This window comes from Cricetulus griseus, chromosome 3, assembly GCF_003668045.3.
Source record: "Cricetulus griseus strain 17A/GY chromosome 3, alternate assembly CriGri-PICRH-1.0, whole genome shotgun sequence".
NCBI lineage: Eukaryota > Metazoa > Chordata > Mammalia > Rodentia > Cricetidae > Cricetulus > Cricetulus griseus.
In genome coordinates this window covers 205700138-205772226 of record NC_048596.1, presented here as the reverse complement: position 1 = coordinate 205772226, position 72089 = coordinate 205700138, and the positions used below count along the sequence as shown (strand labels likewise).

The window sequence follows — 72089 nt, the reverse complement described above, 5'->3', positions numbered from 1 at the left end:
ATTGGATCATATAGTCTATTTAGAGAATGTTCACTTCTGGAATAGATGCTTTATTATTAAAATACAACCAAAATATTCTTTTTTTCATTTCAATGAGAAGCATTTCCTAGCATTATCCACTGTCCTTAATGGATACAGTTTTTAGGAATTAAGTAATGAAAAGAGTTCACATAGATGCAGAACACAATATATTTGCATTTTACACAATCTTCATAGAAACAAATTACAGTAACATGCTCACTGCAGTCTCAGGACATTGCAAAGACATTTTAAAATGTTTGAGCCTTTATAAATTTCCTTTAGTGAATATCTACTATATGCTGAGATATTAAGTCCTGATTATTACAAGTGAGGGCATATACTATATGCTACAGTGATGATACATAAATCAAGGAAGAAGCAAATGCTTCAAATTGGATAATGCATTTCCATGTAAAGAAACTGTAACTTGTTAGCATGGAGAAATTTAAGGAAGGTTATAGCTCACACTGGGTAGGAGTGAAAATGGTATTTTATGATCAGCAGTCTTCCTGTGTGTGAGGCTTACAATACTGACCTGAGCATTAGCTCACTCAGTGAATGTCAAATAAAGTGTCACTACTGAACAGAGGCAACAGTAGAAAGCAAGTGTCATGATGACTTTGTTTACAATTTTACTTGTAATAGGAATCTAATTTTTGGAAACTTATTTCATACATGAGTACTATATCTGCTTCACTCCTCATAACTTGCCTTTAAAACTCTGAGATTATAATATCATGGAGATTATAATTTGAACATTTCTCCCTTCTCTTTCCTTCTTCCATAACCTCCCATATAATCCTGCCTGCTCTCCTTAAAATTTACAGCCTCTTTTTTCATTAATTGTTACTTCATGAGAAAGAACACTCAACATTTATCCTTCTGGGTCTGGGATACCTCATTGAATATGATCTTTTCTGGTTCCATCCATTTACATGAACTTGGAAGCAGGATGGGGGAAGCTTCTACTTAGGCACCAGTCTAACTACTCATGTTAGAAAACGTAAGTGTTGTCTTCTGCACCAAGTACTTACCATAAGGTTGTGGAGAGCAACCAATAGCCTTCATGTTAGCCTGTGGACAGAGATTCAAAACTGCTCAATAAAATAATGTGCAAACTGAAAACAGACACACATCAAAAAGACAACCCACCATGACCAAGTTGTTTTTATCTTAGAGATGCAGAGACGGTTCAAAATGCACAAGTCAATAAATCACATAAATCATATAAATGGACTTAGAGACAAAAATCACAGCATCTTCTCAATAGATGCAGATAAGGTCTTTGTCAAAATCCAACATACCTTCATGATAACAGTCCCAGAAAGAGTAAGGCAAGAAGGAGCATACCTAAAACTATATATGAGAAACTCACTGCCCACATCATCCTAAATACAGGAAAACTGAAGCAATCCCACTCAAGTCATGAGTGAAACAGAGCTCACTCCTTTTCAATATTGTGTACAAAGTACTAGCTGGAACAATAAAGAGAAGAAAACTAAAGGGAGACAAATAGGAAAATAGAAATCAATACTGTTTAAAGAAATTTTCCTGTTTATAGGGTAGCCTTTATGTGTTTTATGAAGGTCTTCCAAATTCATTTGTGAATAAAAAATTAGTATTAAGCATTCTTAATCTAAAAGTAATTACCTTTGTTTATATTGCACATTAGATTCTGTATTCCTCTTACATAATGAGGTGCTATGAGAAATGAAGGATAGATTTAAACTTCAGTGTGTATTTTAGATATTTCATTAAGCCATTTCTTCAACATATACTTCATATATTTTAAAGTACAATTTTTGTAAAATTAGGAATTCAGGCATGTTCTTAGAAATCACTTAAAACCTTTCTAAAACATGTTACCAAATCTTATTTGACAGGGACTGTCTGATGCTCAAGGACTGCAAGAAGTTTATATGGAAGTCCCCCACTCATCCAATATGAACAATGATGCAGAAAAAAATGTAATACGGCCCCTGGAGAAAAGTAAGTACTACATTTTTAAAGATACTCAGTATATAGAATGGTTGTATAGAACAGAACCCTACCTGGCATAAGTAGACAAAAAATTACCAACTAAATATATAGTAAACAAAAGGACATGTAGAATGGTAATAATACAGACATGTTATCAAATCTGAGCTACCATGTGATTTAGATAAGTCAAGGAAGGAATCCTCCCTCCCCCGCCTCTCAGGTGTCCATATACAGTTTGCATTATCTTCAGGAATATATGAGATAAATATGAATATTTAAGAACGGGATTGGTTTTTTTTTGTTTTGTTTTGTTTTGACTTCTATTGACTCTTTGTGGATTTCACATCATGCATTCCGATCCCATTTATCTCCCTGGTCCCTCACATCCACCTTCTGCCCTTGTAACCTCCCCGTAACCAAAACAAGATTTAACAGAAAAACTAAACAGCAAACAACAAAACCAAACAAATGAAAAATAAGAAGTATCTTGTGAAAGCTGTAGTGAGACCCGTTGAGACATACAGTTTACGCTTTAGTCCATTCATCTTTTCTTGCAAGTGTTCTTAGCCTGAGGTCTCTGGTTTCTTGCCACATCAATGATAATGGGCTTTCACTGGGGTTCCTCCCCTCCCAGACATCCCTTCAGTGTCATGGAGATCCTGCTGTTTTGGATCTGTAGGTTTGTCCCCTTCACAAGTTCCAGCAGTTCATAAATGGGATGGATGTTGGAGTGGGCAAACTCAGCCCTGGTTCTGGGGCTGGGTGGTAGCCAGGTTTGTTGGCCCCAGCTTTCCCTCATAGTCACTACGCAGATGAGCTCTCCAGCACTGTCTTGGCTAGTATCTCAAATGTAGCCTACAGCAAGGAACAGGGTCAGTTCTGCTTTCGGACCCAGAAATCCGGGTCCAACTCACTCATATCGCTAGAGCCAGTCTACTGTTTTGCTCAGACAAAGTGCAAAGCCTCTCTCCTGATTGCTGTAAGGGGGAGTACAAGGTAGTGGTGGGGGGTGTTATCAACTCTCCTGCTCTCACATCCTTAGTGCTGGCTTGCTTGAGACCCTGAAAACAGGGTCAGGTCTGTTATGCTGTCCTGATGGGGTGCAGGACCCGCTCTTCTGTATACTATAGCTGGTATAGAGCATGGCTAGTTCTCTCACTCCTATTACCCCGGGACAAGCTCTTGCCTTCCACAGATAACAAGGGACAGAGGGGGCAAAGGGCATCTTTCACCTAACTCATGACCACATAGGAGACTAGGGGGTTGGGGTAGGTTCAGCTCTGTTGCTCTCACATCCTCTCTTGTATCCCTAACAACCGGACAAAGGCTGCTTTCTCGTGTTCTACAGTCAGTGAAGGTCAGGGTTAGCTGTCCCACTTTTGAGACCTCAGGGCCAGCTCTCTTGCCTGCTGCAGTCGGTGATGGGAGAGGGCAACTTTCACTCACCCATGCCACCACAGAGCAGACAAGGCAGGGCAGGGTCAGCTCTCCAGAATAGGATTGTTTTGAACTAGCTTATTTTGTTTTGTAACAAAAATGGTATCAGAGTGAATTAGCGTGTATTTTTTTTTTTTGTAAGTGAGAGCCTTCAGGCTATTGCTTGTCTGATTCTGTGTGTGTTGCAATGTACATATCAGTTCAGTGCTGTTGTTCAGTTATGGATTTGGGTCTGTAGCTATAAATGCTACAATGTAACATTAGTACATATTGTATTGTGTCCTTGTGTAATTAACATGTTTTAAGTACCTTTTCCTTAACTCCTCTAAAGCAACCCTTGTAAGCTCTAAATGCAAAGTTCTCAGATCCACACAACTTATTTATATAATCTCATTTCTTTATTTGTAAATGCTTACACTTTTGTTTCAATTTTGTTACTCTTTTTTATTGTTGATAGTGGTTTTGTTTAGGGAAGTTTGTGGGTTTTTTTTTTAGTTGCATGTCACATCACAAAGCACCTAATGAAGTCTTTCACCATAGGAAAACATGCAATAGAAAAAAAAAAACAATGTAACACAAACAACATAAAAGAGTTCACAAGGGTCATTCACATCTAACATTAAGGGATAAGGGAGTGCAGTTGTGCACAGCTTCAGATGTGTACATCTACTAATTCCTTTATTCACATTCTGCATTGGATACTGGACTGGGATCATTTACATATTCAGCATTTCAGAAAAGTCCCTTAATTCAGACCAAAAACAACTTCACACTCTGTCCTTCCCTTCCCTTAAACCATCCCCTAACTTTCTCATTGTGTCACATTCAGGATCCAACCCCTCGGAGAAAGATCCCCTTGCACTGCAATTGCAAACACCGAGATCCAAGCATAGAGAAATTACACATTAGACTTACATAACCGGAGTACTTCCCAACACTGCATGATGAGTCCTTTCTCTACTTGTGCTATTCTAAGCCAACCACAGGGAAAACAGCACCCATTTACCATTCACATGTTGGCACATACAGAACACTCTGACATGTAGTATGTGACACAGTGTATAGTTTACAAATTATTACTTGAGAAAATGAGAATAAATATTTTCTCATCCCTAATTTTTATTCATTATAACAATGAATAGCTTTTTATCTAAAGGCTCATTGAAGTTAACTTAGTGACATGTGTGTACTTGTCAACAGTAACTGTCATGAAAGACCAAAAGCAGACCTCAGAAGAGCAGAAACAGCACAATGGTAGAAAAATTAAGTGGTCATTTGTAAGTAACTATTTAAAGTTAACTACATACTTTATCCTGTTCCACAATAACATCCCATAGGCCAAATAAGGTTAAATTTAATATAACTTTTAGAATTAATACATCAAAAGTAAATGCTTTTATAATAATAATTTTTATTATTATTTGAAACCTTCATACACCACTGACTCCCTCCAAATTATCCTGATACTCATCAAAATTCTTCTTCTGGGCTTAGTGTCCTTTTAAAAATTCTTTTTAATATCCCACTGAGTCCGGTTAGGGCTGAGCATCTATGAATGTGTGTGAAGACACCTACTATGACATGAGCAACCTGCCAGCAGTCACAAGCCCACAGATAACTAGTCTCTTCCTTTCACAGCCATCACTTGTCAACTGCTCCTCAGCTAATGCTGGGGCCTTGGGAGATGCCTTTTATTATTATTTTTATTATTTCATTTTCTTTGTAGCTGAGTAATATTCCATTTCATGTACATACCACATTTTCCTCATCCATTCATCTGTGGATGGATATCTAGGTTGATTCTATATCCTAAAGAGTTACAGACAGTTGTGAGTTGTCATGTAGATGCTAGGAATTGAACCTGAGTTCACTGGAAGAGTAGTCATAGCTCACAAATACTGAGCCATCTTTCCAGCCTGTAACATGATAAATAAAAGACCCAGAGACAGATATTGGGGTTTAAGCTTCAAGCTGAAGATCAGAGAAACAAAGCAGCCAAGACAATAGGTCTTACCTCTACCCAGATGAAATGGCAGTCCTGTGCCCACGAATCTTCAGAGGCAAAAACCATTCTTATCCTGACTCCTCCTCCTCATATTCCTTTCTCCACCCAACCATATCACTCCTGTCTCCACCTCTCAAGTGCCGGGATTAAAGACCTGTGATCCCAGGTATTGAGATCACATTTGTGTGAGCTGTTTCTTTTAGGGACTGGATTGATTTTTGTGTAGTAAATGTGGTCTTGAACTAACAGAGATCTGTCTACCTCTTAATCATGAGTCATGGGATTAAAGGTGTGTACCACCAGCTCCTAGCTCTATGGCTACTGGAATTAAAGGAGTGTGCCTGACTTCTATGGATTACTAGTATGCTATTTTGATCTCCAATGACTTTAATAAATCATAAACAATATATCACCACACTAGCCCCAGTTTGTCAGTATCTTATTTAGAAGTTTTACATCTATGTTAATCATGGAAATCAGTCTGTGGTCTTCTTTTCCTTTTGTGTGGCATCTTTATCTAGTTTGGGTATCAAAGTAATACTGGATTCATAAAAGGAATTTAGGAGATATCCTTTCTTCTTCTATTTCATTAAATAATCTTAGTAACAAAGGTATTAATTTCTCTTTAAGATTCTGTATAATTCTGCAACTAATCCATCTGGTCCTGGGCAGTTTTTAGTTGAAAAATATTTTGTTACTTCTTCAGTCTTGGTAGTAGTTATAGACATACTTAAATCATCTCTTTCATCTTGAGTTAATTTTGTGATATACTACAAATCTAGAAATGCATCCATTTCTTTTAGATTTTGCAATTACATGGAATGGGATTTTTAAAGATTGTGTTTGTGATTTCTGAATTTCATTGTAATTTGTTTGAATGCCTCCTTTTTCATTTCTCACATTAGATGTGATAGTTCCTCTTTGTCACTGATCCTAAGGGCCACAAGCTCTCTCTGTGTCCTTCTTCTGAGAGTCAGCCTCTGTCTAAGCCTAGAGCAGGGTTCCTGTGTCAGTACAGGTGGTGCCTTGCAGTTGAAACCTAGCCACCTGGAAGAATGGCCCCAAACAGTATAAACAGGTTTATATTGACCAGGTGGAGGTTGCCAAGTGTCATTGGTGGCATTATTCTCCAGAAATTGGGGTAGCTCACTTTGTGCAGGAGGTCATGCTGCCTGGGATCCTAGAAGAAAATCCCTGCCCTGTGTTGGTGTAGGAGGACATTCAGGCCAGGCCCCAAGACAAAGTTCACAGGACTCTTATGTGGCTGCAAGGAGAAGTCAAGATCATTCATGTGGTTCTAGAGTTTCTGGGACATCAGAGGTAGACCTAGGCCTAGAAGCTAAAGTCCCTCAGTGAAGGAGTCCTAGTGGGGTAGGCTCTGGAACCTTAAATACTTAATTGTAATAATATTATAAATTATTCTAAATTTTAAAATATACTTAAAATATGCAATAACTCTTACTTGTACTTTTCAGTAGGATGGAATAGTTCAAATCTTTCATAATATAGTTTGAATTTTGATTTTATAAACTCCTTATTTTGCACACTCTTTCAGATTGATGCTATAAGAGTATGTTTTTGTGCATGTTGTACCAAAAAGCCTAGCTCTTCCCCCACCACAAGAAATAGAAGAAAAAACAGAAAAAAGAAGGTAAGGATTATATTTTATTTTAAAAGGCATTAGAAATAATGCCTATGTAAAACATATACTTTAGCTCAGGAATATTAGTATTTAAATATGCCATGAAAGATAAAGAGAGTTAACTATCAATGTAATATTTATCTCACAAGTCAACAACAGGCTAAAGCAAGACTATCAGATAGATCAGATAGATAGATAGATAGATAGATAGATAGATAGATAGATAGATAGATATGCGTGTGTATGTATGCTTTGGATCACATTTCAACAGTTCAGGATTATAGGAAGCTAGTCAGGAGAAAGACATGGGATAAAGACTATGAACCATTTCAAACATGGGAAATATATGGAGGAAAATGGAGCAACGTATATGTTGAAAGGTAAGAGAATAAATTCTGCAGAAAAGGAATAGGAAGGTGTTGGAAATTTAATGAGAATATAAATAGTTTCTAGTACAAAGCTTTCATAAGGAGAAAGTTAGTTGTTAAGTACTAGAGTTAAGATCTAGTTTAGAACTGAGCTGAACCCTGGAATCTAGTTGCAGAGAGGGAAAAGTCATGAACAAAGGGGTCAGGAGCAGACTGGAGAAACCCACAAGGACAGCTGACATGAACAAGGATTTGCTCATGGGACTCCAGACTGATAGCTGGGAAACTAGCATAGGACTGTTCCAGACCCCCTAAGGGAGGATGTCAGTTTGGAGGTCTAGGCAATCTATGGGGCTTCTGGTAGTGCATCAGTATTTATCCCTAGTATACAAATGGACTTTGGTAGCCCTCTCCACTTAGAGGGATACTCTCTCAGCCTAGACACACAAGGGAGAGTCTAGGCCCTGCTCCAAATGATATGACAGAATTTTAAGATCCCTCATGCAAGGCCTCACCCTCTCTGGGGAGCAGAAAGGGGTTGGGATGGGGGATGGATCGTGACAGGGGAGAAGGGGAGGGAAGGGAGAGGGAACTGGCATTGATATGTAAAAGAAGCTTGTTTCTAATAATAATAAAAACATCTATTTCAAAAAAAGATCTAGTTTAGAGTTTAAGGCTAGGTAGCATTATGATTAGGTTTCAGAATATATAGTTAGAATGGATTTAGGGTTAGAGTTGGGTATTAGGAATAAGGTTCACAGCTGTTGTCATGGTGCATATAGGCCTGTCCTGTGAAGTACAGGAATATATAATTGTTAAACAATGTTTGTGATGGATACAAGATGGACCTTATAAAATCATCTTTATTATACTCACTGCATTTTATCTATAACTGCAATTTATATGTGCTCTAAGTAGCTCTTTAAACCAAAATGCATATCTTTTTATAAAGCACAAGAGAGCACTGTGAATTTTAAATAGATTATTCTCATCCTAGAACTAGGACAAACCAGCCACGATTGCCTGACAACTTCTCTGACCATCCACAACAGGACATCTGAAGATGAAATCTGTCCCCTCTCCACTAATTGGTTGAAGAAAAACCATGTGTTTGTTTTATTATATTATGTTATATTATATATTATACTTTTATTATACTATCTTTAGTGTTTTTTCCATGTATTTATGTTTTGTTGCTATATTCTTAGTTATCTTCAGTGTTTATTTTATGTTTATCTTCCTACTGTTGGTGTAAACATTGTTTATGTATATATGTTTGTTTGATTTATAATATATGCTTTTTTAGAAGGCATCATTTTGAGTATCTAAAGTTATTAATAAATATAATTAAGTTATCATTCCAAGTTGAGTTCTCTTGAATTCTGTAATTCCCTTTCTAGTAACTAATGCAGTCATACAGTACTTGATGAGGGTCATACCTTCTTTATGTAAATAAGCACTGCTTTAGTTAAACCACTGCATCAGATCATGTTTCTGCATTATCATTTACAATTTTATATAAATATATACACAGGAATTTTGTTTCAAAAACACTGCTATAAATGAAAAAAATGTAATATGTCAATATTTGGTTTTAAGACTAAGAGTCAGAACCAAGCCCTGATGATAATTTATTTTGAACAATATTTGAACAGTAGAATTCTTTCTCATTGGTGGCAAGGATAGGAGGAGATGAGGAAATGTACTATGAAATTTTTTCTGTTTTCTGATACTGTATTAGTTAAGTCATGTGACAAACACCATTTGACAAAGGATAGTTTGAGCACATCATTTTAAGGAGTTTAAATCCATCTGAATGAGAAAGGCATGGTGTAGTGTAAATCAGTGGAAGATAGCCAGGCTGTGAGGAGGCGATGTTCACATTATGGTAAACCTGTAAGCTGTGAAGTTCTGAAAGTAAGGACTGGGAATAATTGTCAAAGAGGCAGCTCTAGCAATCTACTGTGTAGGGTATGTCTCACCTTTTAAAGACCCAACAGCTTTTCAAAAATGACACCACAAGTTGGGGAACAAGCACTTACTGAATGCTCCTGTGGAAGACATTTCGCAAATAAATGAGAACATTCCATACATAAGGCGCATGGATAGCTACTAATGTAAACTGCATTTAGTCCAACTTGGAGTGCCCCCATATGATTAACAATTCCCACACCTTGCAAAAGTCCAAAGTTCCAAATTTTTTCTGAGTGTCAAGGCTTTGATCCTTTGCAAAATCAAAATGAATGTTGCATCTTTTTACTATACAATGTCACAGAATAAAGACCGGAGTTCTAAAAGGGAAGTTTCGATATTAGGAAGGAAAGGCTTGTCCAAAGCAAGACCAAATCCCATTGGAAAGACATCAAATCATGTAGCTCCAGGTCCACCAACTGGAGAATATGATTCCATGAAATGAATGTCAAAGCACATAGGCAGACCCTCTTCAGCCTTGCCTTCTGCAGTCACCTGGCTTCTCCCAGGCTTTCTCCACTTGTAGACTGCAGGTTTCCTTACACACATGCCAAATTCCTGGAATCTCCAGCATCCTTAGAAGTCCATGGAATCTTTGACCTCACCCTAATGCATAGCCTACTCTAAAGCTGCCAGTGTGGAAACCTACTACATATTACCTGAACAACCTGAATTTACTCAAAATGTTGGTACAAGTTTTCATGTCTCCATAACTCTTGCTGTCCTTGTTAGCTTTGTCTGTCAACTTGACACAGCCTAAATTCGTATGAATGTATCTCAACTGAGTGATTGTTAAGGTCAAGATAATCTGTTGCCATGTCTGTGAGAGATTGTCTTGACTGATCAATGATCTGAGGAGAATCTCGCTCACTGTGGTCTTACATCGCTGAAGAGTTCATCCCAGGCTGTGTAAGAAAGCCAGGTCATCAAGACAGAATGAGAGCCAGCAAGCCATGTTCCTCTATATTTCTGGCCTTGAGTTCCTGGCCTATCTGTCCTCAACTTTGGATAATGACATGGAAGCAGAAATGGAACATAAGAGATACACTCCTCCTCAAGGGTCAGAGTATTTTATAACAGCAACAGAAAAAGGAGCTAGAACACCTACTTTTTGCATATTTGAAAACTATGGCAGCACAGGCAAGAACTATTCTGCTGCCAACTTGAGCAGTGGCTGGGGTTTTAGACCACAGCTGTAGTGGCTTCTGAGTACTGGAGATGGAGAAAACAACCTCCTCACAAAAAAACACCCTTCTCTAGTCTCCCTGTTCTAGAATAGTTCACAAGAATATATCTCATCTGAACCATAATTTTCTTTTCTACAAAACAAAGCACATATTTGGTACCCATTACACAGTCATACAAATAAAATAGGCTAACAAAAACACTGAACTGAACTGGAATCCAGTTGCAGAGAAGGAGGAATGATGAGCAAAGGTGTCAAGACCAGGCTGGTGAAACCCACAGAAACAGCTGACCTGAATAAGGGGGTGCTCTTGGTCCCCAGACTGATCACTGGGAAACCAGCATGGAACTGATCCAGACCCCATGAATGTGGTTGTCAGTGAGGAGGCCTCGGAAATCTATGAGGCCTCTTGTAGTAGATCAGTACTTGTCCCTAGTGTAGGAATGGACTTTGGGAGCCCATTCCACATGGAGGGATACTCCCTCAGCCTAGACACGAGGGGGAGGGCCTAGGCCCTATCATAAAGTATATGACAGGCTCTGAAGGGTCCCCCCCATGGAAGGCCTCACTCTCCCTGGGAAGCAGAAAGGGTATCAGATAGGTAGGGTGTTGGTGGAGGGCAGGGAAGGAGGGTTGCCACGCCGAGTCTTGATGTGAGAGTTTTATTGTGTCTTGTACTGTGTATGGTTATATCCCTGGGAGGCCTGCTCTTTTCTGGGGGAAAACAGAGGGGAGGATGGATCTGGGGGGAGAGGAGAGAACTGGGAAGAGTGGAGGAATAGGAAGCTGTGGTCAGGATGTAGTGTATGAAAGTGAAAGACCCCCGCCCTTAGCTTTTTCTTTTAAGTTTCCCCGAGCGCAGCTGGTGGAGCGCGTGGGGAATACATCCTCCCCAGCACTCCCCGACCCTTGATCCCTGCAGCTGCTGGCGCTCACTCCCTGCCCCGCACAAGGCCAACCCCCGCCGGATCGCCTGATCGCTCCATCCCAAGGCCAGCCATCTGGACCAGCAGAAGATAGGCCGTTTCGCCTGACTATTAAACCTTGAGAAAATGCTGATTTGATGCTTTTCGCTTCTGTACTGTGCCTGTTTTCCCCTATAAAAAGGACCCCCCTTCTGGGGCTCGGGGCTTGGCAAAACAGAAGCTAAGCCCCGGATATCCGTGTTATTAATAAAGCCTCTTGCTCTTGCATCCAAAGTTCGTGGTTTCGCTGATTCCTGGGTGCGGGTCTCCTTCTACGAAAGTACCCCTTCTGAGGTCTTTCAAAAGAATAAATAAAACATTTTTAATTATACCAGCTTATTAAATAAACCATTGTATATAACAGTCATCAAATGAACCAGTTAACACATATGCTATTACTCAACTATCTTAATAATCTATGCATGTCAAATGCATCCTTAGCCATTTCCTAGTAATGCAATTATTCTAGAGTTATTTGTCATGCAATTACTCTAGACTATGAGTTGTGAATATATAATGAAAGTGTCTTATCTATCTAATGAAAACAGCAATAGTATCTAGAGAGCTTGAAATTAACTTTATAGAGCCAGGATCTTTTAAAGTGGTTACTTCAAATGGATCTAGACTAGGGGATTTAAGTGTTTTGTTTCTAGCTATTTGGGTAATTGTAAATAAATGATTATTCATTGAATTACATCCCTTGACTGCTTAAACAAGAGAGATCACTTTTGGTCCCCATACTGAATGAGTCTATGAAACACTAATTTTTTTTCTATAATTTTTAACTTACTTTTGGACCATAAATGACTGTAACTGAAATCATATAAAGTAAAAACAAAATTAAGGGCCGGCTGTTGTATTCAAATTCTTGCCAAGTCTCTCCTCCTCGTTAATTTTAACATGAAAACTTAAGGGAAAAACTAATATATATAGTGTTGTGTGAGAGTTTTCTTGGGGAGACAAGACACACATCTGTTTGTGTCAACTACCAGGACCAATAATAGATAAAATAATAGTTATATGATATTTCAACTTGAGGAACCAATGAGTCAGGATTATTTACAGGATGGTCCAGATGCTGCTGTATCACCAGAAAGTCCACCTCAGCATGAATAGAGACTTATGGAAACTGTAGCCTTGGAGTTCTCTGAAAGACTTATAGGAAGCTCTTCAGGTCAGAGACTCTCCTCCAGGCAGCTTAGCTGGTCAGAGAATGCTCTCATCACAAGTTGTTTACTTCTTCCATGGCCTCGAGGGAGGCCCTTGTAAATCTTGATTCTGCTCCCTGGGGCTTGTAAGACTGTTTACTTACAGATCCTCAGGAGCTCCTTCAATGATAGAATGTTTCTATTCAGATGAACTGCTACAATCCATTCCTTTGATGACTCTGACAGTCTCTCTACCCTACTTTCTGTGATATTCTCAGCCTTAGTTAGTGATATGAATACCTATATATGAAACAGCAATGGCCACTTGTTCTTAGAGACTATGCCAGTGATTATGAGTCTCCGAAATGCACCATCTATTACAAAAATTGAGTTTTCTTCCATAACAAGTAACAAATAACAGCAATAGAATACGTGCAAATGTTTAAAAGGGAGCTTGACAGGCACATCATAACCATTTATCAAAATGACAAAAGACTCACCACTGGGATCTACAATCTGTCTAGCCACAGAATTTTGTCCTGGATTATATTACCAGATGTGACCCTACTGTAGAACTCCTTAAATTACCAGATGGTGACCCTACTATAGAACTCTGTAGGAATAGCCTTATATCTAATCAGAAAGCTGTTGATGGTACTCCGGATAGTTGTGCCACTATTGCACCAACAGGAATAGCTTGCCTGGAATTCTGGTACTGTGGCATACAGGGTCCACAGCCAATCAGGATGGTTAGTGAAAATTCTTCCCTAGCAAGCCACATAGGCAGTTCCTGGCACTACGGATGCCACCCAGCAAGTAGGGATTGCACAGTACCATTCCAACTTTATTTCCCCGTGTCATGAAATCAAAGCATGCATTGTCTTCAGCAAAAAAGGTGCTATTGTCTACTCCTGGGACACATCAAACAGAAGTGGCAGCAGTTTGTACAGTATATGGGACTCTGAGGACCTCCTTGGCTAACAACATGCCTGCCACTGGAATTTTCATTGGGCAGTCTGATGGCCTCTGGGAGTTCCCTTTTCACATATGCAGGGGTTTCCTCTGAACTATTTGACTAGGTTGAGTTTTTCTGCACTGTTTTGTTTTTAAATTTTTTAAATTTGTTTTTATTATATGTATGTGTTTGAGTGTGTGTTTGTGCACTTGAGTGTGGATGCTTGTGGAGGCCACAAGGGGGTTCTGATTCTGTGGAGATGGAGTTAAAGGCAGTTATGAGCTGCCAGGCATGAGTGCTGGGAACCAAACTTTGATACTCCACCAAAGCAATGTGTACTTCTAATGGCTGAGCCGTTTCTTCGGCCCATTTCCGCTGCTGCTCTAGTAACACATTCTTCCTGCCCACCAGTCCAGTCCCATTGGGGCTGTAAAGCAGGTGGAAATACCACTGACCTTGGTTATTGTCAGCCCAGTTTATATATCTGTGTCTGTAAAATGGTAACACTGTCACTAGCAAAGCTTGTGATACCAAGTTTCATGTAACCTTGCCTCAAGGTGAAGTAATTTAGGAAGAGAATATCTCCATAAAGAAAATGCCCTTACCAGTTTGGCCTGTGGAAAAGCCTATGACACATTTTTTCCATTAATGATTGATGTGGCAGGACCCAACTTGCAGTGGGCAGTGCCACCCCTGAGCTGTTGATCCTGGATGTTATAAGAAAGTAGGCTAAGCAAGCCATGGGGGAGGAAGCCAATAAACAACATTCCTCCAAATAAATCCTTTCACCCATGTTCCCTTGGGTCATGGCATTTTATCACAGCAATAGAAACCCCAAGACAGAACCTATATATAACAGTTGGGTGAGATTGTCAATGATGGTATCACCTGGTTTAATGCTTCCTATACAGAAAACTGTTGGGTGCTAGCAGTGTGTACAGAACTTAAGCAAATTTCTATCTCTGAGTACAACCTTAGTGGAACTGTGTGCTGGTGTGTTTTACTACAGCCTCCAGCTATCCACCTCTGAGCTTCTGGTGACTTCTAACAGGAAGGAACATCCAGGACAATGGGGAACACAGATGTTTTTAGCATATCCTTCCAGGATCTCAGTCTGTTCAAAGCCCTCATGAGGTTTTTTTGTCCTGATCCCACATGTCACCACTCTTTACCAAGTTCTACAGAGGACAGACAATTTGGACAAGGTAGGACATTACTATCTTCCAGCAGGTCTGGAAATACCTGCAGCTCTTTTCCATCTGTAGGTAAAACTTTTGTGAATGCTTTTTAGTAACTTGGTCAGGTCATCATATGTAACTAAATTATCACATTCCCAGGGATATTAGCACTGTGTCTGGTCCTTGCTCCTTGCTTGGATTGATCTGCCATCCTCATTCCTTTAGATGCAAATGTATGTTGTCTTTTAAATGCTTTTGTAAATCTGAATAAGAGGGGAAAAAAGACCTCATAGGTCAGCAAATCCCATCTATGCAACAAAACCATTTTACAGAAAACAGGCAGGTTAACAAAGCAAATTCTGCTGGACAGTGGTGGTGCATGCCTTTAATCCCAGCACTGGGGAGACAGAGGCAGGTGGATCTCTGTGAATTCAAGACCAACCTGATCTACAAGAGCTAGGTCCAGGACACCCTCCAAAGCCACAGAGAAACCCTGTCTCAAAAAACAAACAAACAAACAAAGACATAGGCCACTATCTTAATCACAAATAGACTAGGAAGGGTAACCTCAAGGGAGTAGCCACTATTGACCAATGCAAATTTGTCTTGGGCTCCAGATGCTTAGAGAGTACCTACAGTATTAGCAAGACCTAATGCAGTGTGACAAGATTCATCAACTGTCCATGGTCTGAGTTCCTCACTAAGACCTAGGGGACTCTATGTGCTAGTCGTGCCCTCCTTTCTGGTAAATGTGTGGTAGATGCATCTTCCACTGTGCTGCAGCTGTAGCCACTCCCAACGACTCTCCTTCAGACAGAGGTGGCTACCATGAGAGCCTCAGACCAGGTAAAAAATTCCATCCCAGTGTTTAGATTCCAGGGAAGAAATGTATACAATTTTCTGTAGGAGGATTATTGCTCATCTTTAGAGCAACCTTGGTCCTTTTTACCTGTACTGTTTTATTCCATATTCAGCCACTACTGTACATTGTCCCTGGTGGTTTTGTGGGTAGCTATGATTTAAGATTCACTTATCTCCCTTGTCCATCAAAACCCACATATTTTGCACAATAAACGGGAACCAGTGTGAGTTTGTAATTGTTAAGTGTGTCCTCCTTCTCAGAGCAGCTTGGTTACCCAGTCAGAGAAACCAGAGCAGTGGGTTGGTTGGTTCCCACTGCAGGGAATCTCTTTCTTCCATAAAAGGATACTATTTGCACTCCTGTTTCCCACTCCTTTGAACCTTTTGCTGAACTGCTGCTTGGTCTTTAAGACCTTCCAAAACTCACAATCACATTAGGTTTTCTCTACTTATTTCTCAAGAACTCTGGCTCTACACAAAACTTGCCATAATTATTTTTTAGTATCTGGGCAGGAACCATGGTCTGTTTTCTGTTATATCAACTCCTAAGAACATCAGGACTGCCGGGCGTTGGTGGCACATGCCTTTAATCCCAGCACTCGGGAGGCAGAGATAGGTGGATCGCTGTGAGTTTGAGACCAGCCTGGTCTACAAGAGCTAGTTCCAGGACAGCTAGAAACTCTGTCTCGAAAAACCAAAAAAAAAAAATAAATAAAAATAAAAGGAACATCAGGACTTTATTGTTGGGTTGGAGCCTGTGGTTTGCCCCCATCATGGTCCAGATAGCCCCATTTCTCTCTCTCTCTCTCTCTCTCTCTCTCTCTCTCTCTCTCTCTCTGTCTGTCTGTCTCTCTCTGTCTCTCTCTGTCTCTCTCTCTCTCCCTCCCTCCCTCCCTGCCAGCTCAGAGAGCCTCCCCAGTTCTGCATTTCTGGCTGCTATTATAGCTTCCTTCCCTAAAAATTGCCAACTGCCCAAGTCCCCACCTAATCATTAAGTTTCTGACCACACTTGGGCACAAACTCAGCTTGTGGTGAGCATGCCATCACCTTTCACCTATAACCCATAAAACATACCTGCTTCCATTTGTGGGAGGACCCACCCGGGAGTTGCTCTCAATAAATTTGTTGTTATATTTAATTTGACTTGACCTGGCTTACTGCATTAGCAGAGAAACTTATTGGTGGAGTGGGGAGGCAAAAACCTATTATTTACAAACTCTCTGCTACTGTGGGGATAAACCAATTAGTGGTCCATTAGTATTTTTAAGTAGTTGTATAACCTAATTCATTTAACTTAATTAAAATGAGGAATACTTTGGTGAGAAAAACTGAAATATTTGTTAGTAGAAGGGCATTTAAATACATGATGATAAAAAGAGGACTCAAACACTAAGAAGTAACATTTTAAGTCCTTAGCTACCAGGCTTACAACTTGAACAAGCCTAATTTTGGCAGGGATTGAAGCAAATTTATTAATTTCACTCATTAGCTTTGCAAATTTTATCTGTTAGATTGAGGTAACTTCAATTAGTTGGCTGCCTCTCTTGTCCTTTCAAGTGAGAGAAGTTATTATTAGACACTGAGCTAGGTTACTTTATTCTGAGCACGAATCCTGTAGGACTTTAATCATTGAATAAATGAAGCATTAATGGAGGTTATACCATTAGGATGTCCTGATCCAACTCAAAGGTGGTAAACTCTATTTTACTATCTAAATTAGGATTGCACATTTCTCCCTTAGGGTAATTTTTCCATTTTAAAAATATTTTGGGGTCTTATAAACTTAATGGTCTGTAACATAAAACCAACTTATTAAAAGCAAATACGTAAATAAATAATCAGTCAGTAATGATAATATAGATACCCTGACACAGCTTTTGGAGGACTAGATTTTTGTGTTGGTGTCTCAACTAACGACCAATTCTTGTGAATTTTTTTTAATATTTCCTTGAGTCCAACTAAAGGCATTTAACTATCTAAATTGAACGCATAATATATATTCATCAATGAATTATATACTATAAACTGAGAAGAAGACATTTTGTATTGTGAAATTCTCAGAAATCTACAAGTATTTCTCTAAGGCTATATCTTATGTAAATATTCCTGAGATATTTCACTTTAAATACATTGTTATGAGAGGAAAAAAATATTTTGAGGTCAATAACTGATAAGCTAATTACTTTAGCTTATTAGCCTAAGAATATTTACAGGTAATTCTATTTTTCTTAATCCCTAAATAGATTATTCTATTGAATCAGTTGATCATTTTAGGAGAGTAACAATAGTGGATTAAGTCAAAGCTGCGTAGACTTTTCCCAGTTAATTTTTCAGTGTTGGAAATGACACAGTTAACTATTCATATTTGTTTCTAATTAAGGAACAAACCATAACCTTGCCTTTGCATTGTCAGAATATTTCAGTCATTAAACACATGTCACTGCATAGATCATTCAAGAGGTATGTTTTTGATGGATTCTTAGCTGGAAATTTTTAAATAATCTTTTAATCTGTCCCTATTTGCCTAACAGTGTTGGGTTAACAATAAAATTGAAGTTTGGTTACTGTTTGTCTATACAGCTACTTACTATTAATACTGATTTATTCCCATGTACACTTAGGTACAGATTTTTTTTTGGAGGGGGGGTTCCCGAGACAGGGTTTCTCTGTGTAGCTTTGGAGCCTATTCTGGCACTCTCTCTGGAGACCAGGCTGGCCTCGAACATACAGAGATCAGCCTGCCTCTACCTCCCGAGTGCTGGGATTAAAGGTGTGCGCCACCAAAGCCCGGCCCCCAAATTGTTTTTGATCACCATGTTTATGTTCATCACCGCAAGAGACATGAAACAGAACTTGAAATTTGGTAGCTAAATAAACTGACTTTGTAGAGGAAGCAAATACGATTGGTATGTTGACAGTATAATTAGTTTTAAGTGTTCGTTAATGTGAAATCTGGGGATACGTCATGTGCTTTAGTTTGTAAGTGCCTTCCCTTATGCTTATCTTACCATAATTTGCCTCATTTCATACTTTATATAGTGACTTATGAGGATGGTGCTGGGCCGTGTGCTGGATGTCATCAATCCATTTAGTTAAGCTCCATTCCTGGCTTACTGTTAAATGCTTGGGCTTGCAGAGTTCATGAGAGTTGTCATTCATCATGGTAGAGAAAAGGAAGCCTAGCGGTTTTCCCTTCATTGACTGTACATTGAACTACAAGGATTATGTTTATAGTTGTGCTTATACTTGTGTTATTACAGAGTAAGTTCAGAACAAAAATATCAACAATAACATCACTGACAATTTTTAAAATTGGCTTGGTCTTTTGAGATTAGGTTACACTATATACCCAATGCTAACTTTGAACTTAGGTAGCCTAGGTTAGCCTCAAACTCATGGAAATTCTGCCTCCTGAATGCTGAATTATCAGGCATGACCCACCATACCCAGCATAATATAACAAATTCCTCTAAGTCAAAGTAGAAGCAAAAATAATGTTATTTTCATTATTCAGTAGAGGAAAATATACCAGCATGTCTTATTATTGAAATTTTCAACCAAATCAAGTTTTTGTGGGAAAAAAATCCATTTAGAGAATACAGCTGGAGTTCTAACAGGGCAAAGCCTTCTTTAGTGATGTCAGGCAGGAGTTCACTTTTTCAGAACCTGCTATGCAGTTGCAACATACTATTCTAGCACATAGGTTCAACTCTTTTTGTCCTTTCTCACAGACAGCATCTTTAGAACAAGGCACAGAAAAGCCAAGTTAACTCCCTCACCACCAGACTTTAATCCCAGAAACTCTAAATCCCTTTCCTGTGTTTCACAATATGCTTTGCAAATAATATTTATTGTGAGTGTTTTAAGCTTTATATCAATAGATAAACCTGCGGTATTGTTACATTTGTGGTTATAAATGATCACTATTCGTCTATGAGTCTTCCAAAGACCCCTGAAAAATAAAACTTTCTACATAGAAAACTTCATTAAACATACATTACCTAACATACATATTTGTATGCATCAACAAATATTTATTAGCACACAATCCAAGTCAGTGACCCTGTTGCTACCTCAGATTTCATATTCCAAAACAAGCTCTGTTTTACTCATTTTTTATTGCACATGAACAAAATCTCTCTGCTTCTAGAATATCAGAGACAATTAAAGGTACATGCCTACAGTTCCATAATGACATTGCAACATCAGGGCTACTCCTGATGTCAGTCATTAGCACAAGAAACTGCTTAATGACTCACCTCTCCTTTAATATGTTCCAACTTATTTTATTTACCTTGGGTGTTTTGATGTTGTGGTGGTTGCTTTTTATTTTTGTTTTTTCGAGACAGGGTTTCTGTGTGTAGTTTTGGAACCACTCGGGAACTCGTTTTATAGACCAAGCTGGCCTCGAACTCACAGAAATTTGCCTGCCTCTGCCTCCCGAGTGCTGGGATTGAAGGTGTGTGCCACCACCGCCCGGCTTACTTTGGTTTTTATGTGTTTGCTTTATTTTCTGTGAAAACCTATAACTGTCCCCCTCTCTCCTCTTCCACTCCGGAAAGACCACGTCTCCTTGTTTGCTAGCAGGGCACCGCAAGCTGTCTATTTGCTGCTGCTGCTGCTGCTGCTGCTGCTGCTGCTGCTGCTGCTGCTGCTGCTTCTTATTCTTATTCTTATTCTTATTCTTATTCTTATTCTTATTCTTATTCTTATTCTTATTCTTATTCACATTTGACATGTGACATAGGTGTGCTAGGCTTCCGTGATCTCTGGTACCCACACGACTCCTCGTAGCTGCTTAGGGCACCAAGTAGCAAAGCCGGAGGCAGTGGCTTTCGTCCTCCGGTCTTTGTTGCATTTTGTGGGCATGAGAGATCCTGATGAGTCAGGCGTCACGCGCCATTCCCTGTGGTCGTTTTTTGCTTCCCTGGGCGCAAGGGATCGGGGTGGGCCAGGCGCGTGCCCTGTGGTCGGTTGTTACCACCCTGGGCACAAAGGCCCGCCTTTTCCTTTCAGCACAAATGTCTGTACTGGGGCAGTGCCATTGTCTGAGGAGTTTGCTGGCTTCTTCCAAAGAGGTCTAGAAGACTCGGATTTACAACTTTCCCAGGCAAATAGATTCTCACCTTACAGCCTGCCTCCCCAAAGCCAAGCCACCCAGTAAGACAATTTCCAACAGCCTCAGCAGGTATAGCTCTAACAGGGGAGCAGGTGGGAGGTGCTGCCTTCCTGAAATATAAAGTTGCGCATTAGACACTTTGGCAAGAGCATCCTTGCTGATTAGTCCTGATGCACAACTGCCACCAGAGTTGGTTTCTCTGGCTGCCAATCAAATGCATTCATTGTTTTCCCAAAATGGCCCCTGCTGACCCCGCCATGTGCAGCGTATTTTAGGTTTAAAATGAGTAAATTAATCTGTAGAGGTAAAATCACTAAATGTCTGTTATAATGGTTCCACCTTCTAGGCTGTCAGAAGGCGGGTTACAACTTTAGTATTTATTGGAACTTCATGGATGCATTTGTTAGGGCCTGTTTCTGATCACCAAGTAAGTGTTGTGACCTCTTTTTTCCACACGCACGTTTGCCCCACAGCCATGAACAAAGTTTTTGTATCTGTCTGAAGCATGTTGCCATCTTTAGGACCCTTTCTTGTTTCTCAAAGGCATTTGTTCAACAGTTGGATCCTGCCAGAGAGACACTGCTTTCCATTGGTTCATTCCCATCACTTTGTGTGTGTGTTTCCTGAGGCTAGTGTAACAAGGTAGGGCTGACTCTGTGGCTTGACATGAAAGTTTATCACCCCCAGTTCTGGGGCTTGACACTCGAAGTCAAGGTGATTCCAGACTTTTAGGGAGTGTCTACTACTCTGTTCACCTCTGGCACTTGTTTGCAATCATCCCTTTGTCTTACAGACATGTCACTCCAGTATCTGCACCACATCCTCCTCTCTGGGTGCCTGTGTTGTGTATTTACTTTGTTTAAGAAAGCCCTTGAGTTGAGGCCTGTTCTAACATGAGCTCAACCTGATGGCATCTGCCAGGAGACCTTAACTCTAAACAAGGTCACATATGCAGGTTCTGAATATATTTGGGTAAGAACACATTTCAACCCATAACAACATTCGAACTTTTACTGTTTCTCATTAGGAAACTCCCCTTGCCCACACATTTCCTCCCTCTAGTAGCACAGGCTTTAGTGAACTACTATTACAGCTAAATTTCACTTGAGTTCTGATACTCATATTCCTTTCACCTTGCCTCTGACAGTTCCCTTGGAGATTTAAGTCAAGTAGGCATTGGAGTCATTCATGTTTCCAACATTGGATTTCCATGTTTTGCTCACATGTATTTGGGATGTACATCCCTGCGTCTGGGTTTGCACGTTGAAATTTTTTATACGGTACCAGCTCACAACTATTTCATAGTTTGCCCTCCCTCCATCTTTTCCCAGTTCCCTTTCACATCCCCTCTGCCCCATCCATCCATTCCTCCTCCATTTCTACTCAGAAAAGGGCAGGTCTTTTTAAATTCACAATTATATCAATATGTATTTGCTGCTTACATTAGAAATTATGCCCAACATTTTTGAGAAATTAGGTCTTTTAAACCTTTATAAAAATGGTTTATTTTATGCCATCACTAATGTTTTAATGAAAATAAATTTTTTCATAGAATATATTCTGATTATGGTTTTTCCCTCCCCTAACTCCTCCCAGATCCTCTCACTTCCCACCCACCCAAATCCACATTCTTTCCTACTTTCTCTCACTAGGAAACAAACAGGTATCAAAATAAAATAATAAAAAATGCAGCATAAGACAAAACAAATGAGAAAAAGAGCCTAAGAAAAAGCACTAGAAAACCATAGATGCAGAAAAATACACATTCACACTCAGAGAAATCCTATAAAAACACAAACCTGGAAAGCATGATATATACTCAAAGGATCTAAGAGAGAGAAAGAGAGAGAGAGAGAGAGAGAGAGAGAGAGAGAGAGAGAGAGAGAATACCCTAACAAAATAGTATGAGACAAAGAACCTCCAAAAATGCCATTGAGTTCTTCTTGTGTTGGCCAAGGCAGGCATAGGGCTTGCCCTTGAGTGGTTGGTATGCTCAATGAGACTCTCTAAGAGAAAACCAATTTTTCATTTATGAGCGATTATCAATTTGAGAGAGCTTCTGGGTTTGTGATGGGGCCTCGTGTCCACTTCCCCTGTGAGCACTGGGTCCTGTCTGACACAGACATGCAGGCTTGTGCATGCTGCCTCAGTCTGTATGAGTTCATGTGTGTGTCGGTCCTGCTGTGTTTAGAAAGAAAGCTCATTTTCTTGGTGTCCTGTATCCCCCACAATTTTAAATTCTTTCTGCTTCCTCTTCCATAGGATTCCCTGAGCCCTGAGGTTGTGCGGGGAGGTGGGGGCGTTGATTGAGACATCCTATTAGGGATGAAAGTTCCATCTCACTCTCTGCACACTGTCCAGCTGAAGGCCATTACTAACTTTTTACTATTCTGTGTTCTAGTTGCTAAGATAGTTTTTTATGTTCATTGATGTTGATATTTCACATGCACGCATAAAGAAGATACAGTGAACATTTTCCATAATTTCTGGCAAATTAAAGAAATGTTATCAAGCTCTTAAAAATATGTGGAATGACCCTCTTAATACTAGATAGTGAGTCTCCAAACCTGAGTCGTATTTGTTATGTTCTAGCTAGTATATCCTCCTATTTTCTCTCTTTACTTTATACACACACACACACACACACACACACACACACACACACACATTAAATTTTATATATATATATATTAAATTATATATATATAATTTCATCTCTATTTTGTTGATTTTAACTGGTATTAGTTCTTTGAGAATTTTATATAATGAATTTTGATCATATTCAACCCTTAATTTCTCCCAGATACATCTCCCCTTCCCTAACCTCCTAACTTGGATCCTCTTTAAAAAAAAAATCAAGTCCAATTTGTGCTGGCCATATACCGGGTACTTTTACTCTCAAAACTGGTGTTAACCTTTTATCCTTGGCACTACTGATGGGCATCTTACATATTTCAGAGTATTGTGAATGCTTTGAATCTTGTGTTAGCTTTGGTATTGGAGCTGTTATTGCTGTTGCTACTCCTCCTCTTCTTCTTCTTTACTGTTTCACTTATATAACCCAGGGTGGCTTCCAACTCACGATCCTCCCGCTGCAACCTCCCGAATACAGGAATCATATGTATTTTCCAAGGTTAGTTTAATCTTTGTACATGACTATTTAACTGGTTTATTCTCTTTCTCAGTCAATTGTTAGAACTTTACTTGGTTGTTACATCTGAAATTATGTGTGAGTGTGTGTGTGTGTGTGTGTGTGTGTGTGTGATGGGAGTGTGGTGTAGAAATCAGCCAGAAGAGCAAGAATTATCTGTTATCTGATGTTTTTAAACTATACTTTACTATATAATCTTCAATATGAAGTGAAATACCACAGGTATACAAGGACAATATTAAGGCAAAAAAAAAAAAAAAAGAAGGAGAAATGTAGACACTCTCATAGGAAACATTACATTTTAATATTTCTACAAAAATGAAAATTAGACAACACCAAATTGAATCCCTTACAAAGAAAACCAGCAGTTATTAACGGCTTCAAGCTACTGGACAGCATCCACATCTATCATGATAAACTGGTCCAAACATCGTGGTCACTTGTCAAGTTCTTTCTGTGCAACAGAGTGGGAAAACAGTCTAGCACAATGGTTCTCAACATGTGGGTCACACCCCTTTTGGGGGTTGAACCACCCTTTCACCCTTTTGGGGTTACATGTGAGATATCCTGTATATCAGATATTTACATTATGATTCATACTAGTAGAGAATTGCAGCTATGAAATGGCAACAAAAATAATTTATTGTTGGAGGCTCACCAAAACATGAGGAACTATATCAAAGTGTCTCAGCTTTAGGAAGGTTGAGGACCACTAGAGCACACTCAAAGGGAAAATGTAGTTCACCACTGAATACTTCTTATGCTTATAAATCTTGAAAGAGATTTGAGAGAACTCCCAACAAGACTTGTAGGGTTAAATGACTAGGAACAAAGAACAAGAAGCCAACAATTCTAATCATAGAACTGGCACTGTCCACCCAGCGTTATTTACAGCTCCAAGGCAGAACTTACCTTGTCACTGGGATTTTATTGCAAATTCTGGTGTGCCTGAAGGTGATGAGAAAATCTGGTTACTTACATTACTCTCCATATCACTCTGCCATAATTCTATTCTGTACACTCAGATTTCCATGTCGCCTCTACAGCAAGATGAACAGTGTTTAAGACATTGCCGATGGGAACTGCGCTCTTCTGAAGTCCCTCTACAGTGGTAGCAAGCAGAGTGTACATCTAAGGTAGCATTGGCTTTGAGGTTTTACTTCAGAAGTCAACTCTGCCACATTGCTGACTGTAATAGAGTCCACCTTCCCATTTTCATTCTCATGTTGTTTTTATTTGCTCCAGCCCTTCCTTCATTATGTTTGGGCATTTCCTGGAGTGGGCCTTTCTGACTAGATTTTGTTGCTCTAATTCTTCCTTGAGGACATCCAGATCCTCTTGAGAACCAAGTGCGTTCACATCAGACCAACACAGCACACAATACAAGCCTTGCCTCCAGGATGATGAAAGCTCAGAGGGGATAACAGATCTTGCAGCAACACTGTAAGTAGTCTTCCTTGATAAAAAAATGGTTTCTAGTTGCATGGAATCTCCTTGGTCCTCAGAGTTGTACTGGAGCCTAAGTCCAGAGGCTCAGTGTTAAATAAAGACTTGCTGCTTGAGCCGTTCCTGGGCTTCTCCAGTTGTCCTACAGGCAAGCTGATTGCAGTAATCTCTTTTGAGATTTTTCTTTCTTCCTGTTCGCTGTGAGTAGAGATGCTGGGTTCATACCTCGCTCCCAATTAGTTTGCCAACTTGAAGCAGCCTTCCAGCAGGGAAAATCCTGAACTGGATCCCTCCGAACACTCCATTCGGGGTGAGACTGACTAGATCCCCGAGAGCTGGTAAATAGAGCCCAGGGAAACTGGACCTCAGATGAGTGGGGAAGTCACATGGACATGGTCAAGGAGCTGATAATCCGAATGGATAAATCCCTTAGTATGAAGTTAAGAAGAGAGATCAACTGTTATCCACTAAGGACAAAGAGCTGAGGCAAGAATGAATCCAAGCCCAGTCTTCCTGGGAGTGCTGCAGGAGCTGGAGAAGGACACACTTTGGACAGCAGAGACAGGTCTTCCCGTGGAGGGTGGAGCTAGAAAGAAACTTCCTTTTGAACGGGAGAAGAGGAGGAGCAGAACAGGCAGTGGGAACTTTCCATTCTCTGGCTTTAGAGGTGGCAGGAGAGGGCCCCAGCTACTACAACCCCCACACTGCATGAGTGCCCAGAAATTGCCAAGGCAGGGAAGCTGGTTGGGATTTGAACTGATCATCTCTCTGTGGCTACTCCCCTGAGTTTGAAAAGAGCCCAGTTTAGAGCATCAAATCAAGATGAACCATCCTGTGCCTGGAGAAACTATAGGTTTGCTAGCCAGGCCTGGATTCTTGATGATAATAAGTGACCACCGCTTGGTGGGCTTGAAGCACTGCTAGTTTGGAGCATCCCGGCCCTGAGAAACTGCTCACTCCACACAGGCCACTCCCACTACAGCTCTCTCTTTCAGGGCTTACTCTGACTGAGCAAGTCTTGGCAGAGGCTTGGACTCTAGCCTCGGGCCATAGCTTCAGCCCCAGCTCACTCCTTTGCTGGTTTATTCTTTGAGACATGTTTATTTGTTAGCCCTTAATGAGTTTGAAGTTTAGATAAAATATATAATCTTTTGAGAAGAAACATTAAATGGTATCATTGATTCTCTTTTCCCCTCCTTTTTGACTTTCATGTTCTTTCTGAAAATTTATTTTTCTTGTTCAGATCTTTCCATTTCTTTCTGATGTGCTTTGTGTTTTTTGCTTCCTATCGGCATTCTACATTTTTACCTGTACATGGCAACACTCTTTAGGTCTGAGAAACATATCTTTATTATTTGTTGGGAGTATTTCTTCCTATGTGATCCATACTGAGACACGAATTATAGGGAAAATAAGAACAGAATTGTAGTTCTTCTGAGAACATTGTCTTCTTTCTTCCTAAGACTTCCCATATTTGAATCACTTGGGTCACTTTTCGAAACTTCTCAAGACTTGTTGTCAGGATAGCCCCTCTAGTTTGTAATCCCAAGTTGATTTTTAGATTGAGCATCTCTGGAGTAATTGGTAATCCTGTTGTAATTTCAAATCTGAAATATTTTCACTTCATCCCTCACTCATACAAATTGCTGTAAATTTTAAAGACAAAGAAATGATAACACTTGGAACAAGTAGTATAGGAAAGAAACAAGATATACAGAAAAAAAGGTCTTCATTGAAATTCCAACTATAATACTTCCTAGCTGTTTGAGTTGTCCTGTGACCAACTTCTCTGAGATCAGTTTAATCACATGCAAAATGGGAATGATGGCGTTTACAAAGGGTGCATTTTAGCTTAATAATGGGTCTTTTCACCGTTAGATTTCCATACTTGGGTTCAAAAATTTCTATTGTTTTATTTAACTTGCCATTAAAGATACCCAAATATATAATGTCAGCTCCTCCCTGAAGAGATTTGGTGTCTGTTTCAGTTATTTTTGCATTTCCATGACAAATTACCAGCCATAAGCACCCACTAAAAGGAAGGACCTACTTGGCTCACAGATTCAGAAGGAAGCACCCACTAAAAGGAAGGACCTACTTGGCTCACAGATTCAGAAGGTTCAGCCCATAGTCACTTGGCTGTATGCTTCTGAGTCTATGAAAAGCAAAACTTTATGATGGGAAACACATGGAAGATGAGGCTGGTCACACTTGTGACTGAAAACAGAAAACAGGAAATTGGGAACCAGGTGTAAACCTTCCAAGTCAAGTCAGCATTCACTTATCAATGTCCTTCAGTTAGGCCACACCTCCTAAAGTTTTGGTCACCTCACAAAATAGTGACATTATTTGGAAAAAAATACCCAAAATGAGCCTGTACAGAAGTGGTGTGCATAGTCACACCATAATAACAATATCATTTTAGCAGCCTGCTGCAGTACCCTAATGATAAGACACGAATTTCATTAGAATAACTTAATTTTCTTGGTTAGTTAAATGAGTGGTTTGGGATTTTTCTTTGAATCTCTTAATGTTTCATTCTTAGGGAGGTACTGAATTTTTCACATGTAATTTGGAAGCAAAGTCAGCCACAAAAATGAAGCGGGCAAAGCAGCTACCAAGCGTTAGTAAGAAACTGGCAAATGTTCCAGAATTACCTTATAAAAAGGGACTACTTAATTCACCACCTAAGTCAAAAGAAAAACATAATGCCAAGGCACAGCATGATAAAATCGAACCAATGGTCTTAAGGTCTCCACCCACAGGAGAATCAATTGTGCGGTATGCCTTGCCAATACCATCTAGTAAGACAAAGGATTTAATAACAGAAGATGAAGTGGTCAAGAGGATTGCTAAACACCTGAAGATGGTAGGATATGTTCTGTGTCTCCTATTTGTGGTAATTCCCAAGATGGTCACTACCTGGGAGATTTGCTGTTACACTGCAAGAGCATCAGCTGTAGTTAGGATGGACTCCATATATTCTTATACCAATGATAAGATTTATTACATCCAGCAACTGGAGGGAGATTAGAAAGAAAACAGGCCCAGGGCTATGAGTGTATCCTCTGACTGCAGTCCTATGAGGTATGCTTCATTCCTCATATAAAGAATCATGATGACTCAAATAGAAAGGGTACTAGAAGTTATCATTAAAAACTCAGTGCCTATGAGAAGAGTGAGGAGGGAGCTATGAGAATGAGAAGGGAAGAAGAGGAAGGATGCAGAGGTCATGAGGGAGCAGAAAGGTTGAGTCAGAGGAAGAATAGAAGAAAGGATATGTGATCGGTAGGGTTTTAGTTGGGGGGTGGTAGAGGAGGAAGGGAGGGAGAAGGGAACTGGGATTGTCATGTAAAACAATCTTGTTTCTAATTCATATAAAAAATCTGAAAAAAAAACCTCAGTGCCTAGAAGGGTGAGAACCTAAAGTGTTCTCTGTCAAGCATGTATTAGAATTCCAGAATCCAAAAGAAAGCAGTTCAGCATAAAGCGCAGTCTGGAATAAAGACCATTCTTCTAGCTTCTTGAAAACAAAATTCCTAACTGCCAGGCTAAGACTATCTTTGCAAGCAGTGATTTGTGGGTATATGCATCTGCCAGCTAGGATAACTCTTAGAAATGATAGCATTTAATGTTTCTCTTAAGTTTCTTTTATAATGACTGACAGTTAAGATTGTAAATAGGCTTTTAAGTGAGAATAAGGAGAGAGGACACCAATATGAAAAATTACAGTTCAAACTTCTGAGATACCTGGTCAGTTTGTTTTCTTGGAAAATGTCTTTTAGAGTTTATTGCTTTCTGCTCTGTATATTTCTTTTTTGTTTATGCAATATTCAGAGGAAAATCAGACTTTAAGGAAAGCTCTGCTTTCTTAAGCTATTCACAGGCATGCCTTTTCTCTTTTAGCTACTTATCCACATAGAGAAGACAGAGTTTTAGGGTGTCCCCATGGCAAGGAGACAGGATTTAGCACCATTGAGCAGGCATCTTCTAAATGACACATGATGAGCCAAAGGGTAGAAAGTTGACCTTCCTGCCACTGGCAATAAAGTAACATCTATACTATCATGGTGTGATTGTTTTAGCATTTTGACTGTGAAAAATTCAACTTGATTTACATTTTTTTAAGGTGGTTGCTGCTTTGGAAAACACATATGGAACTGTCAATGAAGATGGAGAAAGAACAGGACTGAAACGTAAAGAGGAAAGCTCAACTTTATCTGTTTGTTCAGATGATGCCTTTGGAATCCACACAACACACTGTCTAAATGCCCCCACAAACGTACAAGATCCTCTTTATGACACTTGACAGAAGTGTGCTAATGGTTCCAGCCTCTGTCAACTCCTGTCTTATCTGTAGTCTACTTTTTACAATCTTGCCTCTATGGTGAGTTTTAAATATGAGCTTGGCTACTTTGCTTGAGTTGGCTATAAGAAAGTATTGCACCAGCAAAATGGGTGAGTAGGTAAAGGTGTCTGTCACCAAGCCTGACAAACTTAAGTTCAGTCCTTGAAACCTACATGGTGGAGGGAGAGGGCCAACCCTTTTAAGTCATACTCTGATCTCCACGGGTATACTTTTGCAGACAATCATGAACACCCCCATCAACCCCCCCACACACACAGATAAACAATAAAATATAATTTTTAAATACTTTGTTTTCTAGCCTTTAAAGTAGAAAACAAACCAAAGAAGGTTTTTAAGATTTAGCAAATATCTTTGTTGTACATATTGTCATATTGCAGTTATCAACACAATAGCACGGTTCCCATTCAGTTGGTTGTTTTGTTTTCTATTAGTTTCATTTTTTGCTTGTTTTAATTTTTAAGGTGCCTTCTAAATTTTATTTGTGTGTATGTGTCCCAGTCTATGTAGGCAGAGTTTCTCTGTCTAAATGCTTGGCCAATAGCTCAGGCTTGTTACTAACTAACTCTTACAACTTAAGTTAATGAATTTATATTAATCTCCATTTTGCCGCATGGTTTCCCTCTCTTTCATCTTGCACCTCCTGTTTCCTCTCCCATGACCAGCTGGCAATTCGTCTCACTCCACTCTTCTTCTTCCCAATGTCTTTAGTCTGGTTTTTCTGCCTAAACTTATCCTGTTCAGCAACTGGTCAGTCAGCTTCTTATTAACCCAATTCACATTGACATATATTCACACAGTGTAAAGGAATATTCCACATGTATGTATGTGTGAATGTGCACATGTGTAGTGGTGCCTGCAGAGTCCAGAAAAAGATATTGGAGCTAAAGTGACAGGAGGTTGTGAGCCACCCATTGTGGTTTCTGGGAACTGAATTCTAGTCTTTTGCAAGAACACCTAGCACTCTTAACTGCTGAGCTTTCTTGCTGGCCCTGTTTTACATATGTTTGACTCAACCATATATTTGCACTTGAATTTTTTAACTTTTGTGTATTTATTGTTCTGTGTCAGTTGTGTTGTAGATGTATTGACTGGAGGGTGAGCAACCAATGCTCAGTTTTCTTTGTATTCTGGACGGTTTGAGTTTCTATGATGGTTTACCACCAGTTACAAAAAGAAGCTTCTTTGATGGGGGAGGGTGAGAGCTTCACCTCTGTGTATGTAAAGGTATGTACTAGAATGCAGTTAGAAATTATAATGGTTTAGGAAAGCGACAATAGGTCATTCTCCTCTAGGGTCCATGGTATCATCAGGTAGTTGTTTGGGTTTATAGTGCTTGGCATGAATTCTGTTCAACTTATAAGGCCTTAAGTCCAAAAATGGCTTTGAGTTACCCCAGGATATAAGTGACACTATTGCAGCTTTCAGGATATCTGACCATTATGCTCATGGTTGTAAGACTGGAAATTTTTAACTGTCATTATCACCAGCAGTAATAGTAGTAGCTAAATGTTGCTATTTCAAACAAAAATGAAGTTCTGTGAGTATAAAAGAAAGGACCGATGTGTGATATTCAGTAAGTAGTATATATGTAGTAGTCAGATTCTCTCACATCCATTGTCATGATTCTTGATAATTTCCTTATCTGTATGGAACTGCTCATGTAATGTGGCATTTCATTTCACTGAATTTGATTACTCTGCTAATAGTCTTCTATTTCACCTCAAATGCTGATGACAGGGTGTCAGTTCCTTAACTTATTTCAGTGACCCTGACCTCTGGCTACCACCTTCTTTGTTTCCCTGTAGTTTGTATATATTACAAGAGAAGTTCTTCAGTTTCCCTAGGACCTGAAGGTCATTGGTCCTGCCAATTTTGTGTCCCAAGTTATCCTTTCTCAACTAGCATAAGTTACATAGTACACAAGTTGTTATTGTCACTCTTCAGCATAACTGCTAAACTCTCTTGTCTTCTGTCTGGTGTACTGCTCTTATTTGGGCAAACTTTGTCAAATTGGTCTCTATTTTGTGGCAATCGAGTGCAGTGGTGTGATGGAATGAACTGTCTTTAAATTTGTGATTGGTAACTCTTCTCTATTTTTCTAGTCTCCTGGATGATTTTTCCAGTGTTTTGTTTATTTGGTTTTGTTTGGAGGGGGGTTGTTTGTTTTTGGTTTTTCTGCTTTTTTTGTTTTATTGTTGCTGTTTGGTATTAGGATTGAACTCATGGTCAATAGTGTGGTTGAGAAGCACTCTAAAACTTCTTTAAGTTTTTGAGGGCTGGCAAGATGGTCAGTGAGTAAAAGTGCTTGCCACCAAGCCTACTGACCTGGGTTCAATCCTTGGAACTCACATGAAGAACCAATTCATGTTCTTAGACCTCCACACATGTAATATGGCATGTGTGCACACAGGCACATACACACATACCCAGATGTGGCTTACAATTTTGAGATGAGACTTCACTAAATTCCCTTGAATACTCTCTGTAGCCCAAGTTGGCCTGAAACTTGGAATCTACTGACTCAGCTTTTCAAGTGCTGAAATAATATGACTGTCTTATCCATTTTGTTCCTATGAAGTATGGTAGAAGTGTTTTGTTCAGTGGGTATCTTCTTCTGTGAGAATCTCTACTGGAGATAAGTATTTAAGATTGATTTAACATGGGTTAGTTTTCTGATATACAAATATCTACCAGAAGATATTTAATCATTACATTGTAATGATCATTGCCTACTAACAGGTTACACTGAAAGACTACAGATTTTGGCAAGCATATTTACAGTCAATAGTTGTAGTTTACAATTTTTTTTTCTATTTTTGTGGTGCTGGGGCTAGAACCCATGCCTTGGGTTTGCAGGCAAGTGCCCTACCACTGCTCTGCACCCACAGTCCTACATTAACTTTCTAACATGTACAGTTACATACACATTAGCTATTTTCTTTAGACCCCCTAAAAACGCGAGTGTAAGGTTGGGCTGCCTGAGTTTTGCAGTTGTATAGATAGATTAAAGTAGGAAAACATCGTTGCATGATATTTGATTGCACTGTGAAACTCTGAGACTGTGCTAATAAAATTAACCTTGGATCAGGAGGCGGAGGCAATGACTAGTTGACAAGTTTTAGCCATAGAGAGCATGGAGGACCCAGGACTAGGGATAGAGAGGTACAGAAAGAAGTAGGGCGGGACTTAGAGATTTGCAGTCTTATTTGGTCTGGGAAGAGTGGAGAGACACTTCTCTTGCTGGGTCTCTGGCCAAAAAGGGAAGGTGAGCTGGTTGCTTCTTGGCTTCCTTGATTTAGCAGGTTTTCACCCCAACGACTGATTCCAGAATATTTAATGGTAAATAGACGATAGGAGACTTAGTTTAAACCTTCATCTGGTAGCCGCGACTGCAGGCAAGCTGGTGCTAATAGAGCCAGAAATCCTGTCTGGCCACGGTTTAAGCAGCTGGGTATTGACAGTGGGCTTGCTCTACTCAGATTTTAAAATATCAGCAGGTTCTGGTGCAGCCACTAAGCCGACAGAAAAACAACAACATACTGTGTGTCATCACTCCCCAGAATGTGCTTTCTTCCATATTTCATTTCTAGGAGGAGTTTCTGGGATAACATTCGAAACATAGTTTCTTGCCACCTATATTTGAAGGAACACAAATTACACAAAATTAAAATACTTTCAAAACACTGTTAAATATATTTAGAAGTGGATATACAAGTGGGTTCTAAAATTGAAAGTAGCTGTCTTGTGTTTCTTTTTTAAAGGTTGGTGATGATATGAATTCATTTTTGTTGTGCTGCTCACAATTCGCTTCCCAGCTGGAGGAAGCAGTTAAGGAAGAACGGAACGTATGTATTCCAAGTCGGATGCCCAGTGTAAACTATGAGAACTTGATTGTTGTCAAAACTGTGATGTGATATGTACTCAGAAGTACTGGTCTAGAATCAAGTCCTTTAGGGAATGCAAGGGTCATTGGAAGATCTTTTATATTTCTTGACTCTTAATGTAGGCATTTATATCTGTGGATTTTGCTTTTAATGCAATATCAATACAGTCATATGCAGTTACAATTGTGATCTCTGTGTTTTGTTTTCATTTTAAAAATAAGCTTACTATCATAATTATATTCTAATTCATGCTAATTTAAAATCAAAGACAGGTTGAAAAAAAAAAAAGAACAAGGGATAACCATTGTACTCTCCCAGCATGAAAATAATTCTATGAGAAAAAATACTATTAGCATAACTTTGCTTGACTCCCAATTTTCCTTATATAATATTATTATTCCTTATATATTATTATTGTTTCATATATTATTATTATATTTCAAATATGAAACAATGTGTGGCTAAAAAGACATCTCAGTGGTTAAGAGCACTTGTTGCTCTTGAAATTGAACCGTATTTGGTTCCCAATACTACATGTTGTCTCACAACCATGTGTAACCCTAGGTCCAGGAGACCCTCTTCTGGCCTCTGCAGATACAAGGCACACATGTAATTTATATGTACTAACATGTAGACAAAACACCCACAAAAAACAAAAATAAATGTTTTAAAAATTTAAAGTTAAATCATGTTTTGCTCATTTGCCAATACACTTTGAGTTTAAAATACACTATGGTCATTATTATATTTGCAAGACATATGGGCAGGTTAAAGCTTGTTATTTTATAATGTTTTCTTGTGTTGTCTGAAAAATAGACACTATTTATAGGTGAGAGTCAACATTTTAGTTTCTGTACTATATATACTATATGGTTAATAAAATATATATTTTCTATTCCTTAATATATTATACACATATGTCCAACTTGATTTGTGATGTTGTTTAACTGACGTCATTTATCTTTGCCTTTTCCCTGTCTTCTCTTTCCTCCTCTCTCTGTCTGTTTCATAATAACTGTTTTATCTTGGTGGCTGATTCTTCAATTTTGTGCTTCTGTTTTGCATGTTACTTTACCTGATACAAATGTTCTTGCTACTTTTTGTTTGTCATATTTTCCAATTAAATATTTCCCCCTTTTAAATGTTTCTAGCATTATTTTTACATTCATTTCTCATTTAAGAGAAAAATATTTCTGATTATTTTAATGTTTTCAGCAATCTAAACAATATTTTACTAGATGAAGATGGACATACAGAGTGTAGAACGTCAGAGAACTCGGAGGGTGGAGAGAGGGCTCCTTTGGTACAGTGCCTGCCTGATGCACAAGCTTGAGGATCTAAGATAGACCCCTAACATCTACATAAAAGATGATTGGTGCACATCTGTGTCTCTTCTACTGGGATAAGAGATAGAGATAGATGGATCCATGGAGTTTGCCGATCAGCCATTCTAAACCATCAGTAAGCTCCAGTTCCATCAAAATACAAATCATAATGAGAAGAACATGCAAGTGATTATAGGAAAGACTGACAAACTCAACTATATTAAAATTAAAGCCTTTATCTATCATATTAAAAATCCACAAGGAGAAAAGGACAAGAAAAAGTCACATAAGCAAATAATTTGGACCATGTATAGCTGATAACAGACTATCATGATTATTGTACCCTGAATCAATAAGTGAAAGGTAGGTCGCTATGACATAAAAAGGTATTTCAAAGAAGACAAAAAACACAAATAGCTCATAACTGCATCAAATGCATTGTACCCTTTTAGTAGTTTGTAGAAGCCAAGGAAACTGACCAAACCACTCCACAATACTAGCTGTCCTGTATCTCTATAGCTCTTTAGGCAGTCCTGATATATATATATATATATATATATAATATATATATATATATATATATATCAATAATGGCAGTATGTTATGCATCAATAGCAGCAACAGGTTTTCCAGGTTCTGCAGTCATTTGAACAAAATTGTAGAGACATCCAGCACTCTCCATTAAAAAAAAAGAGTAAAAAACAAAATCCCAGAAAAACAGCACAGTTCTGTTACTCTTGTGGTACCTGGTACCATTTTTTTAAATTAGCTTCTCAATCATCATCTGGAAGGAAACCATTCTGAGCAACATCATTAAAAACAGTTCTGATAAAGCATGGTCACCACTATGTATCATAAAGCAGGTCCACATGTATGTGTGTACATATCATGTTTGTCTTTGTGTGATTGGGTTACCTCGCTCAGAATGGTTTCTTCGAGTTCCGTCCATTTTCCTGCAAATTCCAATATTCCATTGTTTTTTTTTTTCTGCTGAGTAGTACTCCATTGTGTAAATGTACCACATTTTCTGTATCCATTCTTCAGTTGAGGGACATCTGGGGTGATTCCAGTTTCTGGCTATTACAAATATAATGGTGCTATGAACATGGTTGAACAGATGTCCTTGTTATATGAATGTGCTTCTTTTGGGTATATGCCTAGGAGTCGAATTGCTGGATCTTGTGGTAGACTCATTTTCTTGAGGAGTCCCCATACTGATTTCCAAAGTGGCTGTACAAGTTGGCACTCCCACCAGCAGTGGAGGAGTGTTCCTCTTTCTCTGCATCCTCTCCAGCATAAACTGTCATTGGTATTTTTGATTTTTGCCATTCTGACAGGAGTAAGACAGTATCTCAGAGTTGTATTGATTTTCATTTCCCTGATGGCTAAGGATGTTGAACACTTTCTTATGTGTCTTTCAATCATTTTAGATTCCTCTATTGAGAATTGTCTATTTAGTTCTGTACCCCAATTTTTAATTGGATTGTTTGGTGTTTTCAAGAATAGCTTCTTGAGTTCTTTGTATGTTTTGGAGATCAGCCCTCCGTCAGATGTGGGGTTGGTGAATATCTTTTCCCAGTCTGTGGGCTGTTGTTTTGTCTTGCTATGTCCTTTGCCTTACAAAAGCTTCTCAGTTTCAGGAGGTCCCATTTATTAATTGTTGATCTCAGTGTCTGTGCTACTGGTGTTATGTTCAGGAAGCAGTCTCCTGTACCAATTAATTCAAGGGTATTTCCCACTTTATCTTCTAGTAGGTTCAGTGTGGCTGGGTTTATGTTGAGGTCTTTGATCCATTTTGACTTAAGTTTTGTGCAGGGCGAAAGGCTTGGGTCTATCTGTAAGCTTCTACATGTTTGCATCCAGTTATGCCAACACCATGTGTTGAAGATGCTCTTTGTTCCTGCGTATATTTTTGGATTGTTTGTCAAAAATCAGGAGTTCATAGGTGTGTGGGTTAATTTCAGGGTTTTCAACTCTATTCCATTTGTCTACCTGTCTATTTTTGTGCCACTACCAAGCTGTTTTCAGGACTATAGCTCTGTAAATAGAGCTTAAAGTTAAGGATAGTGATGCCTCCAGAAGTTCCTATATTGTACAGGGTTGTTTTGGCTATTCTGGGTCTTTTGTTTTTCCATATAAAGTTGAGAATTGTTCTTTCAAGGTCAGTGTTGGGATTTTGATGGGGATTGCATTGAATCTGTAGATTGCTTTTGGCAAGATTGCCATTTTTTACTATGTTGATCCTACTATCCAAGAGCATGGGAGATCTTTCCATTTTCTGGTATCTTCTTTAATTTCTTTCTTTAGAGACTCAAAATTCTTACGGTAAAGGTCTTTCACTTTTTTGATTAGTGTTACCCCAAGGTATTTTATGTTGTTTGTGGCAATTGTAAAGGGTGATGCTTCTCTGATTTCTTCCTCCACCAATGTGTCATCCGTATATAGTAGGGCTACAGATTTTTTTGTTAATCTTGTATCCTGCCACTTTGCTGATGGTGTTTATCAGCTGTAGGAGGTCCCTGGTTGAGTTTTTCAGGTCACTTATGTAGACTATCATATAATCTGCAAATAGTGAGAGTTTGACTTCTTCCTTTCCGATTTGTATTACCTTGATTTCCTTTTGTAGTCTTATTTCTCTAGCTAGAACTTCAAAAACAATATTGAAGAGGTATGGAGAGAGTGGACAGCTTGTCTTGTACCTGATTTTAGAGGAATTGCATTGAGTTTCTCTCCATTTAATTTGATGTTGGCTGTTGGCTTGCTGTATATTGCTTTTATTATGTTGAGGTATGTTCCTGTTATCCCTGATTTCTCCAGGACCTTTATCATGATGGGATGTTGGATTTTGTCAAAGGCTTTTTTAGCATCTAGTGTGATGATCATGTGATTTTTTTTCCTCAGTCTGTTTATATGGTGGATTACATTGATGGATTTTCGTATGTTGAACCATCCTTGCATCCCTGGGATGAAGCCTACTTGATCGGATGGATGATTTCTCTGATGTGTTCTTGGATTCGATTTGCCAATATTTTACTGAGAATATTTGCATCAATGTTCATGAGGGATATTGGTCTGTAGTTCTCTTTCTTAGTTGTGTCTTTGTGTGGCTTAGGTGTCAAGATTATTGTGGCCTCATAAAAAGAGTTTGGTAACGACCCTTCTGCTCCTATTGTGTGGAATACTTTGAGGAGAATTGGTATTAGCTGTACTTTGAATTTCTGGTAGAATTCTGCACCGAAGCCATCTGGCCCTGGGCTTTTTTTTTTTTTTTTTTTTTTTTGGTTTGGGAGACTTCTAATGACTGCTTCAATTTCATTTAAGTTCCTTATCTGTTCTTGATTTAATTTTGGAGAGTGAAATCTGTCCAGAAAATTGTCTATTTCCTTTAGATTTTCAAATTTTGAGGAATATAGGTTTCCAAAGTATGACCTGATGATTCTCTGGATTTCCTCTGTATCTGTTGTTATGACCCCCCTTTTCATTCCTGATTTTATTAATTTGCATGTTCACTCTTTTTTGTTTGGTAAGTTTGGATAAAGGTTTGTCTATCTTGTTGATTTTCTTGAAGAACCAACTTTTTGTTATAATGATTCTTTGTATTGTTCTCCTAGTTTCCATTTTATTGATTTCAGCCCTCAATTTGATTATTTCCTGGCGTCTGCTCTTCCGGGGTGTATTGGCTTCTTTGTGTTCTAAAGCTTTTAGTTGTGCTGTTAATTCTCTAGTGTGATTATTCTCCTGTTTCTTCGTGTGGGCATTTAGCGCTATGAACTTTCCTCTTAGCACTGCTTTGAGTATCCCATAGGTTTGGATATGTTGTGTCCACATTCTCATTGAATTCTAGGAAATCTTTAATTTCTTTTTTTATTTCTTCCTGGACCCATGAATTGCGCAATTGGGTGTTACTTAATTTCCATGAGTTTGTAGGTTTTCTGTTGTTCTTGTTGTTGTTGAATTCTAATTTTAAAGCATGGTGGTCTGATAAGACACAGGGGCTTATTTCAATTTTTTTTTGTACTTGTTGAAGTTTGCTATGTTGCCAAGTATGCGGTCGATTTTAGAGAAGGTTCCATGTGGTGCCGAGAAGAAGTTAAATTGTTTTGTATTTGGGTGGAATGTTCTATAGATATCTGTTAAGTCCAATTGCACCATAACTTCTATTAGTTCTTTTGTTTCTTTGTTAAGTTTCTGTCTGGTGTTCCTGTCCAGTGGTGAGAGTGGGGTGTTGAAATCTCCCACTGTAAGTGTGTGCGGTTTTATGTGTGATTTGAGTTTTAGTAAAGTTTCTTTTACAAACGTGGGTGCCTTTGTATTTGGGCATAAATGTTCAGAATTGAGACTTCATCCTGATGGATTTCTCCTGTGAAGAGTAGGAAATGACCTTCGTTGTCTCTTTTGACTGATTTTAGTTTAAAGTCCAATATATTGGATATTAGGTTTGCTACCCCCACTTGTTTCTTGGGTCCATTTGATTGGAAGATCTTACCCCAACCTTTAATTCTTAGGTACCATCTGTCTTTGAGGTTGAGGTGAGTTTCTTGTAAGCAGCAGAAGGAAGGATTCTGTCTTCTTATCCATTCTGCTAATCTGTGTCTTTTTATAGGGGAGTAAGACCATTAACGTTGATGGATATTAATGACCATTGATTATTGTTCATTCTTGTTTGTTTTTGATTTGGTGATGGTGGCAAGATTATGTGTGGGATTCTATTCCTCTTTTCTTTTGACTGTTGGTAAGTTGGGATTATCTATTGCCAATGTTTTTCTGGTTGTAGTTAACTTCCCTGGGTTGCAGTTTACCTTCCAGTACTTTCTGTAGGGCTGGATTGGTGGATATGTATTGTTTGAATCTGGTTTTGTCATAGAATATCTTGTTTTCTCCATCTATAATGATTAAAAGCTTTGCTGGGTATAGTAGTCTGGGCTGGCATCCATGGTCTCTTAGTATAGGTAGAAATAGATGTAGGACCTTCTGGCTTTCAGAGTTTCCAAGGAAAAGTCAGGTGTGATTCTGATAGGTTTGCCTTTATAGGTTACTTGACCTTTTTCCTTTACTGCTCTTAATATTTTCTCTTTGTTGTCTATGCTTGGTGTTTTGATAATTATGTGGCAAGGTGACCTTTTTTTTTTTTTGGTTCAGTCTATTTGGTGTTCTGTAGGCTTCTTGTATTTTCATTGGCATGTCTTTCTTTAGGTTGGGAAAGTTTTCTTCTATGATTTTCTTGAATATGTTTTCCGTGCCTTTGAGTTGGATTTCTTCACCTTCTTCTATACCTACTATTCTTAGGTTTGGTCTTTTCACGGTATCCCATATTTCCTGGATATTTTGTGTTAGAGATTTGTTGAACTTTTCTTTGGTTGATGAATCTATTTCTGCTAGTATGTCTTCAACTCCTGAGATTCTCTCTTCCATCTCTTGTATTCTGTTGGTTATGCTTACATCTGTAGTTCCTGGTTGTTTACCCAGCTTTTCTATTTCCAGCATTCCCTCCGATTGTGCTTTCTTTATTGTGTCTATTTCAGATTTTAGGTCTTGAACTATTTCTTGTATTTTTTGGTTTGTTTTGTCTTCAATTTCCTTATGGGATTTTCTCATGTCCTCTTTGAGGTCCTCTAACATTTTCCTGAAGAAGTTTTAAGGTCATTCTCTTCTGATTCATCTGCATCATGATGTTGAGGTCTTACTGGTGTATGGTTCCTAGTCTCCAGTGGTGTCATATTGGGTTTTCTGTTGTTGGATGTGCTTTTACCTTGTCCTCTTCTCATCCTTTCTTCTGGTGGGTGTAGCAAGTGTTTCTTGTTCTCCTGGTGGGTGTGGGACCACAGTTCCCTTCTGGTAGATGCAAACAGATCCAATACTCTGATGTCGGTCCTCTTCTCATGGATGGAGGTGTCACTGTGTTCGTGCGTGGGCAGTGTTCGTGGGTGCTGGGGGCAGTTGGAGGCAGAGCTGTCACCGGGCCTAGGGGTGTGGGATCCAGCTGCTGAACTCTGTATGGCATGCAGGTCGATTGTGTCAGATTGTGTTGACTCTGAGCAGCGACAGCTCCTGGCCTACCTGGGCAGGTGGATGGATGCTTGGCTCCCTCTGGGTGTTCGGAACCACCACTGCGGAACTGGGTCCTGCATGCAGGTCGCTTGCCTCAGATGACTCTGAGCAGCGATGACAAACCGGAACTAGAAACAGTTCCTGGCCTACCTGGGCAGGCGGATGGAGGCCTGGCTGCCTCTGGGTGTTCGGTGTTTGGAACCCGCCACCGCCAAACTTGGTGCAGCACGCAGGTCGCTTGCTTCAGATGACTCTGAGCAGCGATGACGAGAAGGAGCCGGAAACAGCCCCTGGCCTACCTGGGCAGGCGGAATAGCCTGGGCTGTCTCTGGGTGTTCGGTGTTTGGAATCCGCCACTGTCGAACTGTGTCCGGCATGCAGGTTGCTTGCCTCAGATGACCTAGATCATGACTTTTTGAAGGCCATTTCTGAAAATTCCACTTTAAGCATTGTGTTGCTCTGAATGAAAATTGCTCCTATAGATCATGGTGAATAATTGGTTCCCAGTTAGTGGAACTCTGAGAAAGAGTATGATGTGTGGCCTTGTAGGAGAAAGTGTGTCATGGGGTTAGCTTTGCTCCCAGCTTTCTTGCTGCCATGCCATTGCTCCACCCTATAGACTCTAACCCTCGGAAACTGTAAGCCCAATTAAATGCTTTCTTTTATAAATTGCCTTTGATTTTTGTCACAGCATCTTATATATTGTCTTTTTTTTCATTTTTTGATCTAACAGTCTTCTGAGTAATTTAAATTCTTTTATATTTTGCATTTTTGTTGTAATGTAATTAAAAAATAAGATTGCATATTCACAATTACAAAATATGTTGATATATATCAAATACATAAATATTGAGAAATGACTTTTGTAAAAGTTAATTAACACTGTTCCACAATATGTGTATATGAGGTGTAGGTATGATCTCTCTGTCTCTCTCTTCCTCTCTCTTTCTATGTATTTGTCATTTTATTAGGGAAATTAGTGATTTCCACATTAAAATTAATTAATAAAATTTAAATTGCAATATTATATTGGGTTGTTAGTTTATTACCTTTTGAAATATATATTTTCAATACAATACTGATTATATAGCTTCCACTGGATTAGATGTTTTCCATAAATACTTATGCCTGCTTTATTCTGAAAATATTTCTAATTAGATGACAATTCTAAAGCAAAAGTTACAATGTGTTTATTTTACAGTCATTTATTTATTTTTTAATGCTACCAAATTATTTTGTTATATGTTCTGAAAGTTTCAATTAGTCACAAAATAGAATTTGAAAGAAAAGTCTGCTTAAGTCATATCTTGAAATACTCGGAAATATATGGAAAAGACATAAATCACATTCAAAGGTAATTGTTGAAAATTTTCTAAAATGAATAATTTAAAGTGTTTATAATGAAAAAGAATTCTAGAATAGGACTGCAAGTTTTTTAACTTAAAAATGATTTTTCTTTTCTTTTTGGGGGTACACAAGGGTGGGAGGGTAGATCTGGGAGGAATGCGTGACTGGGGTACAGTGTATGAAACTTGTAGGTAACTAATAAAAATATGGTATGGGGGGAAACTATTACTAATACTGGTTGAAATTCAGATAACTAGAAGCATAACTACTTCAGACCAGAAAGGTGAGGGAGATGTGGTCCATTTACCATGCTGTGCAGCCTCCATCTCTGTAGCTCAAAGCATTTCATCATTGTTGAAAGATAGCTAGATGCTCCCACGTGCCCCGGGCAACCAATTCTCATCTTTTCCCTGCTGGTTCTTGCAGGCAGTGCTTTCTTGATAATTCTTTAAGGAGGCAGAGATGAAAGTTAAACGAAGTGTAATGTGCAAGAAGTCTGTAATTTCTTTTATGTCTCTCTTCTTTTAATCTCTTTTTTAATGAAAGTAGATTCTTTCTTTTATAAATATATCCAGATGACAGTCTCCCCTCCCTGTACTCCTCCTTCCCATTCCTGCCCACCCCCTCCCATCTGGATCCACTCCCTTTCTGTTTCACATTGAGAAAGAACAGTCTTCTAACAGACATAAAAACAAAACCTAACTAATTATATAAAGAGGTAAATTAAAAACCATCACATTGAAAAGGGCAGCCTAACAGAAAAGGCACAAGAATCAGAGACCCACTCATTTTCACAGTAAGGAGTCCCATAGACACGCTATGCTGATAGCTATCTTATGTATGCAGAGGACCTGGTGCAGACCCCTACAGGCTCTGTGCTTGCTGCTTCAGTCTGTGACTGATTCAGAGGGCCTTGTTCTGGTGCCCTCCATCCCCTCTGGCTCTTACACTCTTTCCACCTCTTCCATGGGTTGGTTCCCTGAGCTCTGAGGGGTAAGGAGATTTGATAGAGACATCCCATTTAAAGCTATTGTCACAGCAACTTAAAAATAACAAAGACACAAGTTGGTACAAGGCAGTCAGTCGGCTGTTGCTGTGATAGGCCTTATCACATTTTGAAGAAAAATGGAAAATTCCGAGGCCAAAGCCTCAGAAAGCGGTTGAATGCTGTAAGCAGAGCTTAATGAGCTATCTTATCGGAGGCTTGGAAGACAGATCCATGAAGACTGTGATTTGGGAGAGGAGCAATCTCAGCAACTGGACTAGAGACCCACCATCCTGTGACATTTTGGCAAAGAATGCAGCTGCTTTCCTCGAAAGTCCTGAGACCTTCCCTGAGCCTATGTTTGAAAGTAATGAACTATAAAGTCTTTGGTGGAGAAGATTTCAAAGTACTCTATCATTGACTCTGCCCCCACGGTTACCAGTAATCATTCTTGTATGAGTCTACAATGAAAAAGAGCAGAAAACAATACCAGATGTACAGCTGCAAGAGAAAAGGTGCACCTGAAAATTAAAATGCTGGAGCCGAGGTCTCTACTGGAAGAGATAAGGAGATTGATGAAAGGCCTGAGGTGCCCTGAGGGCAAGACCCTACCCAGAAAAACTTTCTTTCACCTGTGAAAGAGGCCTATGAAATTTTGTGCTCCTAAAAAACAAATGAAAGTGAGTTGTGATGGATACGTGAGTAAAGAGATGCAGTCTTATTCCATGGTAAAGGAGAGGCTCAGGCCAGACAATGTATGACAGGGAAGTGCCTGCATGGAGATCCTCAGAAGGCAAAAGGCTCTGAGAGGCCATTATGTGAAGCTGTTCATTAACATGAAGCCTGGACTGTGTTGGAGCCCCCCCACCGCCAAGATGTTAGACGTGCCAGAGCCCTGGGACACCTTCCAAGGAGGGCTGCGAGGTAGAGTGGAGCAGCCCAAGAGAAAGGTGGATCCTGCAGGAAGCATAGCTGGAATCCTGGAGCCAGCTAAGCCCTCTGAGCTCAAACACAAGAAGAGTTTAACTGCAGGATTTGTGCTTGGCCCAGGATGTTTCTTTGGTCCTCAGTGTCTGGATTCCTTCCTCTTGGGATAGTAATATATATTCTGTACTATTGTATGTTGAAAGTATGTAATTTGCATTTTGATTTTTACAGTGCAGTGATTGCCTTGAGTCTAAAAAACAGATTCTGAAAGTTGGACTTTTAAACAGTGTTGATACTAAAAAATGATAGAGACTTTTGAAGTTGGACTAAGTGCATTTTGCACTGTGATGTGGCCACGTGTCTGTGGGGACCATGGAGTAGAATGTGGTGGTTTGAATAAGAGTAGCCCACATAGGTCATACTTGAAAAATTGGTTCCCAGTTGGTGGAACTGTTTGGGAGGTATGGCCTTGTTGGAGGAAGTGTGTTAGAGGGGTGGTTTTGAAACTTGAAAAGCTCAGGCCATCCCAGTGTGCTTTCTCTGCCTTCTGCTTTTAGATCAAGAAGGGAGCTCCAGAGTGTCCCTGAAGCAGTGTGCCTTTGCTCCACCATCATGGACTCTAACCCTAAATCCAATCAAACATTTTCTTTTCTAAGTTGCCCTCACCATCATGTTTTGTCACAGCAGTTCAAAAATAAAAAGCATGCAGCCCTCTCTTCAGGAAGCTTTTCATACTGTTCCTGTACACTCCAGCTCCATTAACCACAAGTTAGACCAACTCACACTTCAGCATAAAAAGCAGTCACCTAAAGTCACCAACTGACTGCTGGCCCCACTAAATATCTGATTCAGTAGCCTAGGGAGGACAGGAAGAAGTCAAAATACCCTTATTTGCAGACGATGGTTCCGTATATATAAAAGATCCTAATAACTCCACAAAAAAAAATCTCTACTCATTAACACATTCAGTAAAATAGGTGGACATAAAATTTAGAAACAAAAATCAGAAGCCTCCAGTATACAAATGACAAGCATACATAGAAAGAAAGCAGGAAAGCAATATTCGTATTCACCTCCAAAAAATAAACTATCTTGCAATAAATCATGAAATTTTTATACCAACAGGGCAGAAAAGAAATTATAAATCAAGCATTTTTCAAATACTTTTCTGGGCACATCAGGTAGGCAGGTTTTGGCACAGTAGGGAAATCTCTGCTGTGGGCCTTAGGTGCTAACTCATGCTTTATTAGCCATTCAGTTGATGGAACTTGCAGAACTTGTCTGTATATTGGAAACTGGTTGGTCTAATTGTCACAATAGTATCCGGTCAAGGCTGGTGAAACCCACAGAAACAACTGACCTGAACAAGGGAGAGCTCTTAGTCCCCAGACTGATAGCTAGGAAACCAGCATGGGACTGATTCAGACCCCATGAATGTGGGTGTCAGTGAGGAGACCTCGGAAATCTATGGGGCCCCTTGTAGATCAGTACTTATCCCTAGCATAGGAATGGACTTTTGGAGCCCATCCCACGTGGAGGGATACTCCCTGAGCCAAGAGACAAGGGAGTGGGCCTAGGCCCTATCCCAAAGGATATGACAGACTCTGAAGACCCCCCTATGGAAGGCCTCACCTTCCCTGGGGAGCAGGAAGGGTATGGGATAGGTAGGGTGTTAGTTGGGGGGGCAGGGAAAGAGGGGGAGGGAGAGGGACCTGGGATTGGCATGTAAAATAATCTTCTTTCTAATTAAAATTTTAAAAGCTAAAAAGTAGACTCTAGGAATCACAAAAAAGAAAAAAAAATATCGCATACACAGAGATCGACAGAAAATGGCTATTTGGGGGCTAAGATAAGCCCAAGGTGATTTCCCTCTGAAATTGCACATCTCCACTGTCATTTGTGTTAAGGTAAGTTAGTCACCCTTGGAAAACATCCAACACAGGTGTGACTCAAGCTATTTTTAATTCTAGAAGTAGTTGTGTATACAAAATGGACTAAACACCATAACTACAAAATTATTATAGCTTTGGAACTACAGATTTGTTGTTATTTTAGCAATATGAATCATAGTAATTTCAGCAGATTTATGATCCAAAATTATAAGAGTTGCATGACACTTGTATTTATCTTTAAATATACTAACAAAAACTTTGTTTTCCAGATTTTGGAGTCTCTTTTCATGGTATGTTTTCAATTTTATTACAGCTTAAACTAAAGAGAAAAAATGCAAATTAAGCAAAGATGATCTGGTTTTGAAGGTGCAGGATTGCATGGTTGCTGCTAGATTATTTCTAACTTTCTATTTGCATTTGTATGTTGCACTAGCCCCGTTCTGAACCCTGTGTGATGTGTGTGTGAGTCAGACGTGGTGCTGGGAAGATGTGGGTTCATCAATACATGTGTATTAACTGTCTCCTTTTCATTCCTTTTTTATGAAGTGGTTTCAGCAACAAGTCAACCAAATGGAGGAGGTAAAAATCTAAAACCTCTTAACTATTGGGTACATTAGTAGGTATTTGACCTATTTGAAAATCTGTTTGAAGTATGTATAAGTCAAATGTTTCAATAATCATTGATTATAGGATAATATTTCAATTAGGTTGAAAAATAATTAGTGGGTAGTAAAAATGTTTATCAGTAATTTGCATGTGAGTTTTCTGCATAAGTCCAGGAAAGAACAGGACTTATTAGATCATTGTTTCTCCTAAAGAATAATGAAAATTTTCATTCACTTTCTTTTTTGATTTACATAAAAGTAATAGAAATTTATCAATTTAAAATTTCCCCTCTGCTTAAAAAAATATGCCTAATATAAGCAGACATAAAACTATATTGACTTTCAGAAAATGTATTGTGTTCTTTAATGATACCCTTTACATTTTAGATTTTCAAATACTTTAAACACTCCACTGAGAACAACTGGCCTATGACTTCAAGGACTATTTTTTCTCTTTTGAGAGGGAATATATAATACATACATATATATATATATATATATATATATATATATATATATATCATATAGCATGAAATAATTGTTTCCCAGGTGGCCTCAGGGATTGTTAAGAAGTATTCTGCCACTCCTTTGGCTATGCTGATCACTCTCTCTAGTTAAACACTCTTTAAGACAAAAGAGGCTTGCTATTTGGGGTGAAAATTAAAGGGTAATGACAGAAAGTGCAATCATCACTCAGAAACTTCTCTTCGTTTTTGTTTGCTTTGGCTTGAGATATCTAAAGGCATGTAAATGTTTCCCCACGAAAAATGAAAGCACATTAATATCTGGAATTTAGTGATAGGAGGGTCCTTAATTTACCATTGCCTTTCTATAATTTATCACGATGGAGTATTCTTAGAAAAAAATTACATGAAACAATTTAGAATTGTTCTTGTCAATATTTTTGAGTTGCATTTGTTGTTATTGGGCTTTCTTAAAAATTTTATATAGCAAAATAGTAAACATCAGCTGTGACATATAAATATACTGGCTCAGCTGTAGCACTGTTGATAGTGAAATGCCCTTCACTGCATTTGTGACTTTTATACCAGTGTTTGGATATAGCTAACTATGAGATTAAATAAAAGTTACTTAGATTGATAAAGGAAATAGTGAAATGCTTTTGAAGTATGAGATCAAACAGCTCTTTAATAACTGGTAAATTTTGTCACTTTAGATAAGTAGAGACCAAAGCAATTTTGAAGAAGATCTTCCATCAGACGATAAAACAGTTGATTTAAACATTTCACAAATAGCAAATCTGGTACATAAATTTGAAGAGCTAAAAAACCGCCTGAAAGAGCAAAGGGGATCCCTGGGGACCAAACACATGTAAGTGAAACTTAAGGATTAATTGAATTAAAACCAGTAGTTAGCATTGGATGTAAGCTAAGTCAATGTTCCTGCCTCACAAAGAACTTCTAAATGATATGTGAATGTTTAGTTGCTTTTTCTGATTTGAAGTTTTAATAGTCTGAGATGGTGTTATTCAATGTAGTGGACATTAGCCACATATGGTTTTTCAAATTCAGTGTAGTAAAACAAATTGGCTTCTAGGGCATCCAAAAAACAGTTTAAGTACTCAATAGCCATATATAGCTAGTGTTTAAATTTTCTGTTGGATAGTACTATCTTAAAGACATCTTGATTGTAAACATGTTTCTTAATTTAAATATATTTTAGTTGAAATAGAATTGCATCATACCCCCCTTTCCTCCCTCCAGTCCTTCCCAGGTGCCTTCCCATGCGCTCTCAAATCAATAGCCCCTTTGTCTTTATTATTATCACATACATACATATATGTATTATATGTATGCACAAATAGATAATTACAATCTACTGGGTTTGTTTTTATTGTTTGTGTGTTATGGTTTCAGGACCCACCATTTTGCATTGGATAGCCAATAAAGAGAGCTCATCTCTGAGACAAGTTAATTCTTTTCCTAGTAGTCAATAATTGTCTGTAATTCTCTGTCTAGGGGTGGGACCCCGCAAAAAAATTTCACCTTCCACTTTAGCATCTTCACTGATATTGCCACTCCAGTCCTGTTTATGCAACCTCTTCTAGGAGATACGGTTTCACAGCAGACTTCCTGTTGTTTTGGCTCTTACAATCTTTCCACCCCCTTTTCTGAGATGTTCTCTAAAAATAGATGCAGGTGCCATGATGTAGACATATCTGTTGGGGGTGAGAGTTCCCCATGATCTATTCACCTATGCATTCTGTCCACTTGTGGACTTCTGTGATGGCCTCCACTTGCTATAAAGAGGGGCTTCTTTGATAAGAAGTGTAGGTATCCTTATCTATGAGTAAGAGAATAAGGTTTACAATGTAGTTAGGTATTATGCAGGTTTAACAAATTGGTGATGGTAGATTCTTTCTTAAGGTCCATTACCTCACTAGTTTTGTTTCCAGTACTAGACATTATTTCCTTCCTGTTGAGTGGGCCTTAGATCAAGTTAGACAACTGCTGGTTACCAACAATGTTTGAATGTCCCTATTGCACCTTTATGGTGTCTTACCATGTTGTTCATTGTTGTGGTTCAACTAGGTAGGATTGTTTAATTGCTTCCCTTGCTTGGCAGCCTTCAAAGTATCTTCTGCTACTGTGGAAGCCAGGCTGAAGGAAGGAAAATTCCAGGTCAGATACAGCTCAAATTATTTGAGTCCTGTGTCCAAAGTATGCAGTTTATTCAGAAATAGGGTTCTACCCTCAACTCCCAGGAAGCAGCCAAGGTCTATATATAGTCTATATTGTTTTAGGAGTCACTCAAGATACCCTGACCAACCATTCAATTGGTGGTTACTCATTCCTGGCACTGGGATCTCTATTAGTTTTTGGGGTTTGTAGGGATCATTATCACTCAAATGGCATAATTTCCTCCTAGGTAGATTGGTAGATAATAATAACATAAATGGATGGATGGATGGATGGATAGATAGACAGACATACAGACACATGATAGGTAGACAGATGATACTTGGATAAATAGATATAGATAGATAGATAGATAGATAGATAGATAGATAGATAGATGACTGATAGATGATGGACAGATAGATGATAAGTAGAAGATAGATAGAGAGATAGATAGATACTTATATGTATTTTGTAAGGTAACTATAAAGCAATAGGATTTCTTGAGGCTTTATCCAGCAATCTTGGTGTTATTTGTCCCTCCTCTGTCTTTCACCTTCTGAATTGACACCCCTCCCTTCCTCTCTACTTGAACCCCTCCATGTTTTTTCATTTCTCATTTCATAGCATCTATATCCTACTATTCCTTCACATGCCCCTCCCCCATGCCTATGATCTCTTTATACTTTCTTAGTTTTAGTCATTACTCCATGTTGTATGCTCACATCTGAGAATTTGGAGCTGGAAACCACAAATGAGAGAGAACTCTGTGTTTCTGGGTCTTGAATGTCTGAATGTGATCAAGTGAGTCCTAGTAGCAAATTCAATGTTTATTTAAAAATTATAAAACCAGCTGGGCAGTAGTGGCACAAACCTTTAATCACAGCACTCAGGAGGCAGAGGCAGAGGCAGGCAGATCTCTGTGAGTTCAAGGCCAGCCTGGTCTGCAGAGCGAGTCCAGGCCAGGATGCAAAGCAATACAGAGAAACCCTGTCTCAAAAAAAACAAAAAACAAAATTATAAAACCATGTTTAGAATTGGACTTTCAGACACCGGTTTCCATCATGTATATATAAAGCACTTTCATATCGTTAAAAGAAAAACTACTCATAGTTGCAAGAAGGTAAAAGTTAGTATGCAATCTCTGTATAAGCTCTCTATGAATTTTTATTGCATCAACTCTGTAAGGTTTCTGTACGTTTTTGAGCTGTTTGTTGTCAGGAATATTTTTAAACGTATATTAAAATTTATATTTGACATTTAAATGTCTTCTATGCACAAGATATTTTTCTAGCATTTCTTGGGAGCCTCGTAACTACATTATGAGAAGGGTATTGGTGTATGTAAGTTTTAACAGATAAAGCACCTAGAGAGAGAGTCACAGGAGCTAGCTCCAGGCCATAATAGTTACAGGTTTGGAGAGGGTTGTCTCACTCTCAGGTTTGTGCCCTTAGCACTACACCAAGTGAAAATGTCTTAGCAAAAAGAGATCTCCAGTTTCTACACATTTTTATTATAATTGATACTTACTTGTGTATTTAATTATGTCCTGAAATACACAATTCACAGAATTTGGCCTTTATAACATGGGATGGCTTTACTATTCATTTGTCTTAGTAACTATGAATGAAGGATAAATAATTAACTTGTATTTCACCAACTTCATGTGTGTAGTCTGTAGAATATAGTTCCTTGGGCATGTAACTTAACTCTTAATGTGTATGAAGATATGTTTTATCTATTGGCACTCTTAACAGGGATAAAGATATTGTGTCAGAAACAATGAAAAGTTTTGAAGCTATAGAGAAGCAAATTGAAGGTAATATTTTATAAATGCTTAATCTTTATACAGTTTCCTAACTATATTAGCACTTTGAGACTTAAACTTAATTTCTATAATTAAAAGAATAATACGATGGCAAACTGAAGACACTGTTCAGTAGGGAGTTTGATATTTCAATACAAGTTTTATCATAGTGTGGATTTTGGAAACATAAAAGATTAATGCCAAGTTGAAGAGATGGCTCAGCAGTTAAGAGTAATGGCTGCTTTCGCAGAGGACCCAAGTGTGATTCCTACTCCCACATGGCTGCTCACACCTCTCTGTAACTCCAGTTCCAGGGGATCTGATTCCTTCTTCTGGTGTCTGCCAGCCTTGCACATATATGGTGCAGATACATATATACAGGCAAAACACTCAAGCACTTAAAGTAAAAATAAATATTCTAAATATATGAATGCTATTATGATTAGGCTGTTGTTCCCATGAAGTTGTTTTGTCTTCTTCTTGGACAAATAATTAAAATTAAAAATGTAGACTGTGAACCTACATAAGTGCATAGTGCATAGGATTGCTATATAAAATGTTTAATGGCAGATACTTGTATCTATTTCAGAATTCATAAAATCCCACCCAGAGTTTGAATCTCAATTTGTGTCTGAAGTTGAATCAGGTAAGTTGCCGTTCATTTGAACACCGTCATGTTAATACCTCCGCAAACTTCTATAACTTCCCAGTTACAACCACCCACTGGGGACCAAGTGCTCATGTATATGGGCCTGTGGGGGACATATTCATTCATACCACCATAGTGAGAACCTCTGTATTCTTGATGCTTTCAAGATTTTGTCTGGGTTTTGTTGTTATTATTTGTTTGTTTTTAAGAAAGAGTCTCAAGTATCCCAGGTTGGCCTCAAACAACAGCTCAGTATCCTTGAGCTAGTCTGTGTACTAGTTTGCAGGAGTCGTCATATCCAGTATGCAAGCACTTTGCACAGGGACCTGTTGAAATTTTTAGTATCAAAGACTGTTTAAGATTCGTGTGTGTGTGTGTGTGTGTGTGTGTGTGTATGTGTTTTCACCCAAGGGAATCTGTTTCAGGAGGATAGCTGGTGGTGACCAGTATAGCTTGTTATGTGAAAACAATGATGGTAGCACCAGCACTGAGGCATGTTACCTATGGGATGTGCATGTGTTGGGTTCTGTAACAACAGGTGGTCATGTTCTAGCAGTGACTGTGAGGTCTGGATGCTACTGTATCCTGAGCTACTGCTTCCTCAGCAACCTCAGTGGAGATGTTCCTGTTACATCTTCAGCTCTGGTGTCTGCATTGCAGGTGCTTTCAGACTGGTCCTGAAGCACACATTCAGCAGAAATTGCACCAGTGCCTTGAGCTGTGTAAACTTACTTGCTCTGATAGTGGCATTTATGTTTGAGTCATGAGCATACAGAGTAGCATTGAAGATTGGGTTGCAGTGCTGTGTGTACACCATGCAGCTCTGAGGTCATAGGGACTTCTCACATGCAAGGATGCTGTATGGGAGGGAGGGAAGTCTGGTGGGACTTTTATCCTTTTTCTCTATGTAAGGTTATTTTGGTCCCTTTGGTGTCTTTTGAATTTTCTCTTCATATTTGCTATTTCTGAAGTTTGAATATTATTCAATGTTTTAGGGGCATATTTTGGTTTTGGTTTTGTTTATGTTTTTTCAGCTTTAGGCCATCCAGTGGCTTGGCAGGTAAAAGTGCTTACTGCACACACTGGCTTGGTGATCTGAGTTAAGTCAGAACCCAGGAAATAGTGAAGGAGAAAACAGACACCACAGAGTATGCTCAGATCTCCACACCCAGTCCTGTCACACCCACCCCCACACACATCACGCACAGCCACACATCGATAACAAAAATGTTAAACAATAGGTGATTTGGTATTTTATTAATTTTAGAATATTTGTAGTCATTATCACTTTGCATGTTTCTTTTATTCCCCCCTTTGTTACCTCTATTATGTATCACATCTTTAAAAAAACCAAACAAACAAACTTGTCTCACGGATCAATAATACACAATTGCATTTTAAACTCATTTGCTTCTCCATTTAGGGAGTTTCCAATGACAGTTGCAAGCTCAGTGCCTTTTTTTTTCAAGCAAGTTGCTTTAAGGGTTTGCAAAATGCCCGTAAGAATTTTCTAAAAATCCTCAGGTTGCTTTGCAAGGGATTCCAAGTGCTTAATCCCAAATTTTTGTCCTGACAGCAGCCATAAAGAGTAGGCATATTTATTAGTTAACAATAGAATATTACCTGGTTATTACAAAAATTAAAAGAGCACACACAGATTAGAATACATAGTGATCGGCACAATGCAAGTTCTCCTGAAAGAGTAACAGTGATGATTCTGCTTACTTATTTTTATTGACGGCCTGTGCCCATCACAAGGCATTCTTTGTTACAGTGTTGTAGAGCTGAGCATTTCTTTTTTTAACCTATTGATTAGAGTTTCTGTTTGTATTGCCCATCTGCTCTTGTACGTTGCCATTCTTCCCCTAGGTAATAAATACTGTTAATTCATTTTTTAAAATTCCTGCCTGATAACGTAAAAATGCTTGCTGTGTCTGAATCTTGTGCTGATAATTGCTTATCTCTTCAGACTGTGTTTTTTTTTTTTTTGCCTCTGAGTATGCCTTGTATTATAACTGTTTCTTGTTAGAAGCCAGAGATGATGGATAGGATAAAATAAAATAAGGCAAATGTGGTTGAAAGTCTCATATACCTCCTTCTGCTTGTTTCATTTCTCCATATACATCACTAAGTTATATGACAATGTAACCACAGCCATTATAATATATTTATGTTTTTTGTAATAGGCACTCCTTATTCATTGACTGATCGGATGAGTATTATGATTAAAATATTTGAAAATCAGACAACTATGTTAGAGAGGTAAGCTTTGAAAGTAATTATTTCTTATTTTCTACTTACAAAACTGAGCTCATAAAATAGAAACATTGGGAGTATAGATAAGAAATAAGGCCCTCATCAAAAGTTGACCTCTTAAATGTATGCATGTATATGTGTGTGTGTGTGTGTGTGTGTGTGTGTGTGTGTGTGTGTGTGTGTGTGTGTGTGTGCATTTATGTATGTAGATGCCACTACTTCATCATGCTGTGCTGGTCATTAATGTAGTTATTGGACCTCATTGCTGGGTGGGACTGTTGGTTGCTTCTCTCCTTAGGAAGCACATGGTGCCTTTGTTACCATGAAAGATAGTCCTAGGCCAATCAGGTCAGTTCCATCTCGGAGGTCTCGGAGCCTTGTCTCTGAAGTATCCTCAGTATTAGGAACTTAATTCTACCTCTGAGGGACAACCAAGGGCAGCAGCAATAGGTTATAGGCTTGGGAAGTCGCTTAGCCCTGGCCAACAACTCAAAAGAAGAATTCTCACATTTAGTATTGGGGTTTTGTTAGGTGATCTGTGACTGTTTCAGGGAGCACCATCAGCCCAGATGAGAAAACTTTATGGAATATATATATATATTTACATGTACTATAGGTTTTTAAGGTAAATAGTTAATAGTATGTTTCCTTGTGGCCTTTTCAGCCATCAGCATTATTTTATATATCTACCTTCATTTCCTATATTCACCTCACTCCCCCTTCCATAAGGAGCCTTATATTATTGCTTTTCCCCAATCAAATCAATTAATATCTGATCCTTCGCCCTTTACCCTCCTCCCATGTTCTTGTGTATTTACTTCCCTCTTCCTCCCTAAGGAGCTCCCTCTTCCCATTTCCATTATCAGATCACTTGTATCCTACCATTCCCATTTACCCTCTTCCCACCTTCTCCTGTATATACCATTTGTCAGTTGTAGGACATGTAGGGTTTTCCTGTCTCCTAGCTATTGAGGATAGAGAAGCAATGAACATGGCTGAGCGAGTATCTGTGAAGTATGGTATGGAGTCCTTTGGGCAAATGACAAGGAGTAATAAAGCTGGGTCATGTGGTAGATTTATGTTTAGCTTGTTGAGAAATTTTTAGAATTCTCCACACTGATTTCCATACAGGCTGCACTGTTTGCAATCCTACCAACAGTGGGTGAGGGTTGCCCCAACCCCCTGGCATCCCCTCCAGCATTTGTTGTCTTGTCATTCTATTGAGTGTTGCCATTCTGATTCAGGTAAGATGAAATATCAAAGTTCTTTTTGACTTGCATTTTCTTAGTTGCTAGGGATTGTGAGCACTTTTTCAGATGTTTCTAGCCATTTTAATAAATATGGTTTTGTATTTCTTGCCATACGCTGTATTCATTCCTCTTCAGCCCAAAATAATGCTTCCTTATTTTCCTTGTGTTTGTTTTGTTGTTTGCAATTTTTTAGGTTGCTTCTGATATGAAATTTTTTCTTTCTTCTTCAATAATAGCAGCTAGTTTGGCTGGTTGTGTTATCTTAGGTTGGCTATCATAGTCTTTTAGAACATAAAATACACTGCTTCAGGCTGTTCTGGCTTTCAAAGTTTCCATTGAGAAATCAGTTATTATTCTGATAGTTTTTCCTTTATATGTGATTTGTGTTTATTCCCTTGTAACTTTTAATACTTTTTTGCTCTGTATACTTAGTGTTTTATTAAACCAGGGTTTTACACTTATTTCAATGGTTCAGCAAATATATACACACATATGTACGTGTCATATATACATAAGTGGAGATTAAGACACAAAGAAAACATAGTAAAACACTAAAATTGGGAATCTAGGTAAATAGTATGGAAAACTTCATTGTATTTCCTGGCTACTTTTTTGTAGCTTGGGGATTTTAAACTCAAGGACACAAATTTCAATAATCATATGAAGCTAACCTACACTGTCTACAAGTAGAAACATTGGCAATAAGAATGAATTCAGGACACTGGAATTCTGGGAAGGATAAGCTTATGAGGGAGGACCCTACAGGAGCTTCTGATACTGCAAGTGTCTCCACTTGAGTATGAATATTGGATTTTTCCTTTCTAGTTATTATTATATGGTTCACATATTTTTGCTCTGAGTATATATTTCCAAACTATGAAAACTTAAAAACAATGAGATGAAGTATTTAAGAAATATTTTTGAAGGAAAATCACTACCCATGAGTGTGTGTGTGTGTGTGTGTGTGTGTGTGTGTGTGTGTGTGTGTGTATGTATGTGTGAATGCGTGCGTGCGCGCGCGTACAAATGAACTGTTTATGGTATAAGAGGGCTTTTGATAAGGAAGTCACACTCCTAAAGTCAGGCTACAGAAATTTAGTGGCTGTGAGTTAATCACCTTAGTTTCCATCAGATAGTTCTGATTCAATCACCAATACCCAAAAGTAGTTACTTTGACATTAGGTAATACGTTTTTCTAAACAATTTTCATGGATTATGTAATATGTCACAGTAAGTATTTCAGGATATAATTAGTGTTTTAACTATGATATGCCCTGGATTTTCTCTTCTGGCCTTGTCTACTTGGTGTTCTGTGTACTTCTTGTATTTGTATGGGTGAGATGTTCTTGAGTTGAGGGGAGCTTTCTATGACTTTGGGATTCTTTGCCTTCATCAATGACTATATTTTGAAGGCAGTTTTTTTTCATGGTGTCCAATATTTCCTGTGTGTTGTTTGTTTAATTTTTCATGTACCTGTTTTATTTGGCCTAGATCCTCTATTTTGTCTTTGAGACCTGATGTTGTCTTCTACTTGATTCATTCTGTTTGTACAGGTTTTCCCTTGAGTTTTCTAGTTGGGCTGTTGGGTTTTTCAATTACGTCTTCATTTCATCTGGTGTCCTCTTTGGTATTTCTATATTCTATTCTTTTCTCAAGTCTTGGACTGTCGCCATCATGTCCATCAGCATAATATTTGTGTTTTCTTGGGTGTCACTAAGGAATTTATTCTCCTTAACATGTTTCTCTCTGCTTTCACTGAACTGTTTCCTTGTGTCTTCTTTACACACCTTTAATTCTTTGAGGAAGTTTATGAATATTCTTTTAATTTCTGTGTCCTGGGATTCATCTTGGGCAGTGGTTCTCAACCTTCCTAATGCTGTGATTCTAATACAGTTCTTCATGTTGTGGTGACCCCAACCATAAAATTATTTTCCTTGCTATTTCATAATGGTAATTTTGCTGCTGTTATGAATCATAATGAAAGTATCTGTGCCTTCCCATGGTCTCAGGCAGCCCCTGTGAAAGTGTCATTTGTCCCTTAATGGGGCTGCAACCTACGGATTGAGAACCACTGGTCTAAGGTATGTGTGGTGAAGGCCTCCCAAAGGGTCCTGGAGATAGATGCATGTAGGGAGCGTCCTGGCAGGAGTCTAACTAGATGTTGGCTACAGCATAAGAGGAAGTTGTGAGACTAGACAGGGGAGTCTGTTAGAAATCTTTAAGAGGAAAATGTAAATGTGTTCCATAACTAAAAATATGTATGTATTTATTATACTATAGTTACTTTTGGTCTATTTTTCAGAGCTTTAAATGATCAGAGTATAATTGAGACTGTAAGTATAATGCTCTTAATTTGATACTCTACTTTGTCCTTGATTTTTGAAGAGACTCCACAAATGGCCCTTTTCTACTGTTGTAATTAGATATTAACACTCACTCAGTTCACCCAGCTTCTCTGGGCTCATGAACTAGAAGGGGTTGTGTGTCCCTTTTACTTTCTAGATATCATAGTCACTCAGAACACTTCTGAAATACTAAGCTGGAAGTTCCTGCACATGTAGCTGTACCAATCCCAATGGCAGCTTAGGGAAGTTAGTCTTAAATTAGTAACTAAGTATTGAAATAAATCTTATCGAGATGCCTGGTTTTAATTGGAATTATTTCATTTGTCTTTAGAAATATAAACAGATGGAAACTGATTTTCAAGTATTATTATTGGAGAAAACCTTACTGGAAAGTGAAATACAGAAGATGAAAGTTCCAGAGGTTAGTATATACAAGTGATAAAAAAAAATGCCATACAGTACCCAATAAGGCCTAGTATCATACAGATAGGAATCAAAGTGACATTTACTTGTTTTATGGCATTTTTCTAATTGTCATAATTTTTAGAAGCTCTGATTTAAAAAAAACAATTAATGTTCTAAAATTCTGTATTAACTATCAAATCCATAAGGATGCTAAGAAAACAGAAATGGCTCAATTATTGTCAAAGACTTTTTCATTTTAATTTTTTCTTCTCTCATTCAATATTTCCCTACTGCAGCCTCCTCTCCTTCCGCTCCTCTCAGCTTTCCCACCACTGCCTCCCCTTTCCTCCAGATCCACTGCTCCTTCCCAGGGATATCAACCAGAACATGGCATAACAAGACTCAATAAGGCACAAGTCCTCATCTCAACACTGGATAAGGCAACCAAATAGGAGGAAAAGGGTCCCAGGAGCAGGCAAAATGAATCAAAGACACTCCTCAATCCCACTGTTAAGACTCCCACAAAAACTCCAAACTAAAAAAACACAAACAGCAGACTCATGCAGGCTCCAAGATTGTTGCTTCAGTCTCTGTGATCCCCTATGAGCCATGGTTAGTTTGATTCTAGGGGCTGTTTTCTCATGGTATTCTTGACCCCTCTGGTTCCTACAGTCCTTCCTCTCCCTCTTAAGTGGGTTTCCCTGAGTTCTGCCTGATGCTTGGCTGTGGGTCTCTGCATCTGCTCCAGGCATCTGCTGGATGAAGCCACTCTGATGACAATTGGACCAGACACTGATCTATGAGTATAGAATCATTAGGATTCATTTCATTGGCTTCTTTTGTTGTTTTTTGTTGTTGTTGTTGTTGTTGTTGTTCTATCCTGAGTCTGGGCCATTCTGCTTCTGGTTCCCAGCCATCCAGGCAGTGTCTGGCATGGACTCCCAAATTAGACCAGTCACTGCTTGGCCACTCCCACAAGCTCTGAGCCACCATGGCCCCACCCAGCACATCTTGCAGGCAGGACAAGTTGTGGTTCAAAAGTTGGTGTCCCAGCCCTACCACTGGAAGCCTTGCTTGGTTACAGAAGATGGCTGGTTCAGGCTTCATAAACTCCATTACTAGGAACCCTCACTAGGGCCACCCTTATGGGTTCCAGGAAATTTCCACTGCAGTAGGCTTCCACATTGCTCCCTAAGTGTCTCCCTCCCTATTCCAGTCTCTCGCCATACTCCCTCCTTCAGTCCCTCCCTTCCCCACCTGATCTTTCCTGTTCCTGTCCCCACTCACCCCCAGTCTACCCACAAAATTCTATTCCACTTCCCAGGGAGATACATGTGTTCCCACTAGAGCCCTCCTTTTACTTAGCCTCTCTGGGTCTATAAATTGTAACATGATTATCCTTTACATAACAGAAAATACCCACTTATGAGGGAGTACATATCATGTTTGTCTTTCTGAGTCTGGGTTGCCTTGTTCAAATTGATTGTTTCTAGTTGCATCCATTTGCCTGAAATTTCATGATATTATTATATTGAGCTGCTAAATAATACTCCATTGTATAAATGTACCATATTTCTTTATCCATTCTTTAGTTGAAAGCCATCTAGGTTGTTTCTAGATTCTAGCTATTACAATTAGAGCATAAGTGAACAAGTGTTCTTGTGCTAGGATAAAGCATCTTTTGGGTATATGCCCAAGAGTGGTATAGCTGGGTCTTGAAGTACATAGATTCCCAATTTTCTGAGGAGCCACCATATTTATTTCCATAGTGACTTTAGAAGCTTGCATTCCCACCAGCAGTAGAGGAGTCTCCAGCATGAGTTGTCACTGATCTTAATTGTGTTACTGATCTTAACCATTTTGACAGGTATAAGATAGAATCTCAAAGTAGCCTTGATTTGCATTTCCCTGATGTCTAAGGATATTAGACATTTCTTAAAGTGATTCTTAGCCATTTGAAATTTGTCTATTGAGAATTCTCTGTTTAGATCTGTACCCCATTTTAATTGGATTATTTGGTTTGTTGATGTCTCATTTCTTGAGTTCTTTATATAGTCTGAATATTAGCCCTCTCTTAGATGTGGAATTGGCGAAACCTTTCCCATTCTTTGAACTGCCATTTCGTCCTATTGACAATGTCCTTTGCCTTACAAAAGCTTTTCAGTCTCATGAGTTGCCATTCATTAATTGTTGATCTTACTATCAATATTCTGTGTAGAAGATTGCCTTCTATGCCAATGTATTGAAGGATATTCCCTACTTTCTCTTGTATCAGGTTTAGTGTGTCTGGTTTATGTTGAGGTCTTTGATCCACTTGGACATGAGTGCTGTGCAGGGTGAGAAATAATATGGCTCCATTTGCATTCTTCTACAGGCAAGACATTCAGTTAGACTAGCACCATTTTTTTTAAGATTCTTTTTTTCTATTGTTTATTTCTGGCTTCTTTATCAAAAATCAGGTGTCTTCAGGTGTGTGGATTTATATTTGGGTCTTCAATTCAGTTCATCAACATGTCTGTTTTTATTCCAGTATCATGCAGTTTTTATTACTATAGCTCTATAGTACAGCTTTCAATCAGGGAATGTTGTATCTCCAGATGTTCTTTTATTGTATAGGATTGTTCCAGGTATCCTGAGTTTTTTGTTTTTCCATATGAAGACAAGTATTGTTATTTCAAGGTCTGTAAAGAATTGGGTTGGAATTTTGATTTGGAATTGCGTTGAATTTGTAGATTGTTTTTAGTAGGATGGCCACTTTTACTGAGTTAATTCTACCAATCCATGAATATGGGAGGTATTTCCATCTTCTGGTATCTTCTTCAACTTCATAAAGACATTTATATGGCAGCTATTTAACTTCATATATTTGTTAGTGAATGCGAGTCAGAATTTTGACCCCACCCTTCGAGAGCTGAAGACTGAATCCCAGGCCTTTGATTGTTAGGCAAAAACTGCCACTGCACTAAATCCCCAACCCCTAAGGCTTCTAAATGAATTTTATGTCCTCTGGGATTAGCCAATTATACCAACTAGTGTGACTTTAAATAAGCACAGTGCCCTATACAAGAAAATTTGCTTGCTTTATGTTTTCTCTTCTTACTATTTTTATTCATGTTATAAATTCAAGCTACAGGCAAGAGTCAAATAAAAGGGAATTTATATTAACCAGTTAAATCATTGCATGCATAGGTGGAAGCAAACACTCTCCTTTTGGATTTTTAGAGATATTTTCCTTAAACTGTACAGCAGACTAGCCAAGACTTCACATCAATCCACCAGCTTTAGTCTCCCAATTGCTGGCAAACCAGGCATGGACCATTGTTCCCATGGAATACTCTTGAACCACTTTTGTTGGTTACTTGATATTTCTTTGATACTGGAGGAGAAAGTGGAAATTCTTTTACATCAGTTCCCTCTCATTATTTAGTATTTAGTGATCTACAATATGTTTGAGTTTTTAATAGGAAACATCTCCAAAAGTACACTAGGTTGTTTGGGGATATAATAAGTTCTCATTAAAATTCTTTATCATGCTTCCATATTTCTGTGTTTTTTTATTGTTGGCTCTGGTTGTTGAAAAAAAAAGACCTTAGGTCTCTGATCCTCCTGCCTTCACCTCCCAAGTGTTGGGTTTACAGATCTGCACCACTGTGTCTAGCCCACCCCACTCCCACCCCACCTCTTTTTTTTGAGACAAAGTTTCACTATATAGCCCTGGCTGGCCTTGAACTCACAGAGATCTGCTTGCCTCTGACCCTTGAGTACTGGGATTAAAGGCATGCACCACCACCACCTGGCTGTAGCTTTTTATTTCTGAGGAGTTATTTCACCTATGTTTATTTATAAGTTTACCATAAGAATACATTTGTATACATTGGAATTTTTAATATAAAATAATCATATACTGACTTTGTTTTTATTGTTTCCTATAACTTTAATAATTGTTAAAAATTCTTTCTCTAGATTCATATATAAAATTATCTGGTCCTTCAGAGAAGTTCAAGAATATTTTGCCCAGGCTTGCTGATATATATATATATATATATATATATATATATATATATATATATATATGTAGTTGTACCATTTGAGTAGCTGATGCAGGAGGATCATGAGGTCATATCCAGTCTAGACCACTCAGATCCTGTCTGAGAAATGCTTTTACACATGTGTTCAGCTATGTTATGATGATGGGTTTGAGACATGAATTTTTTCCAAGTGTGCTGCACAATTCAGTAGCATTTGAATTTCACTTCAGTGTGTGTGCGCCATTTCATTGGGATAAACAATGGGTGAAGGCAGCTTTGCCAGCTCAGTGATTCTCAACCTACAAAGTCCCACATAAGCCCCATCTGGTATTTCAGTTTTCCTTGCAGTCTCAGATAAACCTGTTTCACTTCAGGTTCTGCCTCTAAATATGGGCTTCAGGTCTCTTTCAGGACAAGGGGCTGCGTCTACTCAATGAACTTGGGTATTCTGAGTCCTTCACTGGTGGTATGTTTGTATGATGTCATCCAAACACACATCTCCACATCCCGCTGGCTCTACTGCAAGTACAGCACAATGAGGAGCCTTAGGCCACACTGTAGCAGAAATGGAAAACTGTCAGAGGAAATTAATTACTTCAGTATATTAAATCACTCAGATGCATGAATAAAGAGGATAGTGAGATCAGTAGTGAGTGAAATGCTTGCTATGCAAGCATGAGGAGCTGAACATGACTCCCCCGCACCCACATTAAAAAACTGGGCTCAATGGTGCACCTGTAACCCCAGCATTGGGGCATAGAGATGGCCAGATTCCAAGAGCTTGCTGGCCAGCCAGACTAGCCGAAATGGTGAACTCATTGTTAAATGAGAGACAGTGTCTCAATAACTAAGATAGAGAGCAGTAGAGGAAGACCCCTGCAACTTCCCCCCACTCTTTTTTTTTAAGTATGAATACAAACAGCATAGGTATATCATTAGTTTTGCTTCTTCAGATAATTCCCCCTGAAATAGTAGAGTGACTCTCAGGATGAAAGGGAACTCTCCACAGCATATACTACCATGCACCTCCTATAACTTACGCTACTCTTATTTTGATGTGTTCAAAACTGTACAGAAAGCAAAGCCTACAGGCAAAGACGAACGAACCAAGAAACCCCCAAGACCAGAAAGGAAAAAAGAATCAGAAAGGTAAGGCATGAAGATATGTGATCTTTTTCTTCCTTGGTAACTCATACTTTAATTTTTACAATGTAAAATATGGGGGCTGGAGAGTTGGCTCAGTGGTTAAGAGCACTGGCTACTCTTCTAGAGATCCTGAGTTCAATTCCTAGCATCCACATGGTAGCTCATAGCCATTTATAGTAAGATCTGGTACCCTCTTCTGGAATACAGGCATACATGCAGGCAGAACACTGTATAAATAAATAAATCTTTTTTAAAAAAATTAAAGATTGTAAAAAATGTGCCTTATTCACAGTTTTAAAAAAATAAAATAAACAAGAATATAGTTTTATAATCAGGCCAGGGTATGGCTGGGGAAAACCAAGAAGGGAAGAACAAGGAACTGTTACAAGCTTAGAGGTTGCAGTGTGAAGCTGAAGAATTAAGGGTGAGGGACGCAGATTGAAATCTTTAAACAAATGTCACAGGGAAAGGCTTTGTACTGAGTCTGCCTCGCCAGCTAATGCTGCAGGTTCTTGGACTCCCTAAATCAGTTCTCCAGAATTTGTTCTCTTTGACTGCAGGTTTTAATTATGCTCAGTTTTATTTTTAAAAAGTGATTATTACTAAGTGAATTGAGAAGTGAATATAAGTATTATAAGTTGGTGATTATAATTCAAATCAGCATGTCATGTCTTATTTACAGTATAGTTTTTGAGCAAGCCTATGAATTCACTGTTTATAGGGGGCTTTAGTCTCTGGAAATATATTAGACAAAAAAAATGTCCTTTGAAGAAGAATAGTGGTCAGGAAAGAAAAATATTCAGTACACTTTCAAAAATCTCAGCCACTTCACCTTTTAATCATCCTGTTGAAAAGTTCACTTGAGAAAAGTTAATCTTTTGTTTACCACTTAAGCCATATGGCTTGAATGACTATTGTTTTTCAGTCCTCTACATTCCCCTCTTTAATATGGTATTTTATTCTATATATAATGATGAAAATTTAAAACAAAAGAACTTTAGTCAAACTCCCGTTTGTCCTCCAGCTTTATTGGAATAGTTTAAAATTACATTTTCTATTTTTTTCTAGGACTTCAGTTGCTTTTGCCATCTGCCTTTTTAAAAACTGATTACAGCAAATGAAACACAGTTGTCTAAGTGATATAGTATACAAAAATAACATCTTGATTTCTGTGAAAATGCATTTCTCTGCAATTCCTGAATAGCTCCAAATTATGCTAATTCTGAGTGATGTTTACTCTGGGTTTTAGATTTAGTCTTTGAAAAAAATGTGTTCTACACCTTTGCCATCACCATCTGCATGGGATGAAGCTGCTCCTGTGTTAGGCTTTTATCCAGATTTCCCTGGCATAGATAGCCACCAACACATTTGTCTTTTCAGTTTACTCTCCCACTCAACTGTATGTTCTATGAGGGCCTGATACAGATGTTACTTAATAGCTACTGAGGTCAGACAATCCAAGGCCGTCATTATGCTAAAAATTAATGTTATTTATGGAAGCTCAGGCACTTCCAGAATTGGTTTTACCTCCTACATGGGAACACACTCAAACCCAGAAGGGCTTATTGGTCTGAGTGAACTCTTCCCATTCATTAATCCCTATTCACCAGTGGCACGGAAAGGGGGTTCTTTAACAAAGCATTATACATAACACCTCTACCAAACTAAACATGAACTTTTTTGTGGTTAAATGCAGAAATTCGGTTGTTGTTGTTGTTGTTGTTGTTGTTGTTGTTGTTGTTGTTGTTGTTTTCCACCCCTTTCCTCCTTTTACACTGCGAGTAAAGCCTGAGAACAACCTCTATCTGCCAACCTTTGGCCAGTGAAGAAGATTCAGAGAAAATAATACAACCATCAACCAGAAAAAGGAGGGGCGGCGACAAAGGAAAATAATTAGGCTGTAGTCTCAATTGTGCATTCCTGTGCAAGATGCCCTGACTCGCCACAGCGGTAACAGTTGACTTCACTTGTCTTGCTGCAATTGGTGGCTACATGACCAGGTTCACCACACCTATAGCACTTCACGCTGGTGCAGTCTTTTTGAATATGTCCAAATTCACTGCAAGAATAGCACTTCTGCTCATCTGCGTGGTCACAGTCACGAGCCAGATGCCCTGGCTTGCCAAAGTTGTAGCAGCAGCATTGCTCTCGCTCTCTCTTGGGCTCCTTGCAGTCCTTGGCAATGAGGCCACCTCTACCGCAGTTATAGCAGGCATCACCCTCCTGAAGATCACAATCCTTAGCAAGATGATCAGACTCACCACAGTTGTAACAGATGTCAGGAAGAGATGAGAAAACAAATTGGAATCCTCTGCCTCGGCTTCTCATTCCATGACCCCGACCTCCGCCAGTAGGGCATTCCCTGGCCCAATGGCCTGATCGTCCACACTTGAAGCACTCGTTGCTACTCATAGCTGCAGTTAAGAGCTTCGGCGTCTGAGCTGCCCACAGTGGTGGATACTCGGAGGCAGGCCCAGGAAAGCGACTCGCAAAACAAAGCAGTGGCTGTTTATTTTCAGGGTCCATGTCTGCGCCACAGGCGGGGCTGCACACGACCCCACACACACCGCTGCCTTGAATGACTATTTTAATGTATGAAGGGCCAAGGAGTTAGCTGCATAAGCCTGACAACCTGAGTTTGACCCCTGCATCCCACATAAAAGCCCGATGCAGTGTGGCTCATGTGGTTAATGGCTGTAATCCCAGCGCTCTCGTGGGGAGATGGGACATAGGAGCAGGTCATGTATGTAGTACAATGGAGGAAACAAGAGACCCTGCCTCAAACACAGGGTAAAAGCAAAGAAATGGCTTTTTAGAAATAAAAGAGACTCTTATTTTCCAAAAAAAAAAAAAAAATGCTCTCTGACCTCCAAAAATTGCTCGCTCCCTCCGTGTGTGTGTGTGTGTGTGTGTGTGTGTGTGTGTGTGTGTGTGTGTTAAAGGCATGTATTTCTTGTAAGACTCTAAATGGTCTAAAGTCCTAGGGAAAACAAAGCAGTGATGTATTTTCAAATATCATGATATGCTTTTTAATATTTTTAATTGCAGGAGGTTGTCTCCATCCGGAGAAACTGAACTGGCTGAAATCCAAGTAAGATACATGCTCTCTGAGTCTATACAATTCTGTTAATATTTATACAAAAAAAATCTTCTGCCTGTCCCTTCTGATTGCCTCTTAATAGCTCCATTTTGATGGCTCACCTGCCCTGTTGGAGCTCTGATGTTCTCTGAGGTGGCTGTGTCACTTCACAAGCCTGACTGTATTTCTGGCCTCTTTGCCATGTGTTTTTTAGTTTCCAGGTCCTACTGAGATCCCCGGATTGGTGATTAGAGGTTTGTTTGCTCTTGGTCTCCATTGTTACTGAGTTTTGTTTTAGCAGATGTTGTTTCCTCTCAGATTTCAATAAGAATAATAACATAGATTTCAAACTTTTTCTTACAATAACTGCTTTATTAAAGGAGATTTATAGGCATTTGTTTTACACTTTAAAGTTTTTTTTTTAATTTTTATTTGACTTTAGTGTTTCTGGTAAGATACAGCCTTCACATTGTTTTCCTGTGTGATGTTTGGGTTTTTCCTTTCTTATTTTCACTTTTTATTGTTTCCAGCAGTTGGGTTTTATTGCTTGGGTACATGACTGTTCTTAACACAGTCAGTTGGCATGTGCTCAGCATCTTGAGTATGTACCTTTTGCCAAGGTTTCACACATGTTTCTACCTCTTTCTATGCCTGAAAAAAAGGCAGTTGGGTGGTAGAAATCCAATGTCACTCTATATGCTCCTCATATGTTTGTAAAAGGTTTATCTCTGTATTTACATATTTTACATTGATTTGTCTAAGTGTTTTTACCTTTTCATTGTCTTATTCAACTTGCTATTCTGTCCATACATTTGGTTTTCAAACCATGATTAATAGTTGATACTACAGTTGTTACCATTTGGCCAATGTATTATAGTGTTTGTGCTTGAGAAGATCTCTGTTCATTCCTTTAAAGACATATTGGAAGCTGTCATGATGGTTGCTTTTAAAGTCTTTTATGGCAACCCTAAAGTTGGGACTGTCTTGGGGTCTCTTTCTTGGTTTCCTTTGCCTTAATAATGAGTTCACTTTTCCAGGTTATTCACATTGTTTTATGGATATTGTGAGTAATGTGTTGAAACTCTGAGATCCACTGTGTCCTTTTGATGACTGGTATTTTTTTTTCCTATTATATAGTGAACATGATTGGGTGAGTGTGGAAATTATATACCTCTCTAGCCACTTATTTTATTCTTTGATTTTTTTCCAGGTTGTTTTGAGTGTGTGTAGTTCAGAGGGCAGAAAGAGGCTTGGACATATTTTATATAAAATTATTGGACCTTTGTCTTCTGTTTTCTCCTTCATGTGGCTTCCATTGAGCCTTTCATGATTGGGATTGTCACAAACTTTGCCCTTGTTTGTAAACTTTCTTTAAGCTCTTGAATGCCTCATATGTCTCAAGCTGGCCTTACTCCCAAACTAAAGGCCTTGAGAACAAGAATCTTACCTAGGCCTCCTTTTCCTTCATGGATCATTTTCCTTGTTCACACTTCAGTTTTGGCGTTTCTCTTTAGTGCATAGTGTACAGCGGTTAAAACCTACCTAGATTGTCCTCAAGGGGCTTGATGTGACACACAAAAGGCACACATAGGGCTTTGGATACAGTTCTCAAACCATCATCCTCTGTAGGTTTTCTGAATGTGTAACTCACTAATTTCTGCTAAGCGCTGGACCTTATGTTAAAATTGGAGATTGTTCCTCTAGCAACATTTCCATTTAAATATTTCAGACCTGAGGAAAATGAGAAATGAAATGTTTCATTTATAGTAGTTGTAATTGACAAGATTCATGGAAATCATGTGTGTGAGAAATTAACAGGAGGTTATAGCATCAGGTGGTATCTACCAATGCATAGGAGAACTTCGGAGTTAAATGTGTTCAGATCATCATACTGGTGGTCTGTGGATTGGAGACATGTAATAACCATGGAAGTAAATCTGAAAAGTACCAGAGTGAATGTTGCTCTCTTTTGACTCCCTAGAGAGAAGCAGAATCACTGAAGATAGAGAAGAGAGCCCTTCAGGAAAAACTGAAATGGGCTTTGCAGGTGAGTGATGCACCTCTAAATACAGTGAGCAAAGAGGATCCCCAGTGGAGGATTTCTAAACTTTGATCTTACAAACTGAGAGTATGTATACAGACACACATATGACCCTACTTAGAGGAGAAGAGAAGCCCCAGCAATTAAAAGTGCTTACTTTTCTTTCTGAGTACTGGAGCTTGGTTCCCAGCCCATGTCTGATGGCCCACAACAGCATTTAACCCCAGATCCAGGGGCTCTGGTACCCTCTACTGGAGTCCACAGGAAATTGCACACAAATGTGCACATACCACACTCAGATGCCATACCCATGGGGAAGGAAGGAAGGAAGGAAGGAAGGAAGGAAGGAAGGAAGGAAGGAAGGGAAGAACTGACTCCTGATATTCCAATTAAAGTTAATGAGTATATTGTCTCTTTCTGCTCTTTTTCAAATTCTAGCCAAACAAAAATTAAAATGAGATATAAACATTCATAAATAGACACATAAAGGTATAAGTACCTGTACTCTATATAACTTTTCACTTAAAATATAAAACTTATTTATTATAATTTTAAACGGTAGCTAGGAACAAAGAGACTGGATTTTAGAATAAAATAATAAACAAGCAATAGATTTTTATCCAAAATATTTATTCAACTGCATGATTCAGAAAATATAAAAATAGAATGATTTAGGACATTGTTTAATAAAAGTACAGGTAGTTTTTTATGAAGGATCATAGATGACGCATGAAGAAACACAAATTTTCCAGGTTGAAAGTTTTATCATCATTCAATGTATCATGTTTCTCAGATTGATACATAAGCATAAAGAACTCTGCTCATGTGTGTAAATGTAGTTATTGTTGAGCATAAGAAAACTACTGTAATATGTAAAGGACAAGAATCAATTAGGCAAAAGAAGGGCATTTGAGGAGTTGATCCTCATCCAACACGATTGTATATTGTAAGATTTCTGGGATGAAAGCACATCCACTTCTGGTGCTGAATGTAAAGCAGGAATGCATTCAAATTAATATGATAGTATAGTATTTAATGATTTTTAGTGTTAACAGTTCTTATAGAAGGATAAAATAGTCACACAGAGCAAACATTTAGGGGAAAATAGGTCAAATACAGTACTGATTGTTTTGAAGTACCAGAGTTAGAAATGAACATTAATGATAATTAAGTAATATGTCATTGGCTAGCCACAAGAGTGTCCAGTGTGGGTTGCACACATCCCAGGATAACACTGAAAGTGATGACAACGTCCTGTCATTGTCTGTACTAGTTTGCTTTCTGTTGCTGTGATAAAACAACACTCACCAAATGCAATCTGGGAAGGAAAGGTTGTATTTGGCTTACATGTCCTGATCATTGAGGGAAGTCAGGGCAGGAGCTCAAGCAGAGGCCGGGGCCTGAGCCATGGAGGGAAGCTGCTTACTGTCTTGCTTGCTGTTTTTGCTCAGCTGGCTTCCTGAGACCACCTACCTAAGGGTGGCACCACTCACAGTAGACTGAGCCCTTCTGTATTAATCATTCATCCAGAAAATTTCCCACAGGAATGCCCATAGGCCAGTCTGATGGAGGCATTTCCTCAGCTAAGGTTCCCTCTCCCCAGGTGACCCTAGTTTATGTCAAAATGACAGAAACTAAATATCACACTGCCAAAAGGTCAGACATCCTGGCAAAGCCAACCTTTCTAAGCATTATTACCCAAAAGAAACGTGTTCATGAATTTGAGTCTACTAAAGTAACAGCTTTTAAAATTTCTTAATTTTATTCACCTACTTTATGTATATAGGTATGTCTGTGCCATGTGCATGCAGTACCCTCCGAGGACTGAAGAGGGTGCCAGATTCCCTGGAGCTGGAGTCAGTCAGTTAGGTGTGAGCCACCATGTGGGTGCTGGAAATTGAACCTGGGGCGTCTGGAAGGGCATCTAGTGCTTTAACTGTCTAGCCCTCTCTCCAACCTCCCCTAAATTTATAAGTGGTAATTTATGGTTGAGTTGTCCTAACCCTTGTTCTCTGGTTTGTAAGTTATAAGGGCCTACGTTTTCTAACATGAGTATTAGTTGCTCTGAGTGGCTCAGAAAAGGCATGCCCCCCAACTGCAAGCCATGAAAATTAGATATATAACATATCTTGCCCATATAAACATAAAAGATAGATAGTATCAAGTATTTTATATAAAGATATTCCATAAACTTCCCTGAAATATACAAGAAACACAAAGGGCAAATTGTGATTCATAAATAAACATGCTCAATAAAACACAGAAATAAAAATATCTACCTTGCTAATTATTGCATCCCACTTTAACAATAGGTGCTACTCACCTACAATTTTGTTAAAACTTAAGGAACAGTAATACCAAATATTTGTGGATATATACAAAAATAATCTTTCCCATATTTCTGTCATATCAGCATGAATTGTTGCATACAGTGAAAGTCTTGGAGAAATGTGGCCATATCATTTAAGTTCACTTCTAAGAGTTTATTCTAAAGAAAAAAAATTGTACAGAAACTTTCAACTAAGGTATAATGAATTTTAATAGAAAAAGGTTTGAAATGACCAAATCACTTACTGGTAAAATATTTGTAAATTAAATAATGTCATGTTACTAAGTATATTCTGTTATCTATTCTTGTGAATATATATTTTGTTGTAAAAAATGACATTTTTAATGACATACTATGTGCATATAGCATAATATTCTATACATAAAGTCAAAATATATATCCATAAACATACCAGAGAATACATATAAATGTTGAGTGATTCTTTTTAAATGATGAGGATTTTGTGGGGTTTGTGTGTGTGTGTGTGTGTGTGTGTGTGTGTGTGTGTGTGTGTGTATTTTTCATCTTTTACTGTGTAGAACAAATTCTGACCCTTAGTGCTGTAAGCACTCCCTTTTTGAGGTCTTTCAGGGGTGCCATTGCTCATCATGGCCTTGAAAATCACAACTTGGGAAAATGTCTGGGCTTTGCTTTAATAAGATAAAAGTAGAAGGCCCTTTTAAATATTATTCTTTTTTCCACCCTGCCAATAGCTTTTGTCAATTCTGATTGTATTTATATTATATTATATTTATCAATGCTGTTGAACTTAGCAGACCATTTAGCTTTTAGCTTCCTCGGATCAGTTAGAGAAAATGCTGGTGTCAATGGGTGTGAATTCCGGGAAGACGCACTTTGCTGGGGAGCCGTGACTGAAGCTTGACTCGCTGCCTTCTCAAACAGGAAGCTGAAAGAAATAAGAATCAACTGGAATTTGTGCTACATCACGAGACGGAGTTGTATAAAGAAGACAGGAGTAAAACAAAAATGGAAGGGGCTTTTAGTAGAACGGGTGAGGATTCCAGACCATCAGACTATGACCAGGTGAGGGGGAAACTAACCAAAGCTTTCAGTATATAAAATCTACAGTAAATTTATTTTCACAGCCTTTCTTACTTTATTTGCAGAAATTGCTTTTCACTTATTTGTATTTTTTACTTTTACTCTTTAGATATATTTAGATTCATTGTCATCCTAAATAGCAGGTATAAGTTAACAATTTTGGGTGGTGATTTAAGCCTTTGTTTGTGAATAGGAAGGAAATAGTTTCAAAGACTAAAGATATCCTGGTTAAAATGAA

General features: G+C 38.7%; 2 protein-coding genes across 2 annotated transcripts; one reads left to right on the top strand and one right to left on the bottom strand.

Moving 5' to 3' along the window:
* The first annotated feature begins 28029 nt into the window (after positions 1 to 28029).
* On the top strand, positions 28030 to 63347 carry Ccdc7 (coiled-coil domain containing 7). The gene is made up of 12 exons (XM_027404870.1): positions 28030 to 28302; positions 29563 to 29655; positions 33564 to 33647; positions 46480 to 46500; positions 46757 to 46789; positions 47993 to 48147; positions 51212 to 51273; positions 51851 to 51907; positions 54097 to 54172; positions 57719 to 57749; positions 58093 to 58182; positions 63270 to 63347. The coding sequence occupies exons 1-12, from the start codon at positions 28030 to 28032 to the stop codon at positions 63345 to 63347; spliced, it is 1053 nt and encodes a 350-aa protein (XP_027260671.1).
* Positions 63348 to 65220: 1873 nt separating this feature from the next.
* On the bottom strand, positions 65221 to 65800 carry LOC100762742 (cellular nucleic acid-binding protein-like). The gene has a single exon (XM_035441472.1). The coding sequence runs from the start codon at positions 65750 to 65752 to the stop codon at positions 65234 to 65236; it is 519 nt and encodes a 172-aa protein (XP_035297363.1). The 5' UTR covers positions 65753 to 65800; the 3' UTR covers positions 65221 to 65233.
* Between the last annotated feature and the right edge of the window lie 6289 nt (positions 65801 to 72089).

Coding starts and splice junctions, on each gene's coding strand:
- Ccdc7 (XM_027404870.1), top strand. CDS start 28,030: ATGAAGCGGGCAAAGCAGCTACCAAGCGTTAGTAAGAAACTGGCAAAT. Junction 48,148..51,211: donor TCCCTGGGGACCAAACACAT/GTAAGTGAAACT, acceptor CACTCTTAACAG/GGATAAAGATATTGTGTCAG. Junction 58,183..63,269: donor AGAAGATGAAAGTTCCAGAG/GTTAGTATATAC, acceptor AAAACTGTACAG/AAAGCAAAGCCTACAGGCAA.
- LOC100762742 (XM_035441472.1), bottom strand. CDS start 65,752: ATGAGTAGCAACGAGTGCTTCAAGTGTGGACGATCAGGCCATTGGGCC.